The 64267-nt window shown below is 32.9% G+C and overlaps 3 protein-coding genes and 1 pseudogene across 11 annotated transcripts; 3 read left to right on the top strand and 1 right to left on the bottom strand.

Moving 5' to 3' along the window:
• The first annotated feature begins 10993 nt into the window (after positions 1-10993).
• Positions 10994-14990, top strand: LOC106774489 (PHD finger-like domain-containing protein 5B). Of its 6 annotated transcripts, none has more exons than XM_022786783.1 (4): positions 10994-11153; positions 12229-12385; positions 13890-13932; positions 14406-14990. In XM_022786783.1, exon 4 carries the CDS (start codon positions 14428-14430, stop codon positions 14758-14760), a length of 333 nt encoding a protein of 110 aa, XP_022642504.1. In that variant the 5' UTR covers positions 10994-11153; positions 12229-12385; positions 13890-13932; positions 14406-14427; the 3' UTR covers positions 14761-14990. The 6 variants fall into 6 exon arrangements, with proteins under 6 accessions (XP_022642504.1, XP_022642503.1, XP_022642505.1 ...); XM_022786782.1 differs by having other exon boundaries at positions 13890-13956; XM_022786784.1 differs by lacking the exon at positions 12229-12385.
• A 9562-nt stretch (positions 14991-24552) lies between these two features.
• LOC106775902 (internal alternative NAD(P)H-ubiquinone oxidoreductase A1, mitochondrial) lies at positions 24553-28117 on the top strand. The gene is made up of 8 exons (XM_014663139.2): positions 24553-25207; positions 25881-26094; positions 26366-26526; positions 26629-26694; positions 26882-27045; positions 27188-27302; positions 27476-27655; positions 27734-28117. The coding sequence occupies exons 1-8, from the start codon at positions 24716-24718 to the stop codon at positions 27884-27886; spliced, it is 1545 nt and encodes a 514-aa protein (XP_014518625.1). The 5' UTR covers positions 24553-24715; the 3' UTR covers positions 27887-28117.
• A 125-nt stretch (positions 28118-28242) lies between these two features.
• On the bottom strand, positions 28243-31561 carry LOC106775901 (annotated as a pseudogene).
• Positions 31562-44599: 13038 nt separating this feature from the next.
• On the top strand, positions 44600-51958 carry LOC106774606 (U-box domain-containing protein 44). 4 transcript variants are annotated; one of them, XM_014661651.2, is made up of 5 exons: positions 44600-45155; positions 45760-46557; positions 48327-48633; positions 48854-49318; positions 50603-51958. In XM_014661651.2, exons 1-5 carry the CDS (start codon positions 44724-44726, stop codon positions 51718-51720), a joined length of 3120 nt encoding a protein of 1039 aa, XP_014517137.1. In that variant the 5' UTR covers positions 44600-44723; the 3' UTR covers positions 51721-51958. The 4 variants fall into 4 exon arrangements, with proteins under 4 accessions (XP_014517137.1, XP_022642635.1, XP_022642633.1 ...); XM_022786914.1 differs by having other exon boundaries at positions 45070-45174; XM_022786912.1 differs by lacking the exon at positions 44600-45155 and adding an exon at positions 45451-45572.
• The last annotated feature ends 12309 nt before the right edge of the window (positions 51959-64267 follow it).

Here is a 64267-nt window from a genome sequence, read left to right as displayed (position 1 = left end):
TTGTAATCGTTTACAAGAGGCTTGTAATCGATTACGCGAGCCATAATGCTATTTTGGACATTCTGTTGAACTGAAGGAGCCACCTGTGGCAACGTGGGGGAGCACTGGTCATTTTTGGGTGTTTTTGAAGACAACTTGACTTGTTTTTGGTGCAAATGTGAGTGTAGGGTTTCATGTTGGTGGTTGGGACACCCCATGATGTAGAGGGGTCCCACCCAGGGTTTTAAACTGAACCTTGGTGAGTTTTAGTGTACTCTGCCACAAAAAGCACTCTTGTAATCGTTTACAAGAGGCTTGTAATCGATTACGCGAGCCATAAGGCTGTTTTGGACATCCTGTTGAACTGAAGGAGCCACCTGTGGCAATGTGGTGGACCCCTGGTCATTTTTGGGTGTTTTTGAAGACAATTTGACTTGTTTAACAAAATAAATAGTGGTGAATTCATTCATATGAAAACAATGATTACAATAACAACATTACATTACATCTTACTAAATTATAAAAGTTCACAATAACAACATTAAAACTTCAATACAAGTACAGTCATCCAATAACCAGTCTTACAGCTGATAACATACTATTACAGCACTCCATTAAAGTAAATTTTCCCCTTCACTACAAAACATAAAGCAAAGCATACATAAATTAATATATTAATTGTCTGGTTGTTTGGATGATGATGACGGTTGGTCTGCTTCTGTGGATGATGATGACGGTAAGTCAGTTGGGCGAACAAATTTGCGGAGGATGGCATCCACATTGTCATTGTTTTCCGCCCACATCGGAAGTCGAATGATAGGTTTTGGCGTCTTCGAGATGACTTCCCGTTGTTCCTCTGTCAACCATTCGTTGAGAGTGCTAACATACATAGTTGAAAATGAATGACGCACGCTCAACTGTCCAAAACAAAATAACACATCAAATCAAATAACAAGAGGATAGAAGGCAAGAAACACACCAAATCAAATAACACACCAAATCAACAAAACCCATAACGTGTTAAAGAAACCACAAGAACCCCAATACCCAAACCTAAAACAAAATACCCAAACCTAAAGAGGATAGAAGGCATTTACCTTGGTCCAACGAAGGTCCATTCCGGAACTTGCCATTTCAGAGCACTGGAGAACACTGGAGAACAATGGAGAGCATGCAAAAGGGGAGAGGAAAGGAGAGCACGATGGGAGACGACGGGAGAGAGACAATCTGTCACACAAAACCAATGAAAAAGCCAAGGGGTATAATTGTAATACAAATTTTCTGAAAAGCTTTTCATTTTGCAAGCCAATTTTTTTTTAAAAAAAAAGTAAAATAAAACGACCCAATAGGACGTTGACACATGGCAGTGTCAAATATGTGTCAAAAACTGGGTGTCAAAATAACGGGACCCTTCATTGATTCATTGCTCCAGTGGAAGCAAGGTTGGCTATATGTTTCATGGAAAATGTTTCTTTAATATTTTTTTTACAACTTTTTTTAATGTCAATAAATAATAGACTATGATTTGTCTATTTCAAATATATAAACTAATTAATAAAATACATAATTTATTTTAAAAAAATTATTAATATATCATGATTAATATTTTATTGCTTTTTTCGATGAGTGGACAGAAAAAGTATTTAAAAATAGGAAAAACTTCTTTTAACAACACTTTTCTAACAATTTTTTACAACGCATACGTGACAGTTTGTGATTGATCTGTTTTAAATATTTTTTAAACATAAATTTAAATAAACCAATAAAATGATGACATGTGTCCCATTGTCAAAAAAGTTGTCAAAAAGTGTTGTGAAAATATCATTGTCCTTAAAAATATGAGTTATTTTAGTTTGGTTATTAGTTCTAAGTTCAATAGTTTTATACAAACAAATGTGTTAAAAATTTGACAAAAACACATAAAAATAGTGTAATGTTTTTTATAAATTATTAAAATTGGAAAATCTGAAAAGAGAAATACGAAAATAGCAAATCATAATTTAACACGATTTTTGACTTGATTTATATCAAGATATAGTAAAGTTGTGTCAAGATACAATTTTTTCATAATAAAATTATATTAAACTTGTATGATTTGCCTATTTTTCATAATCTTTTTAAAATTTGTCTATTTTAATTATATAATTTTAAAACAAATTGGACCATGTTAATATTAAAGAAATAATCATTAAAAAATGGTTTTATATTTGACTAATATTGCCTTCTCAAAGAACACTTAATCTATTAATAAAAAGTCGGTTGCATTAATGCACATTTATTCTAGCTGGAAAAATAAGAAATTTTGCATTTGATGTGCTTCGTTTATTGGTCATAAGTGGCTGTAAATGCTTATAATTATTACCAATGATGAGATGAGCGATCAACTATCTTAGGGATGACTTTTTTCTCAAGTGGCAAGAAAGGAATCAAGCAATAATAATTTTCTATCATATCTTTGTACTTAATTTTATTCTGGTCTTACATAAGAATTTGATTAGCTAAATGTATGAGTATATCATTCACCATCTAAAATAAATATTTATAACATGTTTTTTTATGATATTAACAATACAAGTCAACGAACATTCTTACTACATTGTATAAAAAAATAATAATTAAACTTCCAGTCCCTCAATTGTTTTTTCATTAAACATTATTTTTATTTAATATTTAAAAAAATGTAAATTATAATTGTTATTTTATTGTGTCAAGTGGAAGTGAGAACTTATTTAGTGATCAAAAGTAATTAGTCATCGTATCAATTTAAAAACAAAATTATTAGTAACTAAATAGTTTCTATGAATAAAAAATTTATAATTAGTTTTTAAATTAGTAAAATAGTTTCTATTATAAATTGGCATCTAAATTAGTCATTAACATTAAATTTTTTGTTACTAAGAAAATTGGTTTTAAAATTTATCTTTAATTAGAAAATTCATCTTTAAACATGGTTTTTATCATCGAAATTGATTATTAACTAAGAATTTTTTTGTGTGATGTTAATTTGCATGATCACTAATTATATGTTTTTCATGAAAAATAAATAAAAAATTATTTAATTATTTTTTAAATCCTTCATAAGTTTAATCATTTTGAATTAAATTGTTAGAAATTTCTAATTTATTGAATGTTCAAAATCTTTATGCTATCATCAATTAGAAATTTTATATGATTAAACTCAATTGTAACAGAGAATTAATTCAAAATCCCTAAATTTATGAGCAACTTAAACTCAATTAAGTGAAAAAGAGGAAAGAATTTGAATAGCCAAAGAAAATTGTGTTGAATGAAAAAAAAAATACATTATACATAAAAAGGTGAGAAAACCATTAAAGGAAAGAGAGGTTTGCCAGCTATATAGGAGTGATTCTGTAGTAAGAAAGCGAATCAGAAGTGATTTTCCACCCTTTGTTCTGCAGCCATATGAGCGATGACAGAAACTAATCACCTGTTGAATATGTTCTTTCTACTTTAAGTTAATGCAGAAAACAGAATCTTGAAGTTGAGACAGGATGAAATAAATATACAACCTTATTCTGATGAGACAATATGAGGATAGCTATGTTCACTGTTCGATGGCTAGAAAGGATGATACTATGATGTCAAAGGCATAACATGTGTTGGAAAGATGTAGCAGAAATTTTGGAATATGTTCCACCAGGTGTGCCTCTGCCTTTCCTGTCACATTGTCATATCATATAATATTCATACACATTGATTTAGGTTTTGCATTATGAAAACACATCATCCAAACCACATGCCACTGCTTATTCAACTTGAATCTCTTGTATGAAATTTTCCTCAAAATATCAAAAAGTATCAGTTTATCAATATGTAATTATTTTGATAGAGTTGATTGGGGGAGAGTGATTGAATGGATTTGAAGATAATATTTCTTGTTGTTTATTTGAGTGAATTTGGAGATAAAGGAGAGTGAATTTTAAAATAAATTTTTTTAATTTGTCATATAAACTAAATCCTACATCAATTCTCAGAAACTTTATTTCAAAATTCATTTACTTCCAAATTCACTCAAATAAACAAGAACAAAAAATTACTCTCAAATCCACTCAATCACTCTCCACCAATCACCCAAAGTAAACACATGTGTGATTGAAATTATTATGCTAAGCAGTGTAATGGAGTGAAAGGCACATGGAAAGCACGGGAAGTTCACGTTATTGAGCATGAAATCAAATGGATTACAAGACCAAATATGACAAACCATGTTATGCATAGTTGATAACTACTACTCAACAAATTCGAATTCATTATCAACTAATTTTCTCCCTTTCATTTAAATTCCTTCCAATAATTCTTCTAGCTGTTTAGATACCTCCAATTTTTGGAGTTTTGGAGTCTTACAACTAAATATAGGTTTATTATTTACACTCACATAAATAAATGCACTTTAAATTTATTTAACTTTTAAGTTCATAAAATCATTTTTATATTTTAAATTAGTCTTGTATCTAATCGGCACTTTCAATATTTTATGCTATTAATTAGTTTTTGAATAACTTTTTTTCAGTTTTAATTTGGTTTAGAACAAGGCCAAAAAGTTTGCAAATTGCAAAGCACACACTGATTTCATTCCTAAAATATTGTAAAGGAAATTTTCACTCCCTAAAATAACATAATAAATGGTTCAGTTTTTATTCCTAATAATTCGATCAAAAGACCTAAACGAGAAAACGCAAAAAAAAAAAAGACCAACTAATGAACCATATGAGATATTAATAATTTGCATATATAACAAAAGGAAATATTCATATATAATTATTAGTGCAAAAACGTTGTTTAACGTCACTCCTTATACGTCAGTTAAGGGTAAGTACGACGTATATTGATGATAAGTGGCATTTTCATAAATAAGTTAGTCATATAGACGTTAGTTAGGAGGTGACCCGACGTCTATAGTGTTTTAGACGTCAGGGATATCCTAACTGACATTTATATGTCTGACAGGTAAGTGAATAGCCATTACTTTCTGCCATATAGACGTCAGGGCCCCTCCTAACTGACGCCTATATGTCTGACAGGTAGGTGGATAGCTATTAATTTTCGTCATATAGACGTCGGAGCTCCCCTAATTGACATCTATGTGTCTAACAGGTGGGTGAAAAGTCATTTCTTTTTAGGTTTAATACCTATTTTGGTCCCTCTTTTGGGAAGGTTTGTTCAAAGTGGTCCCTCCTTTTTTCAAAAGTTCACTTTAGTCCTATTTTTCGCAAAAACTGTTCAAGTTGGTCCTTTTTGGTAACGGCGTTAAGTTCACTAACGGCAGAACTGCCAGATGTGTAATGTTTGATGATGTGGTATTGTAATTTGTTTTAAAAAAAATATATAATGATGACGTGTAAATGAATATAATTAAGGTTGGATTAAAAAAGGAATTAGGGGTAATTTGGAATGAATTAAGTAAATTGAATCCGCGTCTTCCTCGTCATTGTCTCCTCACCCGAATCCGACGTCCTAGCATGGAAGCAATTTCACCTCCGTCACGCATCTGGAAGATTCTTCAAGGTCCCTTCCCTTTTCCTCTTCGCATTTTTCGCTTTCAATTTCCCATACCTAACTGCTTCTTGCAGGAAAGACGTTATTTGTTGAAGGAGTTCTAGCGGAAGACCAGTAGACCAATTGCAGGAGGTGCTTGGTTGCAAATGGCGGTAACCGAAGAACTCCAGGGGACGGCGCCGAACGCGCGAAGCGCTGAAGCCCCAACCCAAACCCTAGCCGAAAGCTCTGGCTCGTTCGATTTCAAAGAGAGAGGGCCAGCCAATCAATAGTTGAAAGGGATTGAAACGCTATTTTTGGAAGGAATTGGAAGATGATTAAGTTTGCAACAGTCATTGTTTTTGGTGGGGTTTCTTTTCCAGGTTTTCAGTATTCATGTTTGTTGATTGAAGATCTTCACGGTCTTATATATATGGGGACACATACAGAAAAATGGGGGGAGGAAAAAGAAAAGGGTATCCACCCCTTTCTGTCCAACCCAAAACGGATCCCTCTGCAATCATCATCTTCTACCGTCATCTTCAACCTCATCAATTTTTCTTAACTCATCATCTCCTAACACACACCTCCACCCTTCTTCTTTTTTTATCTGTAACCAACCCAAACACTACTACCCGTTTGTTCCAACACCTTTCAATTTATCCCCATCAATCCTCCATAACACCGAAACACAACCAAACAGAGAAGGACCCACCAATTTCCAACCTCCACCGAAAATCAAACCAAGCTATCCAAATTTCATTCCACTACAAAACCTGATTTCGAAATCATATGGAGGCTAATCCAGAAGTCCAAAAATTTTGTGTGCATAGTCATACGAAAGGGTGGCTATGGAGGGATCCCGCCTTCAGCTGCCAGAGGTCACCGGAGATGTGCTCCACCTCCCAATGTTAGGGTTAAATTAATTTTCCCAATTTTTACTCCAGATTTTCCCGCAACGCAAATCCCTAATTCATTTTGTAATATAACCCTAATTCATTTTTTAATTTAACCCTAACAACATACATTTACATGTCACAATATTTTTTTTTAAAACATATAACAATGTCACATCAGCCCATGTTAGACACCTGGCAGGTCTGCCGTTAGTGAACTTAACGCCGTTACCAAAAAGGACCACTTTGAACAGTTTTTGCGAAAGCTAGGACTTAAGTGAACTTTTGAAAAAAGGAGGGACCACTTTGAACAAATCCTCCCAAAGGAGGGACCAAAATAGGTATTAAACCTTCTTTTTACCATGTAAACATTAGTGCTCCTCTGAAGTGACGTTTATAGTCTGACAGGTATTAAAAAGTTATTTTTTTCTGCCATCTAGACGTCTGATAGCGCCACCTCGACGTCTATATTTGATTATAGACGTCGGTCCTCACTACACCCGACGTCTATATATACCACAAATATTATTTTTTAAATCGAATGAATGTCATATTAGTGAGGCGCCCGACGTATATTCCATTATAGACGTCGGTCTCCTGGGCAACTGACGTCTCATTTCTTGTTAAATCAGTTATTGCAAACTAGCAATTTCGCGCACTTCATCGTCTTCCTTCGCCTTTTCTCTCCACTGCATTGCATTTTCAGGTGCATTTGATCTCTTTTGAACCATTTAAATTTGCTTTTAATCTGATTAAAGTAATCTTTGATGAATTATGTTTCATTTGAACTGATTAAAATTAGTTTTCGTTGCGTTTTCACTAGTAAAAAATTGAGTTTTTACCACGCACATTATGCCACGGTTCACCAGAAAACGCAGCATAATACTACGTAGTGGCATTTTTGAAAATAATTCGAACGTTTAGGTCGCGGTTCATAGAGGCACTGCGGCCTATTCCCCAGTCAATTTTCTTCCTTTGACGCCATGTCAGAAAGACAATAAATTGCAGGGGGAATAGGCCGCGGTTCTCTGAGCAACCACGACCTATTCCCCTACCAATTTATTGTAGGGTCTGACATGGTTGGGAATTTTAGAAGTTGTAGGGAGAATAGGCCGCGGTTCTGTGAGGAACCGCGGCCTATACCCCTGCAATTTTTGACATTCCTCACTAGCTCTTGCAATAAATTGGCAGGGGAATAAGTCGTGGTTGCTCATAGAACCACAACCTATTCCCCCTGCAATTTATTGCAGGGTCTCACATGGCGGGGAATTTCAGAAGTTGTAGGGGGAATAGGTCGCGATTCTGTGAGCAACTGCAGCCTATTCCCTCTGCAACCTTCTGAAATTCCCCAAAAGGTAGTTGGGAGGCAATTGGGAGGATTCAGAATGTCAGGGAATAGGCCGCGGTTGTGGGGGGAACCGCGACCTATACCCCGATCTGAATAAATTTAAAATATTTCAGGGAATAGGCCGTGATTGTGGGGGGAACCACGACATAAAGGTTTCAAAAAAATTTCAAAATTGCCATTTTGATTTATTTTCTCAGGGGAATAGGCCGCGATTGTTGGGGTAACCGCGACATAGGTCACCTCTATTACCGTGGTTAAGTTATGAATCGCGGTCAATTCCCCTGGAAAAAAAATTAAAACACGTGATGAACAATATCGTCTCCTTCCTTGTGAAAACTCTTTCAGAGAGCTCCGCTTCCATTCTCCGTCGACCCAAACTTTTTCTTCCATTTTCAAGCATTTTACACCGTTTAAACTTATTTTTGTTCGGTGTCGTTGCCATTTTCAACGTTGGGGAAAAGTTTTAACCGATCAAAATCGTTGGAAATGTCTTTATATTGGGTTTGTCCAATTCTTCCCTTTAATCGTAAATTGCGTTTCAATTTGTGTCTTTATTTCTTAAACTAATATTTGTTTGTATATTTTTGCAGGTTTGAATATTTTAGAGTTGATTTTTCTAGCGTTTTGATCGCGGTTTGTTCATCATTTTTGGCTTTTCACACTATCCGATTCTTATATTAATGTTTAAATTTTACTTTTATTAGATTGTATAATTTTGTATGATAATTTTGTATGATTGAATATGTGATTGAATGATCATATAATTTTGTATCTTTGAATAAATTTATATGATTGTATAATTTTGTATGATGGTATGATTTTAAAGTTTAATTTTTTTATTTTACAATGTTATTTTTATGTTGAATATATGTCATTATTTCAATGTTTTTGATTGAATGATTGTATGATGATGATTTTTTTTTTGTATTGTAATTTTGTAGAATTTATAAGTCAGAATATTTACGTATGGATCGAAATTGGATTAATTTACCACACATTAGTGCTGAGTACGAGAGAGGGGTAGAAGAATTTATACAATTTGCACAACGTAATGAGGATACAAGTGATGATGAAGTGAAGTTTAGATGTCTTTGTGTGAATTGTTTGAATGAGAGAAAGTTAAACGCAACCCAAATTAGAGAACATCTTATATGTGATGGTTTCCTAAGATGCTATACAACATGAATATGACACAGCGAAGAAATGCACTTTTCGACTGACTCCCAAACTGAAAATGTTAGTGATTCCACCATGGAAGAAGATCGACCAGATGAAGACAAATTAGAGGACATGATCCGTGATGTTGGCGCAAAAACTTTTGCCAAAGCTCATGTGTATGAGACGACGTCAACTGATACGGAAACACCTTTGTATGTCGGTTCAACTAAGTTCACATGTTTGTCAGCGGTGTTAAGGCTCATGAATTTAAAACACGTAATGAAACAGGAGAAGGGTATTATTGAAACGCAAATTGTTTGAAACCCTATTCATTTTTCTAGCCAGATTTTGTGAAAAAAAAAACGAACCAAAATTAAAATATGGGTGTCAAAATAACGAGACTCAAAATTAAAAGTAATTCATTACTTACGTATTACTCACTCACGTCAATATAAATTTGTGGTTTAATCCCTTAAATCGTCCCTATTTTTGGAGCGTTTTCCCAATTTCATCCCTTTCTTATTAAAATTTTCAATTGGATCTTTATATGAGTTAATTTCAATCAATTTAACCCTTTCCGTTAAATTTTGTTAACGCCGTGAAACTTTTGCTGAATCAAAAGGTTGATGTGTAATTTGTTTAAAATGTGGCATCAGAAAGTTGAATACGTGGTCTCTCAATCATGCGAGCTCCCTCTTCTTTCCCTCTTCTTTTCCCTTTTCCTTTGCAAGTCTTTTTCTTTTCTTTCAGTGTGTCTTAATTTGGAAAAACTGAAAAAGTTTGAAGCTTTTGAGTTGTGTTTTACATGATTTTCTGTGATGGGTTTGGTTTGGTGGATCTGAATGAAGAAATTTCATGCACTGCATTTGTTACATTGAAAAAACTAAAGTCAACTTGGTCATGTGCAGGCATAAGTTTGAAACTTTTCCGCTAGAACAACGGTGGTGGGTCAAGCGGCAAGAAGGGTTTTCCAGATTCTGTTCTACTTGTATTTTTTCTTGGTTAACCCTCATTGGACTAACCCTTTATTCAATCCTCATTGGACTCCTTTACTGCTATTTCCTGGTGTCTGGGATTGAAATCCCTAAATCCCTGTCACTGTTTCTGAACATAAGAGCCATTGAAGAACCCTAAATCCCTCATCTTCTACAACTCCACACATGCACAGGGAAATTCCAATAGAACATAACAAAGAACTCTCAACATCGAGAGTATGAAGAAAACTGGAAATTAGGGGAAGGCTTGGCAAGACTGAGAAGAAAGGAGGTGAGGAGCAGCAGCCCTTGAATCGCAATAGCCCGTTTTGGGTCTGCGACGGTGCTCCGACTATAGTGCTCAGCCGTGCGAAGGCCACGACATTGTCTTGGTGGTGACTCCAAATTGCGCGGCGACGCAGCTGGCGGAAATCGCGGCGGTTTCCGATCTGGGTATTGGGAGGTGGTAGAAACACGTTTTTAAAGAGGAAGAATACGGAGGGAGATCATGTCGTCGTCGGCAAAGCTTCCTGTGGTGACCAGCGTCACTACCGACGGCCCTGACCGGTCGAGGAGCATGCGGCGATGGAGGAGCTGCTGGCAATGGTGGTTCACGCGAGGAAGACGAAGAGTGGGGATCTCAGATTTCAGAATCTATTTTAAATTTTATTTTTTCTCAAATGACACGTTTTAATTGCCATGTTTCAACACTACCAAGGCCACGGTTTAAATACATTAACACGTCATCCACTCTATTGGACAAAATAATCACGGTGTTAACTTTTTTTAACGGAAAGGGTCAATTTGATTGAAATTGACTCTTTTGAAGACCCAATTGGAAGTTTTAATAAAAAGAGGATGAAATTGGAAAAACGTCCCAAAAATAGGAACGGATTTAAGGATTTAAACCTAAATTTGTTTTATTTTCTTTAAATGACAGGACATATTTGTCATTTGGAGGTGCATGGGGAAGTTACAGAAATATATTAAAACCTAGTCAAAGTCTAAATGCTGTTAGGGATAATTTAGGAACAGGGGAAGTTTAGGGGTGTAGGAAGAATTTTATGGGGGTGCAGGAAAGAGCTCTCAAATTTTTGTGTTGATTGAGTTGGGTTTTTATTCTCCAGATTCTTCTCGAAATTTGTGTTCTTTTATTTCCTTTTATGCTCACTCAATTCTCGCCTCTGTTTTGTTTTGCATACATTGCCAGAGAACTCTAATCGTTCCGTGTTCAAGCAAAGCCACACCGTTTGACACCCACTTTCTCTTACTAAGAAACCCTAATCGCGTCTTGTGGTCACTGTAAGTGTCTAATTCTGATTCTCATATCATTGATTTTCTCATTTTTTATAGTGCGATTTGTGTTCTCTTCGCCCCCACCAATTTTTATGCCTAATAATAATATTCTCCCTATTTATTTATGTTTTACTATGTGAAGGTCCTCTTGTTGTTTGAATTGATGCTTACTATTATTCTTAAATTTTTGGGTTGATGCTAGCTGCACCTAGTGTTCTAGGAATAAAGGCAAAATAGATCTAGGACCCTCACTCTAATTTGTATTACCTTGATAATTCTTGAACTGGGTTGGAAAAGGTGTTGGAGATTTAGGTTAACGGTTTTTTGGGTGCCTGTGCTTATTTTAAGTAATGTTCCTGCAATTTGTCCATCATTTCTCAATTAGTAATGGTGATTGTTGGATCCTTATTTGGTTTTATTTAATTTATGATAAGATTTCTCAAAGTTATTATGAGCTTATTTTTTTTGTTTGTTTTTCTTTGTAATGATTATTAATATGGCATGAACAAATAAGACTAGACTGCAGGAGATGAAGAGTCTATATCATATATAGTTGTGATTTAGTTTGATTATAGAAGATGAAGAGTCTATATCATAATAATAGTGTGAAAAATTAGTGTTAAATATATCATAATAACGGTGTGAAAAATTAGTGTTAAATATATCATAATAATGGTGTGAAAAATTGGTGTTAAAACACTATAAAAACATTGGTTGCATTTTTATTAAAACATTCTTAAACCATGTCGAAATTTATAATATAATATGACAATTTATTAATTACCATAATTTACATGTATAATATGACATTTTTAACTTTCATTATTTTAACTTTCACACTATTAATAAAAATATATTATATTTTAAAATGTCATTTTTATAATAAATTATTAGTTTTTCTTTACATCTAATGTTTTATTTCCCTCTTATTTTTTATTTTGGTATTCCTCTGTTTTACATATACTCCTTTATTTCTAATTTCTTTGTAATTTTTCACTTTTCCCCATTTGGTGAACTTACCCACCCTGACACCTTCCCATTTCATTCATATTTTTTCAAATCCATTTCCATCATCCTGGAGCCCTCGCACCGTGAAGGCCTCTCGCCGTCCAGTTCTCTCGCAGTCGAACCTTCTTGCAGTCCAGTCCTCTCGCAGTCCAGTCCTGGCACTGTCGAGCCTTCACGCTAGCGAGTCCTAGCTCTATCGAGATCTAGTTTTGTCGACCCATCGCGTTTTGGTGAGCCCTAGTGTCGTCTGCTCTCTTTTCTTTTCACCCACAGTCTTTCTCTTTTTCACGACTTTAGGTTTTCTTGACACTTTGGATTTTGGGATTAAACCCTTGATTTTGATTCATATTTAGGGCTTTCGTTTCTCACTTCTTCATCTCAAGGAACACTAGATCTCATGCTTGATTTGAAATGGCCAATGTTGCTAATTCCATGAATTGATGTTTGTTTATGTGGAACACTTATATATTTACATGACTAGCAATTTCTCTGTGCTTGTAGACAATTTTTGTAGTCTTATTCTTTAAATATTCAATTTATCCATTTGTTGCTTTCTTTCTTTTATCAATAAAGTTATCGCTTTATGTAGTTTATTCGATTGTGGTATGATTTGTAAGCATGTTAGTTTAGGATTTTTTTGTGAATTTTGAGTCAAAAAAAGATGCATGGGAGTACTTTTAACATAAGGGAGAAAAGGAAAGGTCAGTTTTAGTTTACCTTGATAGTACTGTTAGTAAATCACTCGGATTGTTTAATGTCCTATCCAAGGAAATTAAATGGATGTTGAGCAAAGGGCAGGGGGTGATAATGGGAACTTATGGTCAATTGATGCGAGCTTTATATATGGAATTTGAATGCATATATTTGGTTTTGGATTTCATTCCAATGGTGTTGATTAATCTATGTAGCTGACTTCAGAACAAATCTGGTTGTTGTTGTATGCTAATATTAATTTGCAGTGGGTTCCCTTCTAAAATGTCCACAATTTTGGTGTATGCTTTACTTGATTTTTTTTATGGGATAAATCTCTCAGTAGCAAGAGAGATATAAATATCTTCATTTATTGCAAAGGGTTATAAGCTATAAATAATGAGAGATTAAATAATGCAAAATCATGATTTGCAGTATTCATACAATTTTAGTTTCTGATAATCTTCATTTGGAGTTTTAAGTGTTGCATTGTACTTCCTATTTTTTTTTCTTCAAGTGCACTGGGGTCTTNAAACAATGGTTCTTGTTCCATATCTATGAATTTCGTGGAAGTAGTTGCTTTGTCCCGTCATGTAACAAAAAACGGAGAGATTCATATGTAGTTATTCAGCCCTACAATAGAAAAGTTGGAAATTAATGTCATGCATTAAACTAGTGAGCCTTTAGCCTACGCATAAGACATTTCAAATTCATACTAATAAAGAATTAGTAAATGCTTTGTAGGATTTGTCCTCTGCCTTTGTGTGTGAGATATATGGTATAACTGGTTAAGGTAAACTGTTTTATTGTCGAGGCAAAGCATAGCTAACCAGTTCATGGTTTCCAAGTATGCTAGGACTGAAACATTAGTCATTACTAGTCATTCCCTTTCTCCATTTCCTNTGGTAGTNTGATATTTGACCAAGGAGTATAATGCAAATAAAGGTGCTAATTCTATAATCATGATGATACAAGTGCTGATATTGATTGGCCTTGTACGGGCATTTTGATTTGATAAGAAATAAAATCATTCANTACTTGCAGTGCCACTTTATTAAGCAGCGTGACATCAACTGGAAGATTGAAGGTTCTGCAATTCTATATGTTTTGGGTACTTCCAAGTTGTATCTATTGTTAATGCATATCACATGCTTATTTTCTACGGAGTATTAGTTATTAAGCCTAAATCCCAGTATTTTGTTGTAAATTTTTGTGTTAGAACTTGTTTTTGCTAGAATTGGCATTTTACTTATATAGGATCTGGAATTCGCCATAGGAATTGTTGAAAGAATTCAGATAGCATAGTGCAGGAATTGTGTTGAAAAGGAAATAAAATATTAGATAAGGTTTCTCTGCCCCCAAAACTGCCCAGATGATTGCCTCCTCCCCAATTTTTCTCTCCTTTCTTTCCTTCCTATCCTTTTTAGTCTTTTCCACTTAAGCAAGATTGTTATACCCAAAATCCCTCTAAGGTCTTAACATACTGATATGCTTCATATTTTGTTCAACTTTTAGATGTAGATTGTAGACAGTACTTACTGGTTATATACATGTGTTCAGTGTGTAGCAGGTTGTTGAAAACATGGCCAAGCATCATCCTGATTTGATTATGTGTCGAAAGCAGCCAGGGATTGCCATTGGGCGACTGTGTGAGAAATGTGATGGCAAGTGTGTGATCTGTGATTCTTACGTGCGTCCTTGTACACTTGTCCGCGTTTGTGATGAATGCAACTATGGATCGTTTCAGGGTCGATGTGTCATATGCGGAGGAGTAGGAATATCTGATGCCTACTACTGCAAGGAATGCACGCAACAGGAGAAAGATAGAGATGGTTGCCCTAAAATTGTTAATTTAGGGAGTGCCAAAACTGATTTATTTTATGAACGCAAAAAGTATGGTTTTAAGAAAAGATGATGAGGGTAGTTTACTGAGATGCTTGTATCTCTTAAAACTTTTTGTACGTGTCTTGTTCGGATATAAGAATTATAGGATGTGACCTTGAGTTTGTAAACTTTTATATGTTAAAATGCTTGTTTAGATTGCTGCTGATAAAAGAATTATGGAACCATCATCAACTTGAACTACGGTAAGATCATTGTTTGTATTCGTTGCTGATTTAAACAAATGGTTTGATGAAGTGTTTACATTGATCTCCTGTTAGAATTCGTGCCTGTTGGGATGAATGATTCTGTTCCTGGTTGCTGGCGTGTGGGTTATTTACCTGTACTTGCATTGAGGAGTTGATTTGGTCTGAAGTATGGTTATCTCCTCATAGTTCTGCTATCGAGTTTCTTTTCCTTGCAGGCTATTATTGTGTTTTTCTTTTTGGGGACATTCGAGTTAATTCAAGGGTGTTTTTATGTTTGTTTTTAAAAATATTGTTTGCAAATTGAAAAGGAAATTACGTAATAATAGTTATTATCGTAAAACATTTGCCCTTGTAATAATTTGTTGATATGACATTTTTCTAAGCAATTTATAGATAATAATTAGGATTGTTTCGAAAGTTTAATATGGGTTTCACAAATAATAATAATAATAGCAGTTGTATGGTGAAATGGAGGGTGCAGCGTCTTATGATTTTTTATTAAAATTTCAAAAGAATGGAAATGTTATTTTTTTGTTTTAAAATTTTAATAAAATTTCATTTCCAACCTTATTATTATTTTAGGTGATATATAATTTTAAATAAAATAAGAAAAATAATTGACCTTTTATTAAACCTATAAAAAAGTGAATCTAAAAGAAATATAAATATTTTATTAAAAACAGAAGTAAAATAAGTCTTTTTTTTTCTATGAAATGAAAATAACAAAGAAAGAAACAATATTAGTATTTTATTTTTGTTACAGAAACCTTTAAAATATGAACTCCGATATTTTGACACCATTAGTTTTAACACCAATTTGACACTATGACGTGACAGCGTGCGATTGGTTGAACTTTTTCTTTTTAAAAAAATTTCAAAATTACTTCAAAAGTTTGGATCAGATCTGAAAATCTGATTTCCGGTTTTGCCCCTTGGCATTTTTAGTTTGAGAGAAACGTTTTCATTCTTCATTTGTGCATTTTAGTGTGGTTGCCTCTCTCTGGTTTGTTTGTGGTCGTCGTTCTTACCTATCGCCGACGGTATCGTCTTGGTTCCCTTGTTCGACATCCTTGCCGTGTTCGCCATTGTTGTGCTTGTCCTTGGTGTTGGTTTCTTCTTTGTTCGATCTTGGTGTGGTTGTGTCATCTCTTGGTTTGGAAATGACAAGTTCTTCAACGAAGGTAAGCATCATCATTGTTTTGTTTCGAAATGGTCTATTTTTGTATTGCCCCTTTTGTTTGAATTTCGCAGTAGTATTTGTTTTAGGGTTTTGAACATTTGCGGTTGATGTGGTTGATGCAGTTGACAGTTAGACACTCATTTTCCACAATCTATATATCAACTTTGAACAAGGAATTGACAGAGGAGCATCGGTCATTGATTTCTGGTATTGAAGTTGATAAATCACCATCCGCAAAGAAATTACTGAAACGAAGCCTCAAAGATAGTGTTATGCAGACGTTGGTTCGTCAGCAAAAACTAGTTGCAGGGCTTAAAATGAAGGTTGTTGAGTTGGACAAAGAAGTTGCATTTGAAAAGTCTAGACGAAGAGGACCGGAGGAAGGTGGACCGAGTGTGGGACGTGAAGATCCTTCCTTCTCCCCGGGAGACATTTCCCCGGAAGGCATTTCATCTAGAGCGATGTCCACTGATGCAGCTGCATTGAAGACTTATGTCAGGAAGGGCTCACGAACGCGGTTCAAGAGCAGAGCTCTTAAAAGTCCTTTTACTAGAACTTTAAGAATAAAAGATGTGTGATGTGTGACCTAGAGATATCTTCACAGATTTTAAACATTCGTTTATGTTGAGAGAGGTTGGTTTCTTGAAAGATTTGTTTAGTAATTTCAATTTGTAATGAATGTTACATTAAACTTTAATTTTTTAACATGGTATTGAAGTTAATGGAATGAGTTGTGTGATTGATATCTCGAAATAATTTTACGATGCATTTGTTAAAAATTACACTTGACAAATATTGTTGTTGATGTTGTACTTAATGTACGGAAGAAACAATGCATGTGGACATGAGCAACATAATTTGTTGATTACATTAACCTGGTTCATTGGAAAAGGGAGTTGTTTGTGATGATTTTGGGTTTAGGTTGTGTGTTGGGGGGTGGATAGCTGATTTTGGGGACCTCAAATTCCATGGAGGAAGGTCTTATGTTGAGTGAAAGTGGTGGGATGAAGTTCTGGGTGAAGTACAGTGAAAAAGGGTGTGGTAAACGTTTACAATGAGCTGGTAAACGTTTACGCGTGTGTTTTGTCCATTCTGTACAGGACTTGAACCAACTCATTGTAGTCAACATAATTACTTCCTATATGCAAGTTCGGGTTCCCAAACGTGATTCATCACACCCAAGACACGCCTAAACAACAAAAACAGGACAAAACACTTCAAACTTTGCAAAAAAATTGACAATTCAAAGAGTGGTTCCCTATGTAAAAAAAACTGGCTCCTGCAGTACAACTTTTTGTACAAATCTTCATTTTTGTGCGCGTAAACGTTTACAGTGTTCTTGTAATCGATTACAATGTCCAAAAAGCCCTAAACTTGATTACCAATGCCTAATTTGGAAGGTCTTTGAGTCTAGATTCCAACAAAACAAGAATCAACTCATTTGGAGTTCGGTGGAGAAAGTTATGGGCAAAACAACCAGCAAAGGTCAGACTTGGCAGGAATATATAAAGCGTGAACTTGAAGGAATAAACTGTACCTACTGAGATGTCCAAAAATTGCAAATTAATAGTCATTGGAAAGGTTTTTGAGTCTTGTTTCTAATAAAAAAAAGAATCACATCATTTGAAGGTCGGTAGGAAAAATTATCATTAAAAAAGCCAGCAAAGGTCAAAGTTGTACTGCAGGAGCCAAAAAATTTGACAATTCACATAGTGGTCCCCCAAAAAAATGGCTCTTACAGTACAACTTTATGTACAAAACCCCAATTTTGTGCATGTAAACGTTTACACATCTCCTGTAAACGTTTACCAGTGCATTTTTTAGTGCACTTGTTTTAGGACTTCAACCAACTAGTTGTAGTCAACATAATTGCTTCCTATATGCAAGTTGGGGTATCCAAACGTGATTCATCACACCCAAGACACACCTAAATAACAAAAACAGGATAAAAAACTTTTAACTTTGCAAAAAATTTGACAATTCACAGAGTGGTCCCCTATGTACAAAATACTGGCTCCTAGAGTACAACTTTCTGTACAAATCTCCATTTTTGGCTCCTGTAGTACAACTTTGACCTTTGCTGGCTATTTTAATGATAACTTTTTCTACCGACCTCCAAATGATGTGATTCTTTTTTTATTAGAAACTAGACTCAAAAACCTTTCCAATGACTATTAATTTGCAATTTTTGGACATCTCAGTAGGTACAGTTTATTCCTTCAAGTTCACGCTTTATATATTCCTGCCAACTCTGACCTTTGCTAGTTGTTTTGTCCATAACTTTCTCCACCGAACTCCAAATGAGTTGATTCTTGTTTTGTTGGAATCTAGACTCAAAGACCTTCCAAATTATGCATTGGTAATCAAGTTTAGGGCTTTTTGGACATTGTAATCGATTACAAGAACACTGTAAACGTCTACGCGCGCAAAAATGAAGATTTGTACAAAAAGTTGTACTGTAGGAGCCAGTTTTTTGTACATAGGGGACCACTCTGTGAATTGTCAAATTTTTTGCAAAGTTTGAAGTGTTTTGTTGTGTTTTTGTTGTTTAGGTGTGTCTTGGGTGTGATGAATCACGTTTGGGCACCCGAACTTGCATATAGGAAGCAATTATGTTGATTACAAGTAGTTGGTTGAAGTCCCGAATCAAGTGCACTAAAAAATGCACTGGTAAACGTTTACCAGAGGTGTGTAAACGTTTACGCGCACAAAATTGGGGTTTTGTACATAAATTTGTACTGTAAGAGCCATTTTTTTGTACATAGGGGACCACTATGTGAGTTGTCAAATTTTTTGGCTCCTGCAGTACAACTTTGACCTTTGCTGGCTCTTTTAATGATAACTTTTCCTACCGACCTCCAAATGATGTGGTTCTTTTTTTATTAGAAACTAGACTCAAAAACCTTTCCAATGACTATTAATTTTCAATTTTTGGAGATCTCAGTATGTACAGTTTATTCCTTCAAGTTCACGCTTTATATATTTCTGCCAACTCTGACCTTTGCTGGTTGTTTTGCCCATAACTTTCTCCACCGAACTCCAAATGAGTTGATTCTTGTTTTGNTGGAATCTAGACTCAAAGACCTTCCAAATTATGCATTGGTAATCAAGTTTAGGGCTTTTTGGACATTGTAATCGATTACAAGAACACTGTAAACATTTACGCGTGCAAAAATGAAGATTTGTACAAAAAGTTGTACTGCAGGAGCCAATTTTTTGTACATAGGGGACCACTCTTTGAATTGTCAAATTTTTTGCAAAGTTTGACGTGTTTTGTCTTATTTTTGTTGTTTGGGTGTGATGAATCATGTTTGGGCACCCAAACTTGCATATAGGAAGCAATCATTAACTTCAATTGGACAACTATTGCGTTTATTAAAAGGAATTATTAATATCGCGCTTCAGTTTATAAATAATACACAAACAACATAAATAACTAAACATTNGATATAATANTCANTNCATATAAATCGTATGTAATTTAAATAACAATTTGTATACATATATCATTGTTCTTATAAATCTGTACATATTACAATATAATATGTATACATATATACATATATCATTGTTGATCTAAATACATATAAAACTTTTGCATATCTATTCAATCCTACAACAATCCATATAAAGCTAGCGCTTCCAATATTCTAATGTTCTCGATGTCAAGGATCCAATCCTTTACATAGTTCTTTCTAATTTCACGCAGCTCCTCCTAAAACAAAATATATTTTACTTTAGATATAATTAACAACATCATGAAATATTGCTAACAATGAAATTCATACTTACATTCATATACTTTGGCATGCTCTTGTCCTTGTATCTATCCTCTCCATCCCAAATTTCCATAACTTTTAACATGATGACTCCACAATCATATCTTAAATAATAAAACCAAAACATATATCACTTATCACAACAAACAATAATGAAATAACCAAATATTTAAATCAAATGATTAAAAGAACTTACAAGTTCGGTTAGGATGAAATATTTGATTGTTGAACAGACAAAGGATCAACAGTGAAAAGAGATAATGAATATATGCACAGGACTGCATACAGGTAAATTAACAAAAAAAACCAGTAACTTACTGTCTATCTCCTTCAATATTTGCAGCTTTCTCAGCATGCTCCAAACCAGCTGGCATCCTCTGTTTATTAATCATACCTAATTCATTGAAGCATAAATAAATGAGATAATCAATTCAGAGAAAGTTGGTGATGTTAGTAATGAGCATACCAATGCTTTTTAGGTTCTTGTTTGGTGTGGAACTGAAGTTCTTGTCCTGTGCAAGAAAAGACAAAACACCCCAGTAGTAAATACATTGCTATAAGACAGAGTTACACTGAACAATGAAATGATAAAAACGATAAGAATGTAAATTTCTAAGGTCTTAACAGACCTTAGTAGCTGGGTCAACAACCTCACCATATCCAAGAAGGCGCTGAGCATGCCAACCTTGCATTGCACGGGCTGTTGCATCCCTTCGTGCTCTACTTGATCCTGGAGCCTGGTAAACAGTAGTCTAAAAAAGAAACTCGTTATTTGATATATACAAACAGATGGTAGAGGTTGAAATGTTGTTACATGCTTCCAAGTCATGTTTCAAATGTTCAATAATGGTTGACGAATTCATCGATACACGCAGGCGCCACTACAAATCATTACAAGAAAATCATAAATACAACAAACCAAAACATCAACCATACCAAAAATCAAGAAAATTTAAAATAAATCTTACACTTTGTTTTGGGGAAGCCATTGGACCTGCGCGAAAACAACAATGTATTTGGACATCGTTAGGGTTTGTGACCGTTAATGGATAACAACGAAAACAACATTGTATATTCTCCACTTCCCACTTACCAAAATCAACGTACCAGATTCACACCACGACACCAAGGACAAACACCACGAACCACACAGAGAGGGCACAACAATGGCGAGGCGAAAGGGAGTGGAGACTACTTGCCGAGAGGCGAAACGAGTGATGAACGCAAGGGAAAGGTCTTCAACGCGGTCTTCAACGCCCAAAATAAGGGCTTGCCGAAAGGCGAAACCACTGCCCAAAGCCGTCGAGGCGAGACGAACACGACAATGTTGAAGCGAGAAGACCGGAGAGGCGAAAGGAGTGGAGAGTGCAGACGAAGGTGATCGGAGATTGGCGAGAGAGAACCTGAGAGGCGAAAGAAGAGAGATGAGAGAGTGAGAGAGCGAGAGTGGCCTTGTTTCATCACAAGAAAACACAATGCAAGAGAAAGATGAACCTAAACCGCCAAAATAAAAATACAATTTTTTTCACTTCCATCTTTGCCCCTGGTTCAGAATTAAAATCAATCTTTTTTTAAAATAAAAAACACCCAATGACACTTTGCCACGTGGGTAGTGTCAAAGGAGTGTCAAAAAGGAGTGTTGAAATATCATTTTGCTTAAAATATATATAGTTTTGAACTAGGAAAATAAAATTTTAACACCATTTTTTGACACTATTTTGACACTGCACACGTGTCAAAATGTGGTTGGACGATTTCAAATTAAAAAACAAACTTTGGTTTTTCTCTTCCAAATATATCTCTGCCTCAACTTTTTTAATTTGAAATCGTTCAATCACATCTTGACACGTGTGCAGTGTCAAAATAGTGTCAAAAAATGATATTAAAATATCATTGTCCTTTGAACTAACCCAACCTTTTGCTATGACTTAACGTTTAAAGAAAGAATTTGCGAAGAGGAATGCACCTTACGTGTGTTGGTATAGCCGTTGACCATAGGTGAAGATCCTACTATTATTATTATTATTATTATTATTATTATTATTATTATTATTATATTCCTAGATTTCGTAATTGATGAATCTAAGACAGCTTGCATTTTAAGGAGTCAACTTGGTGATCCAATATCCTTGAAACACGTGTTCCAAACACTTTGATTATAACTAGATAAAGAAAAGCTTGGAGTTTGACGAAATAGAGAGTTAGAAAAAATGGCATTTAGAAGTGGGTCTGCTATCTTCTTCTTTTCGTTAATTTTCTTCATTCTGTGTTCTGCCACAGCCAGAAACCCTACTTTCTCTTCAAGTGAGTTTCCTTTTCATTTCATCTTATTTGTTTGGTAATTACAAACTCTCTAAGACAGCATGTTTTATTTTGGTAGCTGATTATTTGAAGAACTAAAAACATGTTGGTACACATGTCTACCTTTTGAAACTACAGACATAAGCCAAAAACATAACTTATACTTCTCTTATCATGGTTGTTCCCTTTTTCTTTCTTTTTAACCATTTAAATCAGTTTTTTTTTTCCTCTGATAGGCAATTCATACAATACAACAGTATTTAGATTATACATAGAGATTATTTGCGTGAAATATAAATAATATTATACCAAAATTATTTTTAATATTACAAATTTTTATATACCAAAATATTAATTTATTCATATAACTAATATAATTTAGTTGTTTGTTTTGATTAATATTTTTTATTATTTAGTATTTTAATCTCCTATATAGTATTATTAAAAAATTGTTAAATATGTTTTTGGTCTCTTAATTTTTAGTAAAAATTGGAATTGGTCTCTTTTTGAAATTTTGACCTAATTTAGTTTCTCAATTTTAAAAATGCAAAAATTTAGTTCTTTTAACCAAATTTTGCTAAGTTTATTTGATGTTTCAAACAGATTTCATAATAGTATTTAGATTGTTTACATCATTTGACATATCTATGCTTCAATATTAACTTAGAAATACATTTAAAATGTCAAATAAAACTTAACAAATTTTGGTTAAAAAGTTTAAATCCACATAGTTTAAAAAATGAGAGATTAAATTGCTCCAAAATTTTGAAAAAAAACTAATTACAAATTTAACCGAGAACAAAAAATATATTTAATCATTTCTTTTAAATAATAAATTGAAAATATAGATGTTAATTCATATTGCCCTATTAAAAATTATTTTTAAACTAAATTGATTTTTAAAATAAATAAATAAATAACTCTTTAAAATAAATAGTCCTTACACATATTTTAACCATTATTAAAAGTTTTTCTTAATATATTTTCAACATATTTAATATGTTAAATAATGACTTATATTTATAGCATTATTTTTTTATATATTATTTTTTTATAATATTATTTAAAAAATAATATGTGTTTAGTGATAATAAACCGTCTTATATTTGTTCTTTAAAATAGTTGTTATAAGCTGTAAACAAATTGTTATAAATGAAAACCTTACATGATAATTTACAATAGTATAAAGTTCTTTTACATCATGAAAGTGATATAATTTAAAATCTTTAATCAGTTAAATTCAAATATATGTGTTAGCCTCATTGTAATAATATTTCAACCATAACATCTTGGTTAATTTTAATGTTGTTTTTCTGAGGAAGATAAAGACATTGTAAGTAAGTACAGATTATATCTTTTTGAGTATTGTGATTGGGATTATTAGATGATGATGAAGCTTGGAGCATGGTTGGAAGGTCATTGAAGACAGTAAACCTTGAAGATTACAGTGAACCAACTGCAAATCCAGGCCACGATCCATGGAAGCCTTGTAATTGGGGAAATCATGAAAGCTCCAAAGGAAGAACTGCCTGCAATTAATTTACACCTTTTTACTGCAAATGTAATATTCTAAATTATTTCACTCAATGTACTAAATGAAATATTTCCTTTTTCTTCATAAATGCAGTCAATAATATTTAGGTTTAATAGTCAATTTTGATCTCAGTTTCGTTGACAAATCTCAATTTAGTCTCTTATTTTAAAAGTGTTTAAAATGGATCCTCATTTTCAAAATTTTGAGTCAAATTAGTCCCTTTTGTGAAATATAAACAAACGGTGTTAATAGTTTGATGATTTGGCATAAGAGATATTATTTTATAGATATATCTATAAAATATTCTCCCAAATCATCAAACCCTTAAGATTGTTTCTGTTTGACGAAAGGGACTAATTTGACTCAAAATTTTGAAAGTAAGGACCCATTTTCAATCACTTTTAAAACGAGAGAATAAATTGAGATTTGTCAACGAAACTAGAGAAAATTGGCTATTAAATCTAATATTTATAACCTTTTATATTATAAAGGAGGAGGATAATGATTCTAAAAATGGGATTTTTTTTTTATATTTTACTGGAAATTTAAATATAAGTTCAAATTTCATATCAATTTAAAAGAAAATCTAATTTTTCTTAAAAAAAATGCATAACTAATAGGACAATATTTGACTTTCTCATCAGCTTGTGCATCATTTTTAAAAAATTATGGTAGAATTTTTCATGCAGATAATCCTTATTATCCTTCATGAAAAATGATGTGACGACATTTGTCAATAACAAGAGGTGGCAATGCCATCTTATGTTATAACTAAATCCAAACTTCTTCAACTGAAAACAAAACCAACATGGCCACATGTATGGAACTTTCTTAGACCTGTTTCATTTTCTGTCTCAAATCTAAATTCTGTGATGCACATCTACCAAGCTTATGTATGTGTGTACATTGTCACACACAAAAATCCAGTGAAACCCATTTGAGGTTGAGACCAAACAAACAAACATACAAGCTAGGATAATTCATCCATGGCTTTGTTAAGAAACCTATCCACCAAGTTTTCCACCATGATGAAAGCATCATCATCATCATCATCATCATCATCATCATCAATGACAAGAACTCAAACACCCAAAAACGCATACTCATTCTCCTTCACTTTCCTCTCCCACTTCAGCACCAACCCAGTTGAGGAAAAGCCTTGTGTTAAGCCCGTTGTTGAGTATTCGGGTCTGGAACCAACAAGGGCCCATGAGAAACCACGTGTTGTGGTGCTGGGCTCAGGGTGGGCCGGGTGCAGGCTCCTCAAGGGCTTGGACACGAGTGTGTATGACATAGTTTGTGTTTCACCTCGTAACCACATGGTGTTCACCCCCCTATTGGCCTCCACTTGTGTTGGAACTCTTGAATTTAGATCTGTTGCTGAACCCATTGGAAGGATCCAACCTGCTATTTCCAGAGAGCCTGGTTCTTATTTCTTCCTAGCCAATTGTACTCACATTGATGCACATAACCACATGGTGTGTATGTTTGTGTTAACTACTTTTTTCTTCTTCTTATCAGTGTTTTCTTGCACTGAAGTTTTATCAGTTTTTAAGTTAGCACTTGAAGACAATGTATCTTTGAACAAATTTCTCTATTAAGCCCTTTTAGAGTAACAAAAATAAGAAAACTACTTATTTAGCTAATTTGGAAAGACTCTTTCATATAGTTTGTTTAAGATTTTAAGGGCATAAGCTAGTTTGTAAAAGTTTCTTATGTAATCTATATAAATTTTTATTTGTGGAATAATTCATCTCGTTTTTATTTGTGGTTTTCTCTCCCAAAAGTACTTCTTTGTATTTGAAGTAAATTTGTTTTTGACCTTCTAAATAGAAAAAATAATTTTAGAAAATTAGTTTTTTGAAGAAGAGGGTGTCAACAAAAGTGGTGAGAAATAGTTACGTGATGTTATCTACTTTTAGGAATTACAAATAGATTTTTTTTGAAGATGTGATTATTTTTATCTTCAATTTGAAAGACTACAAATAAATTTTCAAATTTTAAAGATTAAAAATATAATTAAGCATTTGAGTTAATTATATCTATTGTTGGATTCAAGATGTTAAAAAGGGTTGTGATTGGTTGGACTTGAAAGATTGGTATCATAGCAGTGTGGCTTAGTTATGGGGAGTTTGGTGCTTGGTTTTGAAGGTGCACTGTGAGACTGTGACTGAAGGAGTGGAGACAATAGCTCCCTGGAAATTCAGAATCTCATATGATAAGCTGGTCATTGCATTAGGATCACAGCCTTCCACTTTTGGAATTCAAGGAGTCAAAGAACATGCCTTTTTTCTCAGAGAAGTTCACCATGCACAGGAAATTCGTAGAAAGCTCCTCCTCAACTTGATGCTCTCTGATGTTCCAGGTCTGTTAAACAGTAGTGTTACTATGTTAGAAAAATATTGAGTCATCATAACTTTTTTATTACTGTTATTTTCTGCCTTGTCAACTTAAAAAACTTATATTGTCAGCTAATCATTGGATAACTATTGTATGGCCTTTTAGATAATTATTGTAAAAATCAATAAACCTGACACACATGACAGTATGACAGTATATCATTGGATAACAATGTAAAAGTATTTCTCATACATGATTTGCTCTTTAATGTTTGGATGTGCTTTGTTTGTAAGCAGGGATTTCTGTAGAGGAAAAACAAAGGCTTTTGCACTGTGTGGTTGTGGGGGGTGGTCCTACTGGAGTTGAGTTCAGTGGTGAGCTTAGTGATTTTATCATGAGAGATGTTCGTCAAAGATATGCCCATGTGAAGGACTACATTCGTGTCACCTTAATTGAGGTATGCTAAACATCATAGATATATGATTTTTGAACTTGTGGAAGCCTAAATTGTCTGATCAGGTAATTTATGTTGCTAACCAATTCATGTATGCTTTGTTAGGCAAATGAAATATTGTCTTCATTCGATGACCGGCTTAGGCGATATGCTACCAAGCAATTGACAAAGGTGAAATATATTTTTGATGAAAAATCATTTCATTTTAAGTGTTATTTATTTGAATCTTCATTTTACTATATGTCATTGTTGATCACTGTAATCCTGTCTGAAGCTGGTTGACAAGCTAAGCTAGCAAGTTGTTCTACTTTTCTGTATTAGTTTCATTATATTTTGCCAATATTGTAGTCTCTCTCAGTCAGGAGTTCGTCTTGTTCGTGGCATTGTGAAAGATGTTAAAGCTCATAAGATTGTTCTTAGTGATGGTTCTGAGGTTCCATATGGGTTATTGGTATGGTCCACCGGTGTTGGTCCATTGCCTATAATTCAATCCTTGGATCTCCCAAAATCTCCTGGAGGAAGGTTAGTTCCTGTTACTCAATATTGTTGCTTTCATTCCCTGTGGCAACCTAGCCAAAGTTACAAACTAGAAGCTGATTTGAGGATAGATATAGCTTTTTTATGCCATATATAAGGAAAGCTTCTGAATGATTTTGTTTCATAGGATCGGTGTTGATGAGTGGCTTCGTGTTCCTTCGGTACACGATGTGTTCTCAATAGGTGACTGCAGTGGATTTGTTGAAAGTACTGGAAGACAAACACTTCCTGCATTAGCCCAAGTAAGTGATATTGGGTTCATTGGCTTCTCCTGCACACTCTTTCATTCCTTAAATTCTTTCAATTTGTTGCTTCTGTTTTAGGCTAATGTGTAGTGTTTCTGGTTTCATCTCTGGCAAAAAAGCATGTTGTTGGCTAATATCAGATATGATACATTGCCTTTTGAATACCATAGGTGGCAGAGAGGCAAGGTAAATATTTAGCAGCTCTGTTAAACAAAATTGGTAAAGCAGGTGCAGGCCATGCAAACAGTGCAAAAGAAATAGGATTTGGGGATCCATTTGTTTACAAGCACCTTGGAAGCATGGCAACTATTGGTAGATACAAGGCCCTTGTTGACCTTCGACAGGGCAAGGTAATGTTTATCATTACTGTGATACTGTTGTTGGTGCTTCAAAAACTTGGTGTGTCTCACTCACTATGGCTCTTGCAGGAGGCAAAAGGGTTGGCTCTGGCAGGATTTCTTAGTTTTTTTATTTGGCGTTCTGCATATATCACCCGTGTTGTCAGCTGGAGGAACAGATTCTATGTATTTGTAAACTGGATTACAACTGTAATATTCGGCCGTGATATAAGCAGACTATGAAGATCCTGTGGTAATCACTTTGACCATGACTAAGAGTTGTTCCCCAAGGTTTTATGTAATTAAGTAAGAACTGGCTTGAAGGACAAGCCAGTAAAACTTTGACCATGATTAAGAGTTTTCCTAAGTCCTTTTGTACATACAGAAAACCAAGAAATCAATTTTCATGTTCATGAAATGTACATTAATATCAGTTCAGTTACCTAAGTGTTCTTTAGAAGGACTGTTCGGATACAAGTTAAAGTAACCTTTAGGAGTTTTGGTATTATAAATGCAGGAAAAAGTTTGCAGAAATTCCTTTTAATTTTGTATCGAAATATACTCTTAACTTTTTCAGTATCGATAAGAGTCAATCAGAGGCTAATTAACATTATATTAATTCACATCGTATAGCAAATCTTACAGTTGGTTAGAACATTTGCCAAACATTATTTAGATAGTATACAAGTAATCATGCTATTTCAGCTCATTGCTCTTCATATTCATAGTTGTTCTTCACAAATCAAAATAGCTTGAAGAAGGATAACTTTGAAGTTTTCTGACTTCCTAGCCAGTGTTGCATATGGACACCAATGGCATCCAGATACATGCTACTCCTCCCATGCAAACCAACGACCTTACCCTCTGTTTTGGTTGAAGTGAAATATTTCCCTACTTCATCACCAAATGGACCATACTGTCCTCGACTAGTATGGAATGTGAGTGACTTTATGATTGTAGGTTGTTCATTAGCAGTGATTGAACCATAATAGCCAGATATGCAAGTCACAACCTCATTTGGATACTCCAGTTTGATCTGAAACCAGAATAGCCATGAGTTAAACTAAGAATGCAAAGTGTAGTTAATTTTGCTGCTATAACAGAAGGAATGTGGTTAAAACATGAGTTTAATATCTAGCACTCTCATGTAAAACTATTTATACAGAAATCATGGTAGATATGATTCATAGGATAGTTATTCAAAAGTTAACGAAATTACTAAATAAAGTGATTTATGATTGGGTAACAGTGTAATTTTCTACTATATTCATGTACTGTTTACCCTTGAAGTGGGATTCAGAATCATACCCGATGCATGCTATTTCCTCCATTACCACCATGTTTTACAGACCACACAGATTGCTTATATCTATCATACTCAATTTGAATTGAGCAAATTCCTTCAGGTGCTCTTGTCAAATAAATCTGCTTAATCCCAGAAAAAACTCCATCATCCCAAGGTCTACCTCCATCCCCACCCCATGGACCTGGTCCACATGGGGCTGGTTCTTTTATCACACAACGAGAAACCTGTGATGTGAAATACAGAACAAAAGTGAATAGAATATCCTCTCCCCTTCAATATACAGGCTAAAATATTCACTTGTTCATATAGTTGTTTTCATTCTAAACTTTAGTAGCATTAGTCCTATGCATAAAAATTAAGTTTGGTCCTTGCCATTATTAAAACAGACTATTTTCACCGCCGAAAAAATCCAGTGCTAAATCTTAAAATGGGGACAAGTATAGAAACTAAATGAATGGTTAAACCTTAAATACAAATGGTGTTCAACGAATACCTGTTCAATTGGTGCTGATTTGGCAACAATTGCCAGTTGAGGATTGTCTGTTTCAGTAATAGTTGGTTCTCTTAACATGATTTCCATGGAAGGAGGTGCTGCCACTGGCACTATTACTTTTCCTTCTATTGTATGCACACCAAGAGAATCTAGAAATAAGCCACTTCTACCATGAAAACCAACAACCTTTCCTTCTCTAAGTTTTGTTGTGAAATAACTTCCATGTTCATCTCCAAATGGACCATAGGACTTTTTGGTGGTGTGAAAAGTCAGTGACCTTATAACAGCAGGCCCCATGTACATCAGAGATCCATAGTAGCCAGTTACATGTGTTAGGACTTCATATGGAAAATTAAAGACTATCTGCAACATGATGCACAACAAATGGTATAAAAGTAAAAATATCAATTCCACTGTCTAGTTTATTAGGTAAAAGTATACTACACAGGTTTTCTAACTCCTAGTTTACCTTTTCATGTTTGAATCCTCCAGTCCCTCCATGTTTGTATCCCCATACAGCATCCCCATCAAGATCATACAAAACTCTAATCCATACAATTCCAACATTTCGGGACAAGTCAATTTGTCTAACTCCTGTGTAGGGTCCATCATCAAATGCATATCCACCGGTACCACCCCATGGTCCGTATGTGACTACTCCTTCAACCATTGATGGTGCCCTCTCCACAAAGACTACCTGAAATGAATAAAGATTCTTAGTTTGATTTCATGCAATGCAAACGATGGCTATATTTAAATCAATTGAAGGTGTAAACTATAGTGGAATGATACTTGTTTCAGTGTTAGCATTGTTTAAAATAGGAATGAAGCAAAACTTGATGGAATGCATTTCATTATGCATGGCTGAAGTTGAAAAGAAAATTAAGCAACATTTCAGAGAGAATACTCATGAAAACTCTTTATCTGTATTACCTTTTCTTTTGGCTCAATGTTGTCTGGTTCTTTGAAGCTAGAAATCTTCACGGTTGGAGCTTTTCCAAAATCATCTTTCTGTTTTACAGCAAGAACTATATCAAAGCCTTGGCCAACACTTCCTTGTATTACACTATAATTACCATTCTCAGGAGTGTTAGTCATGTAGCTCTGTGAATAAGACAAAGCTTTGGAAGGGCTTGGTTGCTGAGAGGACTTGAGATTGACTCCAATGGCATCAACGTGCCAACCATACCTGCCATGGAACCCAACAATCTTGCCACCTGTCATTGGCAACGAAAAATATGTCCCTTGTTCAACTCCAAACGGTCCATAAATTTTCTTGTTACTCTCAAAACTCAGTGACCGAATGAAGATTGGTCCCCATTGACTTAAGCTACCGAAGTATCCCTCAATTGATGTCAGAAATTCATCTGGGTACTCAAGCTTGATCTGGAACACAATCACAATATGTTAGCAAAGAAGCACAAACACTTCATCATTGCAAAAACTATATTTTGTAAATGTTAGACTTATATATACACTTGGAATAATCTTATAAAACAATTATACTAATACATGGAGCAAAATTTAATTAATTAGAAAAACTGTAACATAGTATTTAGTTTACAATAACTTCAATTTGTTTGGAAAACAATGAACAACTCTTTCGTATTATTTAATTAAGATTTGAATCTTAAGTTAATTTGATAATTTCTATTATGCCATGTCCATGTTATATCAATTCCATGTCAAGTTTCTTAAGGTTTTCTGCAATGGTAAGGTTTTCGGACTCTCTGACTTCAATTACAGTCACATCAGTAGTATTTGTTCATAACATACCATAACATGAAGGGTTACAATGAAATTGCAATTGTAACATCAATTTAAAACCTCAGTTTCTAGGTTACAAGTAGCATACTTCTAATTTCAACGTGAACAATTAAGGTCACAAAAAATTTACCTTGTCAATTTTGTAGCCTCCACTTCCTCCATACTTGAGTGACCAGTTAGATTTCCCATTCTCGTCATATTCAATCTGGATGGAGTCAATTCCTTCTCCATGACTTATCACCAATTGCCTAACTGTTGAATACACACCATCATCCCAACGGTATCCTCCGCTGCCTCCCCATGGTCCAACTGATACAGGTTTCTCCTCAAAACTCTGCACTCAAAATATCATTCAGTTCTAAGGTGTTAGAAAAGTAAGTCAGAAAACGAGGTTGAAGAGCACAAAAATGAGTTGATTAATGAATAACAAAAACTTCTTTAAGCTTGCAATACCATCTTCTTGTGCTTGTGAGAAGAGAGACAAATAGAGAAGTTGGACTGTATTTATGAAAGCAAAAGGGTGTATTTAGGGAGTAATTAAGAGAAGTTTATGGAAAAAAAAGGGTGCTTTTAGGGTGTGCTCAAGAGAAGCTTATGGAGAGCAAAAGGAGCATTTATGCTTGACAGGTGACTATGTAGAAGAAGTTAATTGGAATGCACAGCGGAGGGAAAGAATTGAAAGGCAAGGGAATCAGGTTCTCCATAGAAACGAGTCTCGTGTTTCCAGACATTGACAGTTTCATGTGTGACAATCACATTCACATAACAGTGTTTTCCCATAATCTTATTCTCCATTTTCACAACAAAATGCTGTGTGAAATTCGTCCATCTATGATGGAATATTTAAAGTTCACAGACGCATTCATTGTGATAATATAAGATACCACATTGATTAAAAAACCAAATTATACTTAAAGTATTTAAGAAAAGGCTCATCTTCAAAATCGCAGTGATCATATTGATGTTGATGAAAAACTGAACGATGATCTTTTTAGAAAGGGAAAGAAATGGGATGCTTCCTAGTATAATTATAGAGATCAATTCTGGTTTTCTTGCTTTTTTTTTTAGTTGAATAAAACATGAGCAAGCAAAACTTCTCTTACAACTATTTAATTATATAATTAAATAAATTTTATAATAAAGACATTTTCTATTTAATATATTATGACTAAGTTGGACCAAACTAACTGAAAACTCATACCTAATAATTGGTAAATTGTTAAGGTAATTCATTAAAGTGATAAGTGCTCAGTAAAATCATTAATAACTAAAAAATTGGTGGCTGGTAGAAGTTGTTAAGCTAATTTATTAAACTATAAATATTTCATAAAATTATTAGTTAAAGTAACTAATAAATATAAATGATGGAATTAGATATTTATATTATAACTTTTTGTAAATTTTATATTTTTATTGGAAAAATATATTGAGAGTATTTCTAACTTGAATTATTTTTAAACTCTAGTAATATGATTTTTAAAGATGAATAATTTTAATCATAATTATTTCTACTATCAATTATACTATGTTAAATATTAGAATATTTCTGATCACATTTAAAACAAAGTAAAAGTAAACGTACTTTAAAAAAAATAAAATATTTAAAATAATGCAAAAATACTTAAAATACACCCTTTACTATGAATAATATATAGAAATAATAAAATAAGAAATTTACCATAAATTAATATATCAAACTATAATTATCAAATAATAAAATACATATTGTAAATAATATAAAAGTTAAAATAAAGTATATGATCTTATTGAACATGGACTTTGTGGAACGGTGACAAGATCCTAAAGGTGATTTAATGGCTCCTTTTATTTGGATAGGACTTTCTCGTTACTGAGAGGAGAAGATCACCTGCAAAGACTCTCTGACACTTAAATCAATAAGAGAGTTAGGATCTATTATATGAGGCTAATTATCATGTATCAAGTGTGAAATGAGTATCCCTTGAAGGTTATTGCTATATTTATTGGATCAACATGAGTTATGAGACTATGTCCCTAGTAGAATAATACTGACCTAGGGAGTATAATAGCAATAACAGAAATATAAATAATAACTAATATGTCAAACTATTGAGATTTAGTTATAATATATAAATATAACTTAAATAGGTTTAGGTTATTTCATAATGAAAAGTCTTAAATGTCCTTATTAGGTTGTACACTTAATATACCTTTTGGAATGGGTAGGAACATAAACCTCTTTAGTCTCAAGAGTTTGGTTTGGGTCAAGTTGCATGGCTTGCAAATGGGTTGGCCTTTCGGTCGAGTTCATACTTAGGCCATTGGCCATGCTTTGCAAGTGGACTGGCCTTGAGGTTGAGTTCATGATATAATTAGGTCATTCATTCGTGCTTTACAAGTGGATTGGCCTTGGGGCGAGTTCTAATATACAATTTGGCCTTGCAGTCGAGCTTTCTATGATATTTTAAGTAATTCATGCCTCATGATCGAGCTTATATGAGCTTCAAAGTAATTTCGACCTCGTGGTCGAGCTCTTATACGGCCTTCAAAGTAATTTTGGCCTCATGGTTGAGCTCTTATCTAAGCTTCAAAATAATTCTGGCCACCTGTTGAGCTCTTCAAAATAATTCTGGCCTCGTGGTTGAGCTCTTATCTAAGCTTCAAAGTAATTTCGGCCTCGTGGCCAAGCTCTTATTTGAACTTCAAAATAATTTTGGCCTTGTGGTAAAGCTCCATCCAAGCTTGAAAATAATTCTGGTCTCATGGCCGAGCTCTATTCGAGCTTCAAATTAGTATGGCCTCAGGGTCGAGCTCTTTCTAAGCTTGAAGTAATATGGTATAGGGATCGAGCTCTCTTTGAGCTTAAAGTAATATGGCCTTAGGGTCGAGCTCTCTCTAAGCTTAAAGTAGTATGGCCTCAGGATCGAGCTCTTTTTAAGCTTACAGTAATATAGCCTCGAGGCCGAGATCTCTCTGAGCTTACAATAGTATGGCCTCGGGATCGAGCTCTCTCTGAGCTTAAAGTAGTGAGCTTTAATTAATATGGCCTTTGGGTCAAGCTCCTTTATATGACTATTTTGCCAAGTTTTTTTGGAAGTGGTGGCCATAGAAGGCAAGCTCCTTAATGGCTATAGGGTTGAGCTCTTTGGAAGTTGATAACGGTTGATTTTACGTGTTTGTGTGTGTATATTTTGTGAACAAATCAACTCCTTCATAGCTTTTACCTTGTTTTATCCTCACGTTTAGTGTGTTTTCTAGTTTCCTTGTGTTTTATTTAGTATATGCTTGTTTTTACCTCTAATCTCTACGTTTGAGTGTGTGAAATAAATGAATAGGAAGCAATTCTAGTGGAGGAAAACATGCAAGAACTCAAGGGAACATGTTTTGGGACCATAAAAGATCAATTTGAAGCAAATACCCATGTTGGATGCCTTCGGAATCGCGCAAGAGCCTGAATTTTAGAATGTTGTCAAAGCTGTCTGGGCTGGGCGCCCCCAAAAGGGCGCTGGGTGCCCCTGGCTGCTGTTTTTCTGCAGATTTGGTGCCTGGGCGCCCTTTGATTCGCTATTTTGTGTTTTTGTGGCGCCCGGGCGCCCTAGAAGGGGGCGCTGGGTGCGAATTTCCGCTGATGTGTCAAAAATGGGTTATTTAAACACGGGTCTCGCGATTTTTAGAGCTTCTTCTCCTCCTACACTTCATTCTTCACCTAGAGAGATTGGGAGAGGCCCTTGGAGGCTATTTGGGGTGTTGGGAAGCTCTCCCACTCCTCCTTGGGTCTTCAAGCTTCTTCAATGGTGATTTTGCCCCTTTTGGGTTGAGGAAGAAGATGGGTCACAAATTGGAGATGGAGATGCAAAGGGGAGGCGCAAATGGAGCATGGAGCAACTGCCAAGAACCTTGGGAAAGGCTTTGCATCATCTCTTTGGTTCCAATTTCTTCCCTATCTCTTCAATTTGTAGAACCCTAAGTTCTCCTCCATGGAGGGCTTTTCCTATTTGTTGAGATTAGTTGTAAAACATGGAATTTTTATGTATTTTGTGATGTTAATGATATATGCTTTTCTAATTCATGTTAGTATTTGATTTCTATGCTTAATGCTTGTTGTGGCTTGATCACCCATGGCATGAATTTTGGTTCTTGAAGTATTGAGAAATATGATTGAACCTAGAATTGAAATTGAATACCTAATGGATGGAATTGAGATGTTTGTGAATGCATGAGAATGAAATGAATGAATTCTAGTCTTGACAAATTGTAAATACACTATGTTAAATTCCTTGCACACCAACTGTTTGATAAAATACCAAAAAGAGTTTCTTGTGTTGTTTTTGTGCACTTTGATGTCTAATTGAGTTATAAAAGGAAGAATTGTCATGTGTTTCACAAGTCTCTTGGGAAACGATATCCGGTCTTACCGGTTTTACTACTTGCACGACTTGGTACGCTTGCCAAAGTCTCAACAGAAGTTCTAGCTCCTTGATGGCTACAAGGCCAAGCTCTTTGGAAGTTTAACCATTTGGCAAAGTTTCTTTATGGCTTCAAGACCGAGCTCTTTAGAAGTTTGGTCATTGGGTCGAGCTCCTTAATGATCATTGGGTCGAGCTTCTTGATGACTGTAAAGGTCGAGCTTTTTTATTGGCCTTGAGGTTGAGTTCCCTAGGTGGTCGAGCTCTTTACATCATTGGTTTGTATGGCCTTTCCACCTTGTTTAGTTGATCTTAGGTTGTCTTGGTTTGGTGTCGCCATTTCGAGGCGGACTTTTGCTTTGTGTTACTAATTTGAGGCCATTTCGGCCCGATGTCACCATGGGCTTCATTTTGGCATTACCGATCTTAAGGAAGTATTTACTTTCATACTACTTCGTTGTTTTGTTTTGACTAAGTTTTGGGTGCCGACTTTGGGCATGGTATCATTGTTTACTTTGACTGAGCTAGATGTCAACTTCGACATGACTTTGTGGTTACTAAGTTGGAGAAGATTTTGTCATTCTTGGTGCTTTGGTTTTTATTTGGAATGTTTTGGTGTTCTCTGGCCATGGCTTTCTACCCTCCCACGAGTCTTCTCCATGCCTAGTTATCTTGGTGCTCTTTCACTACAAGAAAAATAGTCATTACATACGGCCAAATTCCGTATATAACATTCAAAATCCGTATATAAAATGTGGTTATATATGGATTACATACGGTAAAAAATCTGTATATAAAATGACTGTAGCTAGAGTTATATACGGATAATCCGTATATAAGTTATATACGGATAATCCGTATATAACTTATATACGGATATTTCCGTATATAACGTATATACGGATAATCCGTATATAAAGTATATAATTTATATTTGATTACATTATTTTCTTCCTCCCATGTTCATTGTTCATCCTTTAAAGTTAACACATTTCATTAATTGTCTATGCACAATATTCATAAATTAATAGCATATGCTTTATTTGATTTGGTTTAGTCCATGAAGTAATAATCACATGGTTGCAAGAGAGAGAATGAAGAACTGAGAGTCAATGCATGTAGCAAAATAACAAAATCTCATGATTTCTTCTTGATTTCAAGCTAGGATATGCATCTTAGAGTGCTTGTCACTCTCTCTCATGCATTTTTTACTAAACCATGTTTGTGGTATATTACAAGCTTAGGTGGGTAAACATGATGTTTGCTTTTGGTGCCATAAACTTTATAAGTACAATGTAACAAAATGTCAAACCATTGTTTCCTCCTAAATTCTTGTTCTATTTCAATTTAACATTTGTAGTTTTTTTCACCATTCAAGTTATATTTCAATCTATTTAAATTTAACATTTACAACCACCTACATTTTTTTAATACAACACACTACAAGAAATATTGTAATTACATACAAATATTACATACAGATATTGGAAAAGGATTACATACGGATTTTATATACGAATTTTCCGTATGTAATAATTTGTATATAAAATATGTATGTAACATACGTGAGTCATGGTAGGAAAATTATCTAAGGAAAGTATCGTATGTATTTTCTAGAATTCGCGTGTAACCAAAAACAATTGTTATCTACTGATATTACATACGGATCTAGAAAATCATTTTTTAAAAAAAATGGAATTTAGGTTAAGCCCCTTTACTCAAACCCTTACTAGAACTCTCGTCTCTCATAGCCCTAATTCTACCTATGTGCTCTCGAACCTTCAATCCACCTCTCATCTCTGCAAGCTTCACTTCACTTCTCCTATCTCGAGCCTAACTCCACCTTTGTGTCATCCATCCTTCAGTCCGTCGTCCATCCTTCAGTCCACCTCTCATATCCCAAACCTTCACTCCACCTCTTCTCTGTCGAGCCCAAACTCCACCTTTCTTCTGTCGAATCGTCACTGGACCTCTCTCGAGCCCTAGCTCTAGCGCTGCTCTCTCGAACCGTCACTCGATCTCTCTTTTCTCGAACCCTCGTCTGTGGTTCTGTGTGAGTCTTCGTTGCGCTGTTGGTTAGGTTGACGTTGAGACCTTCATCTGGTAAGTGATACTTTTCTTCCTTCATTTGCATTGTAATTTGTGTGGGTCAAACATAGGAACCCTAATGTGTGTTATATTTTTCTAATTAGCCCATTTTCGGCTGACAAGACGTGTGGAATTGTGAGACATATTACACTTGGTGGTGTGAAGAGCCTAAGTGAAGGAGCCGCAGGAAAAGGTGTTTTTAGTTTCCTCTTTTGCTTAGTTTAATATCAGATTGATTCCTTAGACACTTTGGCATTACTTGGTGACCGTCAACACTTTGCCCCCTTTGTTGAATGACTTGGTAAAAATCTTCGATTTGATGTAGTGAGTATTCACCCCATCCAATCAAATGCCATCTTTATTTTTTTGGACAAATGCTAACAGATGCCATTGCATGTTTGTAATGTGCTTAAGTGAAAGATGATCTAACACAAGCACCACTTCCCAAAGTCTGATTCTATGGACTAGTTTTAGAGATCCAGACAAAGTTAGAAATAACTTACATGATACTAATTTAGAAAATAATTTGCGTGATACAAACTAGAACGTGAAGAACATTTTATTGCAGCATTCTAATTTAATTTAGTCTTCTAATTTTGTATATTGCATTAAACTTAAATCGGGTTTAATTCTTAAATCTATATTCTTTTTAATGAAGAGTATTTTATTAATTTTTTTTGTTGAGTATTCCAATAAAATTTTGAAGTCCAAAATCATATGAAATTATCTTTCCTTATTAAGGAAAGATCTTTCTCATGTTTCTTTGTATCACGATTATCATTTGATTATATTAGTATGAATAATTATTATAGGTCGTAGGTTTTGGTCTTGTTTTTCCTTCCTGGCTTTACTCTGTATGCCCATTGATTTTTTTTTCTCTAAATTAAATCATGTATCCAATTTTTATAGTTGTTTGAAGGATGTGAAGTAATTTAGAAGTTTGAGATGTATATCCCTTGTCATCCATGTGTATGATTGTACCAACTATTAGACAAGATTATAATTATGTTGTTATACTTTGGCATGAATAGGTGGCAAAAGGGATGTTAGCTTTGTCAGAAATCTACCAAATGCATATGAAAAGCTACATTTTTACAATGTTGATCTAAGCGACCTTGAGAGTTTTTGTCTAGTAGTAAAAGGGTGTGTTGCTGCCACATCAATTGATTTTGCAATGAACAATCCAGAAGTTGTGACCAAACGGGCCATTGAAGGAACATTAGGCAATCTAAAAACAGATATGAAATCAAAGACGATTGTAGCATTTAATGTTTTGCTACCTTCCTAATCCTCAGCAGGCATGTGTTAAGAGGTTTGGAGGGATGATATTTTCTTATTGTGCTCCATTTTCTTGGTTAACCTAGATGAAAACTATTGTTTTAGTGAATACTTATGAGAAACTTGGAATATCATGAAAATTAGTGATGGTTTATCTTCTAAGTGGATAATCAATTATAATCTTCTAAACTTGTTTTTTTATAATGTACAATCATGTTGGTTCAACAATCATGTTGATTTGCTTTAATTAATTTACATTTCTGGTAGCAATTAGACAATTGTGTGATTCTTATGAACTATATGAAACTCCTAGCTATTAAGTAAAGAAGTGGGATCACCTTTTTTTTTTTTTTTTTTTTTTTTTATAAAATCATAGTTACATACGGATTTTTTTGTATGTAATTACATGTGGATTTATCAGTATGTAATTACATACGAATTTATCCGTATATAATTATATATGGGTTTTACATACGGATTTTTCTGTATGTAAGTTATATACAGATATTATATATGAATTTTTCGTATGTAAGTTATGTACAGATTTTATATACAGATTTTTTTGTATGTAATATGTAATTTATATACGGATATTTTTGTATGTAACTTATCTACGATCATACTATATATGAATTTTTGTCCATATATAATCTTAGAGGTTACATACGAATTTTGGTCATATGTAACTCCTATTTTTTTGTAGTGCTATACGATTTTAGAATCAGAATAAAAAAAATCCTTTCTAATGGTTATAAAAGAACTTTTATACATTAGTTATTTTATTAAAATATATTATTCAAGCAATAACTGCTCACTCTTACTATGAATAATTTGCAATATTTCAATTCAAATATTTATTTAATAAATTGTAATATAAAAATGTATTGACTTGAGCATATTATTAAAAGGAGATAACATTTTTTATTAATTATTTAAATCACAAAAAATCAATAAATCACGTGAAAAATTTAAGAGATTTTTATATAATATGTACGATAAATTTATTGTAGTTATGGATTTGGTAACTTAAGAATCCGAAATCCATATTGACCAAAAGTAGCAAGAATTATTTTTTTTTTCTTTTAACGAGACATACTTAACATACAGTTTTAGAATGCATTTATTTATTGTTTTGAAATGGATTGCTTTAACTATAATCTTGTGGAAAGATAACATATCAGCATTAAATAGAGATATTTTTCTATAAAAATATAATATCGAACAAAAAGATTACATGAATTGCTGAAGAAGTAGTTCTACTTCCTACTTTTCTTGGGAGGCTACTCTAAATTAGGAAAAAAAAAAAAGTGTACCTTTTAAGGGCAACATAGAAAACTAACGCAACCCAATCAACACAATACACGATGTTGAAATATTTTGGAACTGGCAACTTGCCGCACCACTTTGCCATATTTAGTTTGTTTCAATTTGACTGATCCTAAAAGTTCGGAGAACACTGCAAATGCTGTCCACTTCTGATTGGACACTCTTGTCTCCATACCACGTGGCATCAGCTCTTCCTTTGAATTTTCTCATAATTACTCTTTCCTATTTCTTTAACAAGTGGAGTTTATCGAGGGTGTGTTCTTTCGTATGGATTTGAGGAAGATGATTTAGGAGAGATGATTTGAATGGATTTGAGTTTATTTGAAGGTAATTTTGTTTGTTGTTTTTTAAGTGAATTTGTAGGTATTTGAGAGTGGATTTGAAGGTAAAGTTTATCAAAATTAATGTAGGATTTGATTGATGTGACAGATTTAAAAAAATAGTTTAATTGGTATAAATTGAAGATTACCAAAATATCCCTAGTTATTAAAGTAATATTAAATGTTATTTTTGAATGTTATATTTAAATGTATAAATGTTAATAAAGAGAGGAAATTAATTAATATTAATTAAAAAAATTTCTTCCTGCAATATAAAAATACATTTCATCTTTGTAATGATACATTTAGTTTAATGATACTCCAATAGAAAAAATACATTTAGTTTAATGATAAATTATTCTTCCTGCAATATAAAATACATTTCATCTTTGTAATTGTATTTCTTTTACAATAATTATGCCCAACCTTATATAAGACTTACCATATTTGAAGACCAGTGAAGATTGTTTGACCAAAAACTTGGAGTCCAAATTATAATATAATGGCAGTGAGTCACAGTCATGGCATTTTTATATATATTATTTCAGTTGCTTCTTGGAATGGGTTCTTAATGGTCATTTCAAATGTGATGCAAGGTCGAAGATTGAGTTGTAATTTGAATAATAATAGAGGGCACTTTAGTCATTAAACCGTAAATCCGCACAAATCTTATCGAACCAGCGAAGATTGTTTACACAGTGCAATCCCGCAAATTCCTGCATTTCCATCGCTGCATTTCATCCCAAACGAACACCAAATCATCTTAATTCATCGCCCTTAATTCTACGTAAACAGTAAATTCCGCTGATGCGAACACAACGTTAAGGTTTTTTTATCCCTCCAAAATTACTTACAATTACTTGTTATTTTTTTCTTTCTAAATGTAGTTTAAGCTTCCTTTCAACAAGCCAAGAAATTTAATAAGTTTTGAGTTTAAGTAAAATATTCATTTTTTATTTTATATCTTTTATTATTATATTATATGGATATATTAATATCTCTTTGTTCAAAGTTAGAATACTATTCTGGATGTTATTGTATAATACCTGTTTAAGGCTCTTTATCTCAATTAAGAAAGCATTCAATTCTTTCATTTTTAATACAATTTTAAATGAATTACTTTTTTTTATCAAATTTTCTACTTCAAATAGTTTTTAACATAATAAAAAATTAAAAGTAAGAAAATAATTGAAAAATTCACGTTAGTTTAACTTTTTTTTAGAATAAAAATAAGTTATCTTTTAAAAATTAAGTATTATATAGGAATTCTATTACTCTAGTATTATTTTGATAATGAATTTAAATGAATAGAAAATGAAGATGACAATGAATACGGGTTTGATTATTTCTTTCTCATATGTGAAGTAAATATTCACTTTTATACTCATTGGGTATAAAACTTTTTTTTCATATTTCTATCAAATAGTTGCTCCTTTATTGTTTTAGATATTAATTAAATACTATTTTTATAAAATATAAAAAACCATAGTAAAAAAGTAATATATTATCAAATATTTAATATTAAAATGATAAATAACTTTTTGTCCAATATTAAATATCAAAAAAGAAATTATAATTTTAATAATGGAATAAAGGTCAAATAGTTATAAAAAAAAGTAAAAATACCAAATGCGTTATGAAACTAAGGATTTAACAAAAAATTTATAAGTTTTTTTATATTATTTAATAAATTAAAAATGTTTTAGTAAACATGTATGAGGATGAGAACGAGACGAATATGTCTATATTCATCCATCTCTCCACATTCGAGTTAAAAGTTGAGTATTATTCAAACTAATACGTAGGACTTAGTTAATGTAGGATTTTGTGTAAATGTTGAAGTGAATATGGACAATATTTATGAAGACAAACATATTTATTTTTCATCCCTCATAAGAAGTGAAAGTCATAAATAAAAGTTATTAGATTCATTTCTTATTTTATTATAAAATGTTTAATAGTTTTATAAAATAGTTTCTAAGAAAAGCAAGATTTTGAGGAATTAAAAGAGTTTTAAATCATTTTAGACACCTTATATTTAGTGATTATAATCAATCCTACTTAATTTTCATTGCTCTTGTTTTAAGTGGGTGGTTAAGAGTTGCATGATACGTCTTGTAAGATTATCATTGGAACGTCTTGTAAGGTAATCATTGGAGCAAGGAGGACCTAAAGGGATGTTACTCTTAAGTTACTCTCCATTCAAGTGGTAAGAATACCACCTAAGTTGATACCTTGTTTATGTTGTTACTCAAACAATAAAATGCTAGAAAGTGATGATGTGACGTTAAATGTTTCTATACATATGTTCAATGTTAATGGTGTGATGTATAAAAAGTATATGATTAATGATGAGATGCATAACATGATATATGCATGACATATATATATATATATATATATACCATTTTGGGTAGCTTTTATTAAGTGGTGGATCCTAGTTTGACGAACTTATATACATGTATATGTGTTATATATATGTATATAAGAATTTATCTTGAGTGGCTATAGATGAATGATTTGCATTATTCTTAATGAGTGTTAAAGAATACTTAAGGTGATATCATATTTTGGATAATATTAATAAATGTGCAATTTTTAATAAATATATCATAATGTAAATAAGCATATTTCAAAATTATTACATGTTTGGAGTAAATTGTGTACAGAAGAAAAATTTGTGTCTCATGTACACAACGATTTTATGGTTAAACTAGTTTTAAAAGGAAGAAATTGAGGAAAAAAATAATTATTATTTTTAAGTTTATAGTTAAATTTTGAATAGAATCATCCTTGAAAGTAATTTATAGGTTTAGAAATATATGTCTATAAAAATATAAATAGAAGCTTTTGTAAAAATATAAAAGATAAAATGTGCAAAATTAAAGTAGACTCTCTAAAAATATAAAAGACATACAAAAATATGTAAAGTTGACTTGTTAAAAAATATAAATTAGTGTATGAATAGACTGATATAATGTGAATTGGTAGATTTGTCTAATCACGTGTTGACAAACTCATTCAATATGTGTTGTTAGACTTGTATAATAATCAATATATGGACACATTCGTTTAATGTGTATTGTTAGACTCATTTAATTAGTATATATGAACAAATTTGTGTAACGTATATTGTAAGACTCACTTAATCATAGAATGGACAAAGTCATATAATGTGAATTAATATATATTAATTTAATGTGTGTATGAGCAGACCCGTCTAATGTATATTGTTAGATTGATGTTATCAGTGTATGAACAAACTCATCTAATGTGTTACAAGACTTGTCTAATCAGTGTATGGACATATCGTCTAATATGTATTCTTAGGCTCATCTAATCAATGTATGAAATGACTCATCTAATATTTTTTTCTATACTCATCTAATCAGTATATGAATATATATTGTTAGACTTAAGTAATGTTTTTTGCTACATCATCTAATCAGTGTATAAATAAAATCGTCTAATGTGTATTGTAAAATTCATCTAAATTGTAAATGATAATAGACTCATATAATTTATGTGTTGAAAATCTTGTTTGATATATATTATGTAATCATTTAATAAATATATGAATGACTTGTCTAAATATTCATCAACAAAATAAAATAAATTTATTAATATATTTTTTATATTATAATAGATAATAGATATGACCACTTAAATCAACCATACAGGCCAATTGATCCGAGTGCATTCAATGACCTTTATGAAGCTCACAATCGCACCCTTAAATAACTATATTATATATATATATATATATATAATAAAAAAATAAGTATATTTTATATCTTGAAAATATAAAACATTTTTTCATTATTAGAATTTTTGTAAATGTAATGTTTCTAAAATGATGTTCTGATTATTAGTAATTGGTTATATCACACTTTGCATTTTAATTTATAAATATTTATAAATATCAATTATTCATGCATACCTAATTTTATTATAAAGTGAGAAAAGAAAAGAGTAATTTAGAAAAGTCAACGCTAAGAGTGAAATTAGTCAAAGTCTTGACCTTCGTTCTTCTTCTTTGTAGTTCACATTCTTCTCAAATTCTGTGTATCATTTCGATTTCATTCCATTCTCATACACACAACCCAACCATGACACAATGTCCATCCACTATTCTCCGCCCTCTTTGCCCACCCTCCAATCCATCCGCCGCTCTCTCTCCGATATCTCTTCTCCGCCACCAGACCACCGCCCCTTCGACACCCCCCGACGCTTCGCCGCCTTCGCCAACCGCCTCTCCCAACTCCTCCTCCCCCCACTTCCTCAATCTCCCCCTATCCACACCGCTCTCAAGGGACTCGCCGCCGAGCTCTCCAAGGCCGCCGAAACCCTCTCCGTCTACAACAACGGCAGCAAGATTCTCGTCCTCGTCCACTGTAAATCCCTATGCTCCTCCCTTCAAGATCGCGCTGTAGCCATTGCCGCCTGGCTCGCACTCCTCGCTTCCGCCCTCCCATCCGGCGACGGCGACGACGACTTCCGCAAGAAGGTCTCCGACCTCGCCAGAGACATGAAACTCGCACAGTTCAGAGTACCTTCTCCATCACTACGTATTTTTTAAACTCAAATATTTAATATAATTCTTAAAATTACATCATTTTTATTTTAGTCATATAGTTAGTTGTCTGCTATTCAAATTGAACAAAAATTAGATGCAATGTTCCAAAGTCACTAAAATATAAATGACGTTAGTGTCATTTCCTATTAAAGTGGATTTTTAATATGCATCTCTTATGAATGTAAATAAAATATTATATTATTAAACAACTAAAAATCGTTTTTTCATATTATTTTTTAAGGAGTTATTTAAGTTTATGTATCAATGACGATTTAAGGATGAACGATAGTATTCAAAATAATGCATTAACCACCTCCTTTTACCATACTGTCGTGGATTCAATATTTAAGTCTGTCTGTACAAAAAAAACATGGATGTCTACGCCGCAAGGTTTAGTGTTTGATTCTTAGGCATACCTTCAATTTTGATTATTATCTAAGTATTGTTGTTAATCTTGGTGGGTGGTAATTTCAGTGAAGGCTTACATTTAACTTGGGTTTAGAATTTCAAGGATTAATGTTGTGTATTATTCGGGTTTATACTGTGTTTTGGTGTCTAATATGGTGTTTGATGATAGGTCTCAGAGAACGAAGAGAGGGTTTGGTGCACGCTGGAAAAGGAAGGAGATGGGAGAGACAGCAGTAAAGCAGTGCAAAGTGGTATTGTCATGGATTTGGCTCGTGCTTTGGGGTTTGACCCTGGTGATCGTGCCGAGTTTTGTAGCCAGGTGAAGCTCTTCAAAGGTGATCCTTTTAGATCCCATTCTGTACCTGAGAGAAGGGTGTTGGTGTCCTTGGAGAGAATTCTTAGTAACTGGTCTGTGGAGCCTGTCACTGTGACCCCCAATTGGGACTTTGAAATTGCTGAAGATGCTGCTGCTCCTGTTTTTCCATTTAAGAGTTTTCTCTGCCCCTTGACCAAGGAAGTCATGAGGGACCCTGTGGTTGTTCTGGAGTCTTCTCAGGCCTATGAGAGGGCTGCTATTGAGTACTGGTTTGAACGGTGCATTCAAGATGGCCGTGATCCCACTTGTCCGGTTACTGGCACGGTTCTTAAGTCCTTGGAGCTGAAACCTAATATTGGGTTGGCTGGGGCAATTGAAGAGTGGGTTGGCAGGGTTATCGATTATCAAATCAAATCTTCAGTGCAGTCTCTGAAAGAGGAACCCTTGTCTGTTGGTCAAGTTGAGCGTGCTCTGGATCATGTTTATAAGGTTTCTGAAGAGCACCCCTCTAGCAGATACATAATCAGAAATGCTGGTGTTGTGCAGTTGATAGTAACACTGCTCAGTAATAACTCCAAAACTATTGGATCACGTTTGAGAAGCAAAGCTCTAACGACTTTACTTAGTATGGCCAAGGATGAAGAAAGCAGGGTCAGTTAGTTATCTTTCTGTGTTTATTTTTAATCTTTTGTTTCTTTAATTTTCTCAACAAATTAACAAAATAAGATTATGCTAGTGTCACCAACCAATATGTCAAAGTGCCATGACGAGGTATGGAAAAGGAAAACAGGACTATGTTCAAATCATATAAAAAAATTTGTTTGCTGCATTTCTTTCCTTTACAGGATACTGATAATTATTCTGTATTACACAAGTTTCTTAAATTTGGAAGATTGTTTTTCCCTTAGGTTGTCATACTTCATGTCGGATTCTGTATTCACCATCTACAACTCTTCTAAACCAGGCATCTATAATTTATCGTCAGCATGAATAATCACATAGTAAATTAAAAACTAAATTCATTTGGTCCCTTCAATTTAGACTTATTGCGATGTTGGCGTTTTAAATTTATTTTTTTAGCTAATTATGTTTTTATATTTTTTAAATTAGGAAAGTTTGGTTATATTGTCTTTTTTTTTTTTTTTTTCTGTCTAACACTTTTAAATTATTATTTTAATCTTATTGGAATTATTTCTCCACCTTGAAATCCATATTATATACAAAACATGCAATAACACAAGATGTACAACTTTCTTGAAAACCTATCAGGTAAACTGCAAAACCATGTAGAAACCTTTCGGAAGAGAAACATCTTGAGGAGTTCTTGAAAGCTAGAAGGAATTATTATAATTGTTTAAGACTTTGAAATACGCAGAAAAACTTTTATTAAACTGATACAGAAGTGATCTAACCGATCATATATAAGGATAATCAATTATATTGTTCATAATGAATCTAGAAACTTAATATGAACAGCTCTAATCCGTCATTCTAGACATAATTGATTATCTACTAAGCTTGTATTTGGACCAAGTTCTAAATAATTGATTACCACCTAAGATAATCAATTATCTATCTTATGGTAATCGATTGTTTATGAAAGCATAACAATGTGCAAACACAAAAGATACTAATTATATTTTAAAGTAATCGATTAATATATTCAAATCACTATTTAGAAGATTTCGGAAAAGATTTAACTCTTCCTCAAAAGCGTGGAATGAATATGAATTGCATAAGCTAATGAATATTAATTGCATAAACTGATGCAGACTGAGATTAATGCATCAATAATTCACATTCACACATGAAAGCAACTCATAATAGCTTATTGGTACATCATCAAAACCAACTATCATTCTAAAAAATTTTCAAACCTTCTAGGGCTTTGATAAACAAAAACAACTTAATTTAATTTATCGAATTGGTGATGATTTTGAATGAAAAAAATAACATGTGAGGGATTTCAGTACAAATAAGCTAATTGAATATAAAACAACTTGAGACACTTACATTGCACAGGTTTAAACTAGAGCAACTAAAAGTACAATTAAGCCCAGATTAAATCTAACTAGTGTCAGTCCTATATGATGGATGACTGCATGCGGAAGTGAGTAGAAAACATCATTACATAGTTGTTTTTGTGTAAATATCAAATGTTCGTCCATATTTATCTCTTTTGGAAAATCGCATTTTTTCCCCTTGTTCTCTTTCTAATGGAAAACTGAGTACTGATTTTACATTATCAATGACAGACAAATTACCCAAAAGCAAAGCAAGCTTTAAGAAATTATTTACGTTGATGTTGATGCAAACTGTTTCTTTTTGGGCTTTACACTTTCTGTTGGTTTCTTGGAACGTATGCCTTTTTCTGTACATATGTACTACTGTTCCTGATTCAATTTCTTGCTTAATGCTAGAAAATAATGCTGGAACGGGGTATCACTAGATTGGCCGTACATAGTCTTATTGGGAGCTCTACGAAGGAGAGAGAATATGCTACCAAGTTATTACTGGAATTCTGCAATGATGAAGATTGTTGTGCAAGAATAGCATCCGAAAAGGGTGCTTTAGTTCTTCTCTCAAGTATAGCAGGAAATATGGAGTATCCGTCTTTGTCAAAATTAGCTGAGGAAGTCTTGAGGCTAATGGAGAGGGTAGAGGATAATGTTCAATGTTTGGCAGCAGCTGGAAGATTTGGACCATTGATTTCACGGTTACATGATGGTATGTATCACTTCTGCTTGTCCCCGATGGAGTATATGCTAATGATTATTTGTTAAAAATATACCAGTTGAATGATTTTTTGTGGATATTTATCCTTTTCTATTGATTAAATATAGCACCACAAAATAAACTTCTGGTGATGTTTGAACACGGTTTTTGATAACTTTTAAGGTTGAATATACTAAATTATAATTTATAATTTTTCCAAATTCGGGAGCAGGTTCTGTTGGTGTAAAGATAGAGATGGCTTCTCTGGTGGGAAGGATGACTTTGACAAATAGCTGTAAAGAACAAATTGCAAGGCAAGGTGCCCGAGTATTTGTCGAACTTCTGTCTAATCAAGAAGGAAGGGGACCGAGTCTGCAAGCATTGTATAATTTGTCAGGATTGGATGGCAATGCAACTATCCTTATTGAGTCTTCAGTTCTTCCATCACTTATAGAAGTTTTATTTGATACTGAGGATCCATCCCATGAGCTGAAGTCATTAGCAGCTTCAACAATTGCGAATATTGTATCTAAGCCAGGGCATTGGGAATTAGCATCTGCTGACAAGGATGGAAACCCAATGCATTCAGAAATTATTGTTTTAAGACTTTTGGGGCTTTTGAACTGCTTGCCTTCTCAGTGTCAAGTGATAGTTCTTCGCATTCTTTGTGGTATTACATTATCTCCTCAAGCATCAGGTAATTTCCATAAGCTAGCATTAAATTAATAGCCCTTCTTCATGAAGGCATTAAACTTTTTCTAGAGTTCACAACCTCAATCTAGCCTTTTGATTAAGTGAGAGCTGCACCATTTGATATTTACACTAAATTTAGTTTTCATGGTTCTACAAACAATGAATATTCAAGAAGTTTTGTGACATTCCTAGAAGTCGGTATTAGAAGATTATATCACTGGAAAGAAACCAGTTACTCCTTTTGAAAAGTGCACTTATCTTTTGTTGTGTGTGCACATGGTGCTGTTCAATTAAATGACTTCCCCTCAATTCCTATTTCTGGTTATGTTATTCCTGTCAATGTGTTAATGTCAGAATAACTATTTTAATCATTAGGTCTTTGTTACAGAGAAAAATTGCATTTACAAGTAACTTTTAATGGCCTTACAGCAAACGTCAAAGTTTCACAAATCCAAATATCTAAAGTTTACGTTCTAATCCAGAGTTTGTGTGCGTGGCTGCGTTCAAATAAATATATTTAGGGTGCATTTTAGTCGTTTTGATTTGTTAAAGTCAAAACTCAAAATAACTGTAGTAACTATTAGAATTTTATGCTACAAAACTTTTGCAAAAATCGCACATTTCTTGAAGTAATAGTTTCAACTTTCAACAAACCCAAATATTTGAAGTTATATAGGGTTCATAGTTCTAGTTTCTTGTAATTATTGAGCTTTTTTTCTGTTATTTTCGTTTTGTAGATGATGATTAATAGTTTTTCTCCATGATTTTCTTTTTCGTATGTAAAGTAGTTTTAGATGAGATTGGTTTAACAAATGGTATATGTTAGAGAATTAAAGGTGTACAAAAGAAGGAGTAAGAAGGAGGGAGCAATATAGAGTAAGGTGGGAGACAGTAGGATATCAGTTGGTTGTGAGTTAGGGGGAAAGGAGAGAGTATAAATAGAAGTTAGTTGTTAGGAGAAGGGGATATTTTTTTTATTCTTTGAATTGTACTGGAACTTTCTCGAGTGGAGGGAGGCTCAGGCTTCCTCGAGAGAACCTATTGTATATTGAATTCTTTGATTGATTCAATAACAAGAGAGTTATTCATTGTTTCTGTTAGTTCTTGAGTATCGTAGTGGGTTGATCGACTTCTTGATCAAAGATGTCTACCAATATATGTAATGAATTTCATCCTGCTTTGGTGGTGGGAGATCGCTTGTATTGTTTTGCTATCTGGACTAGAAGGATCCATCTTTACACTGACATAATGGTTAATGATATTTTTTACATTTGTTTCTCCTATGTAGAGTTAGTAGCAAGCCATATCACGTCTAAGGGTGGCTTTGGAACGATTATACCATTTCTGGAACATCTAGAAGTTGAACATAGAGTGTTTGCTTTTAAGCTTACAAGGCTACTATCTGAATGGTTTAGTCAATACATTGCAAATGAGTTGAGACTTTCAAACAAGCTTACTATACTCAAAGAAAAACTGTTAAATAACCAATCTACAAGTGATGAGAGATCAGATGCAGCACAGATACTTGCCAATATTTCCCTCTCAGAAGATGAAATACGGACACTTTTAGGAGGTAATTTTGTGGAATGGACTGCTTTTACTCTGAAGAATCAGCTGCGTGTTTCCAATGCAAGGTCTTCTCAGACTGCAGCAGGCATGCAGGAAGGTCTTATAGGTCTCTTGCTTCACTTCACAAGGAACCTTGATCAAGAAACTCTTAATATAATTAGAGAAAATCACCTTATGGCCATTTTCTGCGAACAGCTAGATTATAGTTCAAAACCAAAGGTAAAACGACTAGCTGCCATCGGATTGAAAAACTTATCAGAATTTGGAAGGTCAGATACTGCTAGGGATTCTAAACTACCATCTTCCAGTGGATTCTGTTCCTCCCTTGTGCTTGTGTGCGGGAGAGCCTCTAATCAACCTTCCACATGTCCAGTTCACAACCGTCCGTGCCATGAAGATAGTCAATTGTGCCTACTCAAGAGCAACTGTATCAAACCCTTGGTTAATATCCTCAATGACAGTGACACTGATGTTCAACTAGCTGCAGTGGATGCACTTTCTACTCTACTACTACTAGATCACACATCTCGCAGTTTTAAAAGAGTTGTTGATGAGCTTGAACATTTGGGTGCAGTTGATGCTCTTACCACTCTTTTTACTGAAGTTAGATCTGAGGAGCTTCGGGAGAAGACAATTTGGATGATCGAAAAGATATTGAGAGTGGAAAATATCAGCAGTCGGTATGCACTCAATCATTCTCTTGTGAGAGCTTTGGTTGAAGCCTTTAAGCATGGCAATACCAACACGAGGAAACATGCTCAAGATGCTCTTACCCTTCTAAAGCAGTTATCAGGAGTTAGTGGAAAGACATCAAGTCAAACTCGAGTTAAGAGATAGCAAAAGTTGCATTTATTCAGTCGTTCAAATGTTGTATAATCAAATAACAATCTTTGCCCATTGTTTGTATAGAAGTCATAAGAGTTAAAGGACAGGAATGATTGTACATATCAACCATGTAATAGTGACATTAGAGGAATATGACGCACCTATGTGTAAACGTTCATTAAGCAAAGGATTCTTGTATTTTGACACCTCAATTTTTTTTACCACTATTTGACATTATCCCTCATTACTGTTTATACTCTATTTTAGAAATACAAAAGTTAACTTTTGATAAAAACATTTTATTCTCGTAAAAGTATTCCAATGGTGTCATAATTTTTTCCTTTTGCAAAAGTTACTGTAACAAGGAAGAAACTGAACAAATATTTGCTTGTCTGTGACCCGTTAATTATGAATCTTGGAGTTATTTGGTGCATTTTGATGGACTTGTAATTATGTGCAATCAACAGTTCGATTTGTTTACGCACGTCAAGCGTGAACAGATTCCTTGTTCATTCGTACATCACTGATCTGTAACTAAGCAATGTTGTTTGGTGACTTTGAATTTCCAAGCATGAACACTGAATTTGATAATATAATCAAGTGTGTAGGTTGAGGTTTCCTTGATTCAGATTTGAATTGGTGATGTGTTTGAATTTCAAGCACGAGGTGGACATTTCATTTTTCATTGAATTTTTATTCAAGCATAAATCCTTGCAGTGGAGACCTTGCATTTCTTTCGGTGATCAACAAATTGTTATAGCGTAAATTGAAAAGCGTATGAGCATATCGTTCATGCAAATCAAATGGTGTTAGAAAATAAAACTCAGATATATTTTAATATATCTTTTTATGTATTTTCATTTTACATAAGCTTTACTATTTACAGGATTAAGATTAGATTTTTCATCTCCGTGTACCACGATGTCTTCAATTATTATAAATAAAACACTATAATGATCATAAATCAGAAAAACATAATAAAGTAACTTTTTTCACTCTTCCTCTTCCAATGAAATAACCACTACCACTTTGAGTAATGATATGATAACTCTTAAATTTAAATTTATTTCTACAAATTTTTTTTATAAACTTAAATTTTGTCTTACTTCATGTTTCTTTCTGTATCAACTCACATCAAACTTGCTCCTTTCATTAATAATAACAATTAGGTTCATGATCGACTTGTTTTTCATCGACACTCGAGCTTGGCACCATGAAACTTAGCATCATGGTCTATAAGCTTGGCATCCCAATCTAGTGACTCGACAACAAGACATTTGGGCTCATACTTGGTAGCTTGGCATTCAAGCTTCTTGCCATCAAGAGAATTCTAATTTCTTCATCAGCTTCCTCAGTAAGAAAATTTGTCTCCTCCTTTCTCTCATCCCGATAGTATTTTTCTATATGATCGGTCTTACCAACACAATAACATTTGATTGATCTGCACTCATTCGCACAAGGTCATGTTTGCCACAATGGTCCATAGTCAAACTAGTTCTCCTGACCAATATGCTCTTTATCATCTTCATAATAACTTTCATCATCACTTTGGCCACAACCTCCTCGTCCATGACCGCTTCCTCCAAGACCACATCAACCTTGAGTATTCCAAGCACCTTCATTCAGGTCAAGCTTGGCTTGAAGGACTTGATTGAGTGGCTCAAACATCACCTTTCTTCACTGCTCGTGTTCAACTAATAGCATGGTTAAGTCCTTTGACTCTTTGATTGCACACAAAAATATTATCAAAGTCCTTAGTTAGCAACCTTAGGATCTTCACCATAATTCGGCTGATACAACTCCTCTCCACTTTTACCGAATTGATTCGCTATCGCCTCCACCTGAGATATATACTCAGTCACTCGTTCTCTACTCTCCATTCTTAGAGTCTTAAACTCACCTCTAAGTGTTTGAAGTTTGACTTGCCAGACACAGTTATCACCTTTGTATCTTTTCTCCAAAATCTGCCACCCTTCTCCTGAAGATTTTGCATTCACTATCTTCTCAAAGTCAGATTCGTCTACAACTATGTATAGTATGTACACAGTTATTCACATGTGATTTTCCCAATGCAGTAACTTGGGCCACTGTTTGCTCTTCATCTTCTATTGACTTTTAGTAACCATTCAGAACAAAATTCCACATGTTTTTGAGATTCAAGAAGGATCTCATTTGCATACTCCAATTGTGAAAGTTGACTCTCTTTGTCAACTAAGACATAAACACATTGTTTGTTACGTTGGGCATCTCTCTCATTATCTCTTTCTTGCTCAAACACTCAGACTCTTACAACTATAATTCTAATTTAATAAAAAATAACACTCATTTAGATATTGATGAATATACTTCTGAGGTATTTTCATTTTATTTAGTTCTCCAATTTATAAAATTAACCTTAGATTTTTTAAATATATACCATAATATCTTTAATTATAATATAAATCAGAAAAAGATAACATAATAACTTCCTAATTCTTCTTTTCCCAATACAATGTCACTCTCAATAATTATTATGATAATTCTAAATTTAAATTTAGGTTTAATTGCTTACTTTGACCATAATTTTACTATAATGTATCAACTTGGTAGTTCCTCTTAAAAAAAGTTTCAATTTCATTCATATCTGGTATAATTTGTATTAATTAAGTTCATTCTGTTAATTTTGTAGTAGAAACAGAGTTAAGAGTGTGTTACTATGACAAAAAAGTCTATCACTTTTTTTTTCTCCCTCTCCTTTGCATGATGCAGACCCAACTTTTATAATACCTATGATAGCTACAAGACTTCTACTCCTAGGATCTTGTACACTTTTCATGTTCTCATTTTCTTCCCTTCTATTTCTCTCTTTTTCTTTACCTACTCATTTTCTCTCCTTCTGTTTCTCTCTTTTAGTTTGATTAATTCAAATCCTAAATATAAATAATAATAATAATAATAATAATAATAATAATAATAATATTATATTATAATAAGAATAATAATAATATAATAATAATAATAATAATAATAAAATAATAATAATGATAATATTATTATTATTAACATTATTATTATTATTATTATTATTATTATTATTATTATTATTATTATTATTATTATTATTATTATTATTATTATTTAGGATTTGAATTAATCAATACTTAAAACAAAAAAAAATAGAAAGTAAAACAAGAGAGAAATAGAAAGACAAGAAAATGAGAACATACGAAATGACATAAGAATAGAAGAGGAGTTTCATAATTATCATAGGTATTGATGGATGCAAATTATATCAAGTATGGATGAAATTAAACTCTTTTAAGAAGAAGGACCAAGTTAACACAATGCAACAAACTAAAGACAAAATAAACAATTAAATCTTAAATTTATTTCTATAAATAAGAGTTGCATTAAACTTATTTGATTTGATGGTTCTTCAATTTGCATGCAAGTGATTTCTATTTGATTTCAAATTGTTTAATTACAAGTAATTAATTCTTTCCTTATATTTGTGAGACATAATCAGACAATTTTGATAATTTGATATTGAATTAAGGAATAATGTTTATGTATGGCCAAGTAGAACTCGGTCCACATAGAGAGAATCTTGGACGAATGGTTCACATTGTTTATAAATCACTAGATACATATTGATCAATAAATCAAACAATAATAATTTATTATAAAATATAGACCATTAATCCATTATAAATTTATAAATAGGAAGACATTTTGCAATTATGAAGTTTAGTTGAACAATATTTATTCCTCATTAATATCAATGAATTAATTGAAAGACATTTTGCAAGATCTTGGACTTATTTGAAGGTATTGTTATTAACATCGATAAAAGAACAATGTCATGGTTTTTTTAGAGAAGAATATCTCAAATGAGGAAAGAATTTTTCTCGACTTACATGTGCTGAGAAAGATTTTTTTTTTCTTACTTCAAATATTCTCTTAAAACTATTATTTTCTTGTCTCTTAAATATATATAAATAACAATATTTTAAGAAATGGGAGATCTACATTTTCAAATGATTGAATATCGTTTGATCTATTCACTTAAAATATAATTAATATGTAAACTTCTTTCTTATTAAATTAATTGTCATGATTTACAAACTATCTCATTCATCATTGATGTGAGGTCCACTCCATTAATGATCTAAACTCTACTTAACCTATAATATAATATAAATTATCAAAGAGATAATGTAATATAAATAATGTTGATCATAAATTACTTTTTAATATTAATAATTCCTTTTAACATATTATATTTCATTGGTTTGGTTAATATTTTATTCATATTCATTAACGAGGACTTGTAATTATTGTCAAGGAAACTTCATATTTGAATTTTAAAAAAAACATATATTTCTTAAATTATGAGAAAAATATATTTTTAATAAAAAATAATAATCAGTAATGTGTACTTTGAATTTATTTCAAAAGAAAATAATTATTTATTTTCAAATATTCATGAAAAATTAGTAAAAGCAATTCATTTTTTTTTGTGAGAATTTAAACTAAACAACACACTATATTTTTATTTTTGAATTAAATATTAAGATTATTCTTTTTAAAGAAAGTTTTACATTTTTATAATAAGTATAATAACACCATCCTCTTATTTTTCTTTAATCTTTTATTATATATATATATATATATATATATATATATATATATAAAAAAGGTTTACATATAACAATGCAAACAACATTCAGGACCCCTTGAAAGCAACTCTATTGGTGACATAAACCTAATAAATCCTGTGTACAACTATTACAAACTAGTGAATCTTAAAATCATATACATTCATGAGATTACATTCATCCACAACAGTTGAGTTAATATCATTAAAAAAAACTGGTAAAGATAACACTGTAAATTAATCGATGCAATATTCTTTCTACTTTGGTTTTTCTAATCTTCGAGTAGATTTCTTTCGTAGTATAATTGTTTTTAAATTGGAAAAACAAATTATATTGAAATGATCCAAGTTATGAAATATTTATAAATCATATCAGTATGAAACGAAGGCTTAAAATATGTGCATGAATAAAAACTTTGTTAATAGTGAATTGTTTACAAGTTTTTAAAATATTTTTTTTACTGAACTGAATACAAAATTATTATTTCAATAAATATATAGCTTTTTTCTTAACAAAATAAATGTTAAAAGGAATACAAGAATAAGTAAAAAGTGATGAAAATATATAATTTACAACCATCCATTAATTATTATTTTCAATTTAGTTTAGGTTTTTAAAGTGTAATTCATGATAATTGTATTCAGTGGGAATAATAAATGTTTAAAATAACATAAAAAATAGTATATTGGAAAAAATATGAAAAGGAAAAGGCATAGATATATACAGCCCCCCATAGTGAGAAAGTGAAAAGCAAAAAGATGTCTGTGTGTTAATTCTCCCACAAAGTTGGTATTAGGGCAAAAACATTGCTTCGCTTTGTATATGCAAACATAGGGAAAAAAAGAAAGAAAACACGGACAGTGCTCTTGCAGAAGGTAACAGCCTTAGGACATCTTACAAACACAAACTGCTATTGCTTTTCCTCCACCCATTTAATAAAGTAAGACGACAAGTTTATGGTAGCTGTCAAATTATAACAAAACACTTTATTTTTCAAAATATTCAGATATTAATTTCAATCAATCTTTTATTTATTTATTTTTCTCATACTCCAACTTTTAATATAAAGGTGAAATATCATTTTTTTAGTGTAAATAATCTAGTACAAGTGTTGATATTTTTCTTTTTTTCATTACAAGAAAAATTATAATTATACAATTTTATTTTATTTTATTTTAACTTCGTTAATAATTGAAGTTATATTTCATATTTAGTGATTTCGAGTTGTAGTGTCAATATGAGGTAAGGAAGTGTTAGTTGATGGTTTGAACAAAGAGGATATTCAAGTTCTTGGTTTGGTAAGATTTGAGTAAGAGTTAGTTGAAGAATATGAAGACTGGAGTTTGAAGTGAAGTTGGAAAGAGATTTCATTAGTATAGTTGAAATGCTATAACTATTGGGTTTCTCAAAATGGTTGAGAAAGCACAGTTTAAACAATCCTAGTTTGAGATGTATCATAAGTTGGCTTTGTACTAATCAAGCTAGTATGACTATAGGCTAGTGGGTCAAGAAATGCATATGGTTCAGGTCAGTGAGTTAACGAAATGAAGATGGAGTGCTTAAATTGGTTTTCTCGTTACAGCAGAGAAGAGTTTTACTTTTTTAATGGATAACATAGTGGGAAACTATGTTATTCAAGAGTGGAGACCAATAAAGTAATGTGAAGTCCTCAGAATGGGTGTAGTTAAATGTAATCAAGAGCATAACAGTTGGTAGTTAAATCAGAAATTGCAGTGATCAAGTTAGTGTATAGAGGTTCGTAAAGGAAGCAAGGGGAGGTAAAAAAGTATCGGTTGAAGTCAAGGCTAGTGGAAGTTTTAGAAGAGATTTAAGATAAGTGGCGGAGGATAGATGAGGGGTTGGCAGTGCGACAGATATAATATGGTTGACTATGTGAAAGAAAGGTTCTTAAAAGCTGAGGTGTAGGGGTTCAAATTTATTTTGAGAATAATGGTTACACTAATCTACACTATTGAGCACTATAAAATTTTAGTACAAAAGCAAGGTTTTTCGTGTTAGTAAGATTATTGGGGAGTAGTATCTTTGTCAAATAGGTGGTTGTAATAGAGAATGTGATGATAGTAGGTTGTTCCTGATGAGTGAATTTTCGAGAACGAAAATTTTTCTTATTGGGGAGAATGTAAAACCCCAGAAAAATGGTATTTTAGAAGCGGTGGTAGTCTAAAAATAATGAGACTCGATTATTTTAATGTTAAATGGTTTTATTATAAATAGTTTTGTTATAAAAGAGTTTCATTATTACAAAACGTATCGTGTCTCTATAAACCACTTTTCTAGAGTTCTCTACCTTCTCTCTAAAAATTCTAACTCTTGAGTCATCTCTTTGACGATCAAGAGGTGTCTAAACGATCATGGTGTCGAGGTCTACAAATCCAACTGATCAATTTTTGTTTTAGAGCAAGTAAGTTTCTTCTCGTTTTTTTGTCCTCTTTGCTTCGGCCAATGATCATGCACAAAACTGTTATGCATGTATCATTTAGATTTCTTTTCTTGCTCTTGGTGAATTTCGAGTTCTAAGAACTCTGTCTGTTTCAATTTTCATGCCTCGTAGGTTCGTTTAGGAATTTCTTGCGTTTCAAGTGACCGGCGAGACGCTTCCGTGGGTTGAGCTATTATTATGAGGTAAGGGAAGCTAAACCTTGTCTTAATTCGTGTTTGTGTTATAAATTTTGGTATCTTTATAAGTTATAGACAATTTTGAGAAATTGATATGATTGTGTATGCTATATATGTCTCATGGATGATTTTTAATTGTATATTTGGTATGATGTGATTGTGATGCTTGATAATGTCATGATTGAGTGTGAAAATGATGTTTGAGTGTCGGAAACTGAATTCAGAGTAGTGGTGAGGTGAAAAGGGTTAAATTCTTGAGTTTTAAGTCTAAAAAATGGGGTTTTGATAAGTGAATTTGAGAAATAGGTATGAGAGTGAGAAGGTAACTGATTTAGCACTATTTTGTGGTTAATTGGGACTTGTTAGAAGTGGTAGATGACTAAAAATTGATATGTAGCACAGAGGGGGATTCATAGTTGAAACTTTCAAGTGTTTTTGGTGAAAAAAGGGGTTTTGAGTGGTGAGATTTTGAAATAAGTGGTGCAAACTATTTTGGAGAGTTTGAAGCATATTTTGAGACCAATTAGGACTTTTCTAGAGGTTCATATAAAAAATATCTGTCATGGAAGTGTTAATTGCTTCATAGAATGAGTTTCTAATTCATTTAGGAGGTTTTAAGTGTTGGAAATTGAAAGTAGGAGGATTGGGATGAAACTGAGGTGTTGAGGTGTACTAGCAAGTATATTTGGACCTGGTGTTATGTAGTTAGGAAACTGATATGGGGGATAGAAAGTGTAGATTTGAGTTTGGGTAGCTTATAGGAGTGAATTTGGGCTTCCATAGGTCAACTTGGATTTGGAGTGGTCAATTCAAGTTAGAGGTATGTTTTTAGATGTTTCTCAGCACCTAAGAGTGTTTAGGAATCATTTAAACTTGTATAGTCGCCACCAAAAGTGCACAACCCTCCATAGCTCGACATTCATGCTAAGTCCGGACAATCTAGTCAAAGTATTGTCATGTATGATCAATTTGGTTGGTTGGTGTGATATGTGTATCATGTATATAATGTTTAACATGTTCCAATATATCATTAATTGTTTGTACTCTATCTTATCCTTGCTTATGTGTTGTTTGTCCATTTGTTGTTTTCTCTTTGGCGATGATAACCTAAATGGTGTGAGCTTAGGGAGACAGTCTTTTTTAGTTTTTCTAGCGGGGGATGAGGGTGAAGCATATGGGGAGTTAGATGGTTTTATAGGTGTAGACAAAATTTTTGTAGGTTTGCTTTCATCTAGTGGTTTTATCATCATATATGTAATATTTTATTTTAGTAGTTTATACTATTAAAATGGGATGTTACATATAGGAGATAAAAGTTGAAAAAATTATGGATCATAATTGGTAATTGTAGGGTATAGGGCACACATCAAACAATTATCACCCAGTACCATATGATTCATGCTTTTGCATTAACGGTTAACCAAGTTGATATTGGGCCAAATGCTTAACTTATTGATGTTAGGCCATATTTTGGCCAGCGTCAAGGTTAATGTTATTGGGCCAATAATTTGTGCAAATAAGCAGTTCATAAATTAATAACAGAATGATTAAAGATATTGATTACTGATTGCAAGATAAGGAAGCCGTTTTCGAGTAACAAATCGAGTTTAAAGGTAAGTTCGTTTAATTGGACTTATGTCAGTTTAAGGGCCCATTAATAGCTTATAAAGGTTAAGTTGCAAAGGTATGCAAGTTTTACCAAATTCTGATATTTCATTGTGTTAAAGATCATTGATCAATGCCTGACTTGAGCGTTGGAGTACCTTTTCATAAAAAGCCTTTAAAGTTTCCTCCTTCTCCTGTCTGGTATTTACCAACGCCACATGTTTTTAGTTCTTGAATCTGGCTGGAAGCATATTGTCTCCCAAAAAGAGACTCCACCGTAGCAAAGCTCTACACATGACAAGGTCGCATGGTGAATAGAATGCCATTGCATTAACAAATGTTGTGAGGTGATCGTCTGTGGAATCGTCATACTTTTCTAATACCGAGAGGGTGGGGGGGGGGTTTCCGGCATAGGAGCTTCCATGATAGCTTATGTGAAAGGAAGTAAACTGGTTGACCGAATGGCCTTACTGTTTGCTTCCTGTTCATCCCGAACATTGGTGTTAACCTGGTTGGATGCCGATTGGTTGCCACCCGCCCTGTTTCTAGCAATACTAGGGATTTCAACCCGATCGGGATTCCTTTGGGTCGTTTGGGCTGCTGATGTCAAATGCTGAACAGATTGTTCATGGTGGTGGGCGGTTTGTTTCGCCCGTAACATAACGATCTCCTCTTCGTGTTTCCTCTATATTTCCAGCAATTGTGCTTGTATCTATGCTTGCATCTGTGCTTGGATGTCTTTAATCAACTCTTTGGTGCTTTATTGCTCCTCCATATTTCTTGTGATCACCATTGGGCTTTAAACGAGACCGAGAGATACCTTCACGTCGGATCCTTCCTTTCCTCTTGACCTCTGAACCTTTTATTCCAAGTGCTTTAAGTTCGTACCCAGGTGGAGGATATCTGCAAAAGGTACTCTGATGCTCAAGTCAGACGTTGATCAATGATCTTTAACTCACAATGAAATATCAGAAGTTGGTAAAACTTACTTACATTTGTGGCTTAACCTTTTATTTATAAGTTATTTCATGGGTCCTTAAACTGACATAAGTCCAATAAAACGAACTTACTTTAAATAACAACCACCACTTCTTAACTATAGCACATGCATTAAGTAAGTAGGTTTCAATTTTCCATTTAAATAACAACCACCACTTCTTTTATATNACAAACACTTTTTTATTTATCAAAGCATGAAAACCTAAATGAATGCATAATTTAAGGTTTTAAGTGAGCAAATTTCACTCCTTAACTATAGCACATGGTAGGTTTCAATTTTCCATTTAAATAACAACCACCACTTCTTTTATATGACAAACACTTTTTTATTTATCAAAGCATGAAAACCTAAATGAATGCATAATTTAAGGTTTTAAGTGAGAAAATTTCACTCCTTAACTATAGCACATGCATTAAGTAGGTAGGTTTCAATTTTCCATTTAAATAACAACCACCACTTCTTTTATATATATGACAAAGTCTCTTCAAATTTGCTATTATATATTTCTTTGTTTTATGTGTGAATAAACATAAATGCATGGACTTAAACACACATATGTACCATCTTCCAATAAATGCAATGACTTCTTCCAAACCAAGTTATCCTTTCAAGGGACACCACTCCCATAATATTGTACCTAAACAATATATTAGTTAAAACACCATATATTAGTGTTAAACTATCTATAATTACAATCAAATTAACTATGTAAAGATCACTAAACATTTTTAAATAGTTCTTGTATTAGCACTCAAAACGTGTGACTTATTATTAAATACATCCAACAAATCAAAGTGTTTCAGATTTAAAAAAGAGTTGTTGCTACCTAGTTTAATGGTGATCATATTCATGTATTTCGTGTGGCAATACAAGTTGTGGATGATACAGCTTAATTATGTTTTTAAAACCAATCCTCCTAATAAAAAGATAGACAGAACATTAGTGATTATAACTTACGAATTACACAACCTTATTATAAGCAATTAATTTCTTAAGGAGACATTTCAATTAATTAATTATTTACAATTTTTGTTATTAGTCAACTTAAACTTGACAAACAAACATATAATGTTGGTTTAAGTTTTTAATTTTTTATATTTATTTTTTATCTTTATAAACTATTAGTTGATTTGATGATTTCATTTATATATATATATATATATATATATATATATATATATATATATATATATATATATATATATATATATATATATATATATATATATATATATATTATTCTTTTCTTTATAGAATTTTATTGTTTTTTAAGATAAACATGATTATTGTGAGAGAGAAGAAAATTAATAGTCTATATGAACACATTTAAAAGGAGATATATAAAGTCAAAAAGAATCATGGAAGAGTTTGATGACATAAATTTGTGGTAAAAATTAATGTTGTAAATGAAAATAATCACATGTTTAATTCGTGCTTTTGTGTGCAACTATGATCTTCGTCTTTATGTACTTTGCTTTCTGTATTTCATTTAATATGCATCGATTATTTTTTTTGCATTATACTATTTCTTAAGGCCACAACATGGGTGATGCTGAGGTGTTTGCCACTGTGTTTCAACCATCTCTTTTATTCTAATGAGAATGTATTAAAAGGAGGAGAAAACAAAATATATAGAAAAAGAAGACAAGACAACATAAAAAGGGAAAGAGAAAAGTATCAAAGAGTGTAAAAGTTAATGTAAGTAGTTGTAAGAGATATATAATTTCAAACAGTAGATTTAAATCAAAGTAATATTACTATAAATTTTTCTATCTTCTAATACCTGTCATAGAACAAATAAATAACTATTTTATAATTTTAATTATATAAAATATAAAATTTTAAATGACAAATAATATATTATAAGTTGTAGAAGACAAACGAATATAAAACTCACATGCGAATAATTATTTATTTAAAAAATCTTTTGCGTAATACGTGTGTTTAGACGCAAAGGATTTGTTTTGTTTTTTTTATAAATTGATTCAACACGTTATTCTAACATCACGTTTTTATCTTTTGTGCAATTAAATTGGTTTGACTTACTTTTTCTTTTTCACTACCAATTTCTGAAAATGTTCACACTAATATCTAGGAAGCCGTGTGTCCTTGTATAATAGATATATCCATTATATTTGGAGGATAAAAGTCATATTTATAAAGTGAATAATTTATTTTGAAAGATAAAAATAAAGTAATTTTATGTGTTGATGAAGAATCAACTGTTATACATGTACATAATAAACTGTGCATTTGTTAAGAATATTAACTATTTTATATCGTTTGTCAATATGACTATTGCTTTATTTCTATTTTTTTTAAAAGAAAAAGAAAAAGAAAAAGTGAAACACTAGACAATCATACTTAGTTAGTTGGTAAAGGTTAGATAATAGAAAGGTTTTGGATAGAAGTAGTCAATACCCTATTAAGTATAATTTATTGATGGAGGAATAGCTATATAAGGTATATTAATTGTTGCACCTTGCACGAAAACAACTTGTTTATCATTTGTTGTACGCACCAAACTTTTAGCCTTCTACTACGTTGTTTTTCCCTGTCAAAATCAAAATGTTTATTTTAATTTAGAAAAACTTATTTAAACGTAAACAAATATTAGAATTTACTTACAAACTTTTAATTAACCATTAAAGGTGGTAGACTATGGTGGGTGTGATTTTAA

Source organism: Vigna radiata, chromosome 10 (genome assembly GCF_000741045.1).
Source record: "Vigna radiata var. radiata cultivar VC1973A chromosome 10, Vradiata_ver6, whole genome shotgun sequence".
Classification (NCBI taxonomy): domain Eukaryota; kingdom Viridiplantae; phylum Streptophyta; class Magnoliopsida; order Fabales; family Fabaceae; genus Vigna; species Vigna radiata.
This window is presented reverse-complemented; position numbering and strand designations above follow the sequence as displayed.

Coding starts and splice junctions, on each gene's coding strand:
- LOC106774606 (XM_014661651.2), top strand. CDS start 44,724: ATGTCCATCCACTATTCTCCGCCCTCTTTGCCCACCCTCCAATCCATC. Junction 45,156..45,759: donor TGAAACTCGCACAGTTCAGA/GTACCTTCTCCA, acceptor GTTTGATGATAG/GTCTCAGAGAACGAAGAGAG. Junction 46,558..48,326: donor CCAAGGATGAAGAAAGCAGG/GTCAGTTAGTTA, acceptor GCTTAATGCTAG/AAAATAATGCTGGAACGGGG.
- LOC106774489 (XM_022786784.1), top strand. CDS start 14,428: ATGGCCAAGCATCATCCTGATTTGATTATGTGTCGAAAGCAGCCAGGG.
- LOC106775902 (XM_014663139.2), top strand. CDS start 24,716: ATGGCTTTGTTAAGAAACCTATCCACCAAGTTTTCCACCATGATGAAA. Junction 26,527..26,628: donor TTCGTGTCACCTTAATTGAG/GTATGCTAAACA, acceptor ATGCTTTGTTAG/GCAAATGAAATATTGTCTTC. Junction 27,303..27,475: donor CACTTCCTGCATTAGCCCAA/GTAAGTGATATT, acceptor TGAATACCATAG/GTGGCAGAGAGGCAAGGTAA.